Source organism: Xiphias gladius, chromosome 4, assembly GCF_016859285.1.
Source record: "Xiphias gladius isolate SHS-SW01 ecotype Sanya breed wild chromosome 4, ASM1685928v1, whole genome shotgun sequence".
Taxonomy (NCBI): domain Eukaryota; kingdom Metazoa; phylum Chordata; class Actinopteri; order Istiophoriformes; family Xiphiidae; genus Xiphias; species Xiphias gladius.
Window position 1 is genome coordinate 26374805 of NC_053403.1, and position 61643 is coordinate 26436447.

A 61643-nucleotide genomic window follows, 5' to 3' on the forward strand; every position below is an offset into this window, starting at 1 on the left:
GCTCAATAGCACCCCCTACATAATTTAACTGGAGTAACCCACACATTATGTTTCACCTACAAGTACAAAATTTGGTAGGCACATGAAATATCTGAGGATTTACAAAAAAGTCTCTTGGAGCCATATCCTAAACCCAACAGGAAGTCAGCCTTTTTGCATTTACTGTGCAATTTTGGCCCAATCTTTGCCATTTACCGGCATTGTGCTTTAACAAACTCCTCCTAGAGAACTGATCAGATCAACGTCATATTTGGTCAGTGTAATATAAAGATGTTTGCGATGCTAAAATGTGATGCTTTTCAGTTTTTATTAAATGGCATGTCTGTGGCGGCATGGCAAATTTCAATGTCTCACCATTAAATAGGAAGTTGTTCTAACTCAAATATACATTGTCCAAACTGCCCCAAACTTCACATGTCTGATTGAGTCCCTGCCTGAGGACATCTTCATGCCGATATTCAGTTATACTCAAAGCCTCATCTACTGGCACCAGGAAATGACAGTTTCCCGAGCGGGTTGAGCAGGTCCACCTCACATGTGGTCAGAAAAACCTCATGGCCTCATGTTCGTGCAATATTTCAATGTTAAGCCATAAAATAGGAAGTTGTTATTTCTCAAACATACATTGTTAAATCTGCCCCAAACATTACGTTTGACAAGAGTCTCGGCCTGAAGACATCTACATCCCAATATTCAGCCATAGTCATAACGCCACCTATCGGCAACATGAAATTACATGTGTTATACTTTTATGTACTCCTCCTAGCAAGTTGACCAGATCCATTTCACATTAGATCAGAAAAGCCTTAAGACCTTGATTATGCTATATTCTGCTATACAGGACCCGGGTCATGGTGGGACGGGACATAGCACAATGCAGGTTCCACATAAAGATGTATAATAATAATAAGACTAATAATAAAAATAATCAGACTAAATATAACAACAACAACAACAACAACAACAACAACAACAACAACAATAATAATAATAATAATGATAATAATAATAATAATAATAATTGTTGCAGTGCATGTTGACAGGCTCATGGGGGCAGTAGGTAATTTGCAGTCACAGATCCAGACTCTCCAGCTTCAGAGGAAGAAATACCTGAAGAAAGTAGCCGGAGGAGAGAGGAGAGAGACGAGAAAGCACAAAACTACGAAAGAGAGAAGAAGCTGAGTTAGTAACGAGCATTGATGGGATATGAATGCATACAGATGGAGAGGAAGAGGAGGAGAGAGGAGCTCAATGCATCATGGGAAGTCTCCTGGCAGTCTAGGCCTATAGCAGCATAACTAGAGGATGGCTCAAGCCTGAGCCAGCCCTAACTATAAGCTTTACCAAAAACAGAAGGTTTTAAGCCTACACGTCCCTGCCTTAATGCATGATACAAATATACAACTGGTGGACGCAGTAATTTATGTTTAACTCAGTGGTTTTGTGTCCGATGAACAAGCAAATTCAGAGCCATGTCATAAGACCTGCATTAACACTGTGTACCCCACTTGCCTAACTCAAAGTGGGAGGGCCTGTTCAACCCTGCTTGCAGCTTTAATTGTACTTAACATAACTTTAGAAGGGATTGGCGTTGGCCAAATGACACAAACCTTCAAAAATATTAAAAGCAAAGCCGTGGTAATAATTGAAAAGTTATAAAATTATTCTAAGGCACTTTCTTCTCATTTAATTTGCTGTTGACTTGGCTAACAAAATAGAGGAGCTACAGGTTATGTGTATTTATAAAAACTTGAAAAGTATGTGGCAGAGAATGAACAAAAGACACGACAACAAAACTACAGAAGAGCATCACATAAAGGACCTCAAGTGCAAAATGGCAAAAAGCGCAAAGGCACACAGCCAAATGTCAAAATGCAACTGGCAAAAGTGCAAATGGCAAAAGCAAGGTGCAAAGAAATCTGGCTGTTTGTATTCCTAAGAATTGGGCATGGGTATTAGGGGCGGTACTCATTTTCTCACTTTTTTTCAACTGGAGAAGTGAGTAATTCTCTGTTGAACTTTGAACTGTTTAAACTGGAGTTTACTTGCAAAAATTACACAGCCACCTTCTAAATGACTCATAAAAACGATATATAAACCTAACAAAGTTATTAATGACGGAAAGGACCAATACAAATATGGATTTCACATCAGTACATTATTCAAAACATCAACATACTGCAAGTGGTTAACTGACTACATAACATAACAAAATGGTTCCTAACACTAATAATTAAAGAATGGAAATTACATCGTATTTTTATAGATATCAACTTTTTTTTAAAATCTGTTGAAACTGTTATTATGTCCTGACAGGTTTCTATGAATCAAGTATTGTATGAAGGACTCAGGTGTTTCTGGCTCCTCCCAATGCTGTAATCCAATCTGCAAAAATCCACCGTGCCTGAATGAAAACAACCAATCAGAGTTAAGGTAAATGTCTGACTCAGTATCAAACATTCCTAATTCACACACAACACCCAGACCTGGAAAAACAGCTTGCACATCAAAAACAAGTCAACAGAGGAAGACTGAGGAGGTGAAGCAAGCTAAAAAGAAGCCAGAAATGAAATTTGAGTTAAAGTTTGCTTCTCCCAGAGCTGTGGATCAGTTCTGTTGGACTGCTTCATTTCAGTTTTACAGTGTATTTTTAAAATTTTCAGTATAAGCATGTAAAGTGAGAGTGAGTCCTGTATAATAAGGTGGCTTATATCCTATGTTACAGTTGGGCTAACAGTACAGCCTAGCTAGCCCCCAATGCTAAGGTTACCAGCTAGCATTGCTGTATTGGGAGATGGTACTGAAAGCTCATAGAGGATCTTTATCATGCGCCATGATCATCTTGTCGGTGGTGTTTCAGTGTATGTACCATTCTCACTGCTAAAAGTTCTCATTATTAGTCTTAGAGCTAAGTGAGCATTGTTACCGACCACAGTTGCTGCTATGGAACACTATGGCACTGCTGCTAAGGTAATGCTTGTTGTACTAAGATGCAGAGTTTAGCAAATTTTACTTCTGATGACTGCTAAGAGCATTTAGCTAACATGGTGGTGTATCCATCAGTGCTACGGCTGCTGTTGTTGGCCATCAACGTTGATGGTTTATTGCTAAGATCTCATTCAAAAGAGCAACATCCAGACTTTACAGCTGTGTTGAATGTGATTTATTGTAATTCTGTTAATGTAATGCTTTCCCAAAAAGTCTCTAAAGACCCTCCAGTTGTTTCAGAATGCTGCGCCGAGAGTACTGACAGGAACTAGGAAACCAGACCATATTTTTCTTGTTTTAGCATCACTGCATTAGCTCTACAAAGGCCTTTCATATCTTAAAGAGCCCATAGTACCCTATTCCCCCACTAGAACACTGTGCTCCCAGAACTTACTTGTGGTACCTCGAGTCTCCAAAAGTCGAATGGGAGGAAGACCCTTCAGCTATCAGGCTCCTCAACTGTGGAACCTTCTTCTAGTTTGGGTTCGGGAGACAGACACCCTCTCTACGTTTCAGAAGGCTTAAAACTTTCTTTTTTGATGAAGCTTATAGTTAGGGCTGGCTCAGGCTGGTCTTGAACCAACCCTTAGGGCAGGAGGAAGGAGACTCCTCCTCTACCTCTCCATCCATATGTATTCATATCTCATCAGTGTTCATTACTAACTTGGCCTCTTCTCTCTCCAGTAGTTTTGTGCTTTTTTGTCTCTCTCTTCTCTCCTTCTGTTACTCTCTGCATGTATTTCTGCCTCTGGAGCTGCAGAGTCTGTATATGTTACTGCAAACCACATACTGCCCCCATGATCCTGCTCAACACCCACTTCTACAATTATTATTATTATCATCATTATATTTGGTCTGATTATTATTATTATTAGTCTTATTATTATTATTATTATTATACATCTTTATGTGGAACCTGCAGTTATTATGCCCCCCCCTCTCTCTTTCTCTCTCTACCCAGCCGGTCGGGGCAGACGGCCTCCCACCATGAGCCGGGTTCTGTTCAAAGTTTCTACCTGTTAAAAGGAATTTTTCCTTGCTGCTGTCGCCAAGTGCTTGCTCATGGGGGAATTTTGCGTCTCTGTAAATATAACTATAAAGAGTATGGTCTAGGTCTGCTTTATATGAGAAGTGCCCTCAGATAACTTCTGTTATGATTTGATGCTATATAAATAAAATTGAATTGAATTGAGCTACTGTGATCAGTGAACACAATTTTCTTCAGAATAGCTGTAATTTTCATTTCATTCAAGAAGGTGTGTTTAGGACATAGGATGCCACAACTGTGACCCAGACGGCCAGATGATCCACATCAGCATAGTCTGCTGTCAGGTGCACCAGCCTCAACCACTCAGGAGCTATGAATATTGTTCATGTTTTTATGTTTATGGCAGTCAGAGTGAGGTACTGTTTTCTTTATAGTTGAAAAAAAGGAAAATAGAAGCTGCATCCTCCTAGGGATTTGATTTGATTTAATCTGACTTGATAATCAGAATTACAGATGAAATTGTACTGTCCACGAGGCTTTGGATATCAGTCTCAGATCCTCAAGAAACAACAGTTTGGGATGACAGCAGTGACACCAAGATGGCCGACATGCCTTGTCTCTGAAAATGTGGCTTGTCTAAGATTCTGTGTAATCCTGTCTGGAACTCTTACATTCAGCCATTCACTGAATCAATCTGATTTTGATCCACATATTCTTTTAACACTGTGGACAACATTACATCAACTATTGAGCTTGTGGCTATAGTCAAAGTTGATGGGCTTTTGGGCCTACTAAGCCTCAGACATACAGGCCTGACTGCACATCAACAGCTACAACATCTATCAACTTGTGAGGATGATTCAGTGGCTTTGGTGAGTTTTCTCTCCCAGTTACTGGAACAGCACAGAGAATCCTACAAAGAGAAGTTACTTCAGCAGCAGGAAAACTTCAAATGTTTTATTCGGCTGATCGTGGAGAAAACTAAATAAAGACTAGATGGCATTATTTGAGATGAACAGGACCTGAAGACCAGCTTGGAATTCCCCCAGGATAAGTTTGAAGAGATGGGAATGCGATACAAGGCATTTAAAGTAGCATGAAAAAAGGCGAAACAGATATGCTCCCTGGTGAAGTGGCCACTATGTCCTTCACATTTTTGATAATGATCGCACTTTGCGCCATACAAAATAACATTGGTGAAACAAGACCTATAGTGACTGCATGTAAACTGCAATTTTCTCATCCTCCAATAGCCAACTGACAATGTAACAGCGTTTGGCTGCTTACCAAAACGTTTGTTCAGTTAAACGTCTGTAGACAGCTCACTTTCCCAGTGGCCACTAGCCAACTGACTGAGTTACTGTAGTGAGTCGATTCTTCTCTCACTCTCATTCCTCTTGTAGAATTATTTTCTTTGACAGTTAACATTTTTTAGGCTTCAGTCTTTTCAAACTCATCATCTGAGACAGACTTAATTATTGGCTGTTTGAGAGATTTTCTCCCTGGTTCATTTCTGCAGTAAAGATGTTGGAGATGCTGGGAACTTGTCACTCATCAATAATTTATTTCCTCTGTGGCAGCAGAACATGTTAAACCAACTCTCAGGAAAGAACGCTCAGAATAGTTATTTCAGTTTATTCAGCTTAGATGCTGAGCGAAAATACTTAAACGGTGCGCCTAAGTCTTATAATGGTAGGGAAAACCCTGTAATGTGATTGCTTTAACAACAAAGATTAAAGTCTCGAGTTCGGATTGTTTACCACAGGTCTGTCAAATGTCATTCGGTTACTCATTTATTTTCTTCCTGCCTTTACCAAATACTTCTAACAAAGGTTATATAAAAAATTTAATGCTCACTCATTTATGAATGATGTTAAACATTTATGGTGATCTAAATTATGTCAGGATCAAATGATTGATTGTGAACATTGCTTTTTGAAAATTTTTCCAGGACAGTTTAGTAAAATTAGTGGATTACCTTGGTCCACATGGTCCAAAATGGTCTGTAAAGTACTGTTGTACTGCACCATGGCTTGATAATGAGTTGTGATGCTCCAAAGAGAGAAAGCAAAGGCAGCTTCTCATAAATCAGGGCCTCTTTCAGATTGTTGTAAATTGAGGAAAAAGGTGAGAAATTTTAATTATATAAAAGAATAGTTTAAACAAAAAGAAAAAAAATCACAGCACTTATAATGATAGAAAAAAAAAGGAAAACCTTGAATGCAATAATGTATCAGAAGTCACGCAAATCCCAAAAGAATGTGGAATATGAAGATCAGTTTATCACCAGGCATTAGGATGTAACTGCTTATTTCAACTTCTTTATCAACAAAGAAAACCACTTAAGATCCGCAATTAGATGATGTCAACTTAAGATGTAGCCTCACAATTAACAATATCTGGAGATATAAAATACATTGTTTTGCATTTGATCAATTTAACCACAACACAGTTGGGGAAATGTTGCTCTCTATCTCAAATGACACATCTTCTGGTATGCATAACCTGGATGGAAAATTTTAAAAATTGCATCTAGGCTGCTTCGCAAACCAATATGCCATATTTTTAATAGATGCTTACTCAGTGGGAACTTTCCGGAGCTTTGGCGAGAGTCGAAAGTGAAACATTCATCAAAAGATGGAAATGCTGGTTTTACTGGCTGGAAGTATAGACCCATTAGTATCCTCTCTGTGCTGATTTTTAAATAGATATAACAAATACCATACTCTAGCCACAGTTATTTTTCATAACTGCAATCTTTCCCTAAACTTAACCATACTGTAGCCATGTGTAGGTAATGTGGAGATACATTTTAAAATTGCTTGTCATTGAACATAATCTGGTTTTCAATATCACTGGTCTTTCTGGTAGTGTAGGGTCCTTAATTTTGATAGTCACTTAAAAACAGTACATAATGTCCTTAGATCACTATAGCAGTGAGCTATTATGACGTGTCAGTGATACATCACGTGACCATTATTATAATATCCTGTAATACTGTAGATGTAGATGAAAAGGAATAATGTGACTTTTTATTTCCATTGGAGTAACGATCCATTCACATAAATAATCCTCTTACTTTCGGTCCAGAATGGAGAGACACAGTGATGAACACATCTGTGTTAGTTTTCACACATCTGTCGGGGCAGGATTTATCACCAGAGGGCAGCAGAACGTCACTGGGTGCTGCCCTACCTAAATCCAACCTCAATAAACCACACACAAAAATGTGTCATCATTTAGAGAGGTGTCGAAGCAAACCTATAGTCTCATTAATTTAAAACCTCTTAATAAGTTGTAATAGCAAAACATTTGGAGAATTTATTGCACTGTTAAAGAGATTTCTTCTATTTCCGACACCAACCAACAGTAACAATAAAATGGCATTTGTGAATGGATTTCTACCAGAAAACACCCAAAACACTGCACTTCTCTGCAAGTTGGGGACTGTTCCTGTTCCCAGACGCTGCCTCCACCCTATCACCTCGCTCTTGTCCTTCCAATTAATTCTTACCCATGACCAGTCTCATCTCCTCCGACATGGCAGGACAGGGCCGGCCATGATGGATGTGACATTAACGGGAAATGAAGCCGGGGAGATGCGACGCCCCAGTCCAATAGTGGCATTTGTCACTGCCCTGGTCATGCAGATTGGGCCAGCCTTGCCCACTGACTAAGATTAATGATGACGGTGGCCCTGTCTTTGTCTCCCTGTGTGGCTTCCCCGAGCACAGCACAGTCTCCAAACATGACCCGTTTCATATTAACCCCACACAGATCAGAGACACAACACACACCCTGACAAGTAAATATGAGCTCCTATCACATCACTTCCTTTCATATTCACTGTGGGTGAATGGTAAAGGAAATAGGTTGGTTTTCATGAATTCATTGAAAAAATATCGGATTCAGTGTGGCAAATATGGCTGAACGTACCACCGAGAATAAAAACACAAAACAAATCCAAACACTGACGACTTGATTGAAGCTCTTTTATGAAGCAGCTTGTGAGTATTTCGACTGGTGTACAGTATACTGTGAGAACCACATCCTGGTTTGTAATAAAGCAATGGAATAACCTTAAGAATCATGCACTGCTGCACAGAAAATGGCTTTTCCCTGACAGATGAGTTAGCTGGGGCAGGCTCAGATGGATGGGGGATTGGGCCGGTTGTATAAGACTTCAGGGATGCAGCACATTCCCCTGGTCATCCATCATTCGCTGACACATCCACTTATATCCGCACCACACATACATACAGATGTAATCCACTGTTTGATCAGCAGTCTGGTAATTCCTACACAACACACGTTCAGGCCTGGTCTGTCTCCTGCCTCTGTCTGTTTTCTGTGTTAGAACGCAGAACCCTAGAGTTACGGTATTAGCTTGTTTAGATGAATAGTATTTGAAAAATAATGTTGACTTTATCTATGCAACAATAATAGTATAGTATAGGGCCACACAGCCAGTAGGGGGTCCCCAGATGAGTAGATTAAAACTATAGAATGCTTATTTTTGTGTGCACCCCTGTATTAAGTGTTTATTTACTTGACATTAATAATTTTTACTCTTTTACATTTGCATGTTCCATAAAAACAAAAACATATAAAAATAAAAAAATGCCACTGAATGGAAATAGCTGAAGTTTTATTGTGCAAGTTTGTTGATTTTGTCAGGGCTGTAGTCAACACCAGTATGACCAGGACCCAACAAACTAAACAGTGTCCATTCTACATTCTTCATATTGTTGCACAAGCTATGATTCCAATATCCTCACATTTGATAACAGATCTAAAAAGATGTCTAAAAAGAGGATGCTCTCTCGTTACATGGTAAGACACCTTGGAACATTGTGCATTAGCAGCACTGGTAAAAGAATAGCCATGCTTCAGGAGCAGCTAGAGTTGCTGGGAAGGATGGGTGTACAATTTTTTTCAAGCCAGCTGGTTTCAGTGGAGACCGAAGACTGTTACAGGCGAGGCTAATGGCTGAGACCTAAAGAAAACCTGTCTGAGAAAAACACTAACGAGATAGAAAAAGATGATGATGATGATAAAAAAAAGCTGTCTCAAGACTGGATTCGAGACTGAGACTGGGCTCTCTACAGTCCTGGTTTTAATTGCTTGTTGTTCAGTCAGTCCTTTCTCCTTGAGATGACGTTTCTGTACAGCTAATTTCCAACAGCAAATATGTTTTGAAGGAAACATAATTCTGGCCAGATTACATTTTCAGTTAGCATAATGAGGATATGTTGTTAATATAAGTATTTGGCAAGTCAGAAGTAGGTTGATACTGAACAAATCAGAAAACATGTTTGTTTTACACCAAAATATCTGATCCTGCAGAACAACATCCACTTGAAGTGACTCCAGCATTATTAAACAGTTTTATGGTTCTGTTTAGACTCTCGGAGCACTTTGTTAAAGTTAGGGAAAGATGCTGTTCTGGTTTGTTACAGAAAAAGTTCACAGTGACTTCAGGTTATTAATAATGTTGTCATCCTGATTGTTCATTCTGTAAATCAACTATGTTTTTCTATAGATGGGTGACAAATTAAAGGAAAGTGTCTCAGTAAGGTGTCGGGCCACCACAAGCCACCAGAACAGCTTCAGTGTTCCCTGGCATTGATTCTACAAGTCTCTGAATTCTACTGGAGGGATGAACACCGTTCTTCTAAAAGATATTCCCTCGTTTGGGGTTTGGATCATGGTGGTGGAGAGCGCTTTGTAACACGTGGGTCCAAAATCTCCCATAGGTGTTCAACTGGGTTGAGATCTGGTGATGTGAAAGCCACAGCATATGATCCACATTATTTTCATACTCATCAGACCATTCAGTTAGCCCCCATGTCCAATGGGTGGGGACACTGTCATCCTGTTTCCCCATTCATTTTTCATGTTTTTCCTTTAATTTGTCTCTATCTGTCTGTCTGTCCTGAAAAGGGATCCCTTCTTAGTTGCTCTTCCTGAGGTTTCTTCCATTTTTTTCCCGTGTTTTTTGGGGAGCTTCTCCTTGTCTGATTCGAGGGTGTAAGAACAGAGGGGGTCGTATGCGAAGCCCCTTGTGGCAAATTTGTGATTTGTGATAATGGGCTATATAAGTAAAAATCTACTCCACACAACTATTGACATTTAAACTAAACCACCATCTTTCCTGAACCTTAACGAAAATGCTTTTGTTGCTTAAACCACAGACAGGACTCTGGATATGAACCTGGTCTCTGGTGTGACAGTCATGTTAGCTTCCCCTTGACCTTGACAATATCAAAACACTACCCAAACATTAATGCACCAATACAACTAGTCCAATATAATGACACACAGGGGCCATTTAATGCATATGAGTACTTTTACTTGGATACTTTCAGTAGATTTTGCTCATGATACTTATGTACTTTTACTTAAGTAACATTTTGAATACAGGACTTTGACTTGTCATGGATTATTTTTATGTTACATCATGACAACTTTTACTTAAATGACAGAACTGGATACTTCTTTCATCACTGCTTATGGAAGTTACAGCATTTGTAATAATGTGAAATAATGCTTTCATTTACTTTGTCCCTGTTTCAATTAGTCCACTGTTTGACCATTAAATGCTCAGATTATAAAACATACATACAGTATGTACACTAGTATTTTCTAAAAATGTATTTAACAAAACTCTCATTAATGCAGTATTTTCTGTATTTTGCTGATAATTTCCTAGGAAGTTCCCTAGAAAGAAATATGTAATTTGGTGCCTATTATTATTATTATTATTATTATTATTATTATTATTATTATTATTATTATTATTATTATTATATTTCACTTAAAGAAGTGTTCCATTTTCAGATTAATACGATTATTTATATATAGTTAGTTTTTCTTCCATTTATGTTAAACTGTATTTAATTGTGAAATTCTTTTGACAGATTTCTTCTTAATCTTTTCATCTGTTCATTGTTAGCTGACCTACTCTGCACTCACTAAAAGAATCTACATTATGGTAACAATTCATCAGATTTGAAGAATTAAAAGTGTACCAATTGGATACTTTCTCTTCTATAATTAGTGCCAAATGGCATATTTCAGTCTAGTAAACGTCCGAGAAATTATTTGAGAATTTATGGGATGACCTGTAAAATACAGTGCTTCCCACTTTTCCTACTGTACAAGAAGTTATGGCACTCTTGTAACATGATTGTTAATTTGCAGATTTATTACACAACTAGAAATTTACAACAGAGAGAGTTTCGGTTACAGTTGGGTTATAATAAAAGCGTTGGTTCACCCTAATAATTAAAGTCCATTTAGTACTGATAATTGTGCACATCTTACTCTTAAAAGGTCAGTTCTCCCCAAAACAAAATGTTACAAAAACATATTTTGTTACAAAAGCACATTTTCTCCTCCCCATTTTCTCCATGAAAATATTTTTGGTTTTATTTATCAAGGTTTTAAGATATCTGTCTCTGAGATGTCTGCCTCCACCAAATCCAATCCAATTCAATTACAATGAATAAATTCAGCAGCGACCTGTGTTTCCAGAACCAGTGTCCCTGTTCCTCTGTTTGACCCAGAAAAGACACGTCAACAGTTTCCACAGAACAAAGTCATTCTAATGGCAAATGTTGACATCATGGAGCGATAAGTGGGAAAAGAAGCTGTTTTTTTTGTGTTTGTTTGTTTTGGGTTGAAGAAACCCTTTAAGACTTTAGTTTATTTTGTTTTATTTTGTTAACCATAAACAGCAATGTGATGGTAGGGTATTATCATTCATGCATATTTGTAAATCTCTCATGCATTTGTCCAGCATATCCCAGATGCTGAGGAGTCATCTGCCCTGCATGCCTCCCATGCTGTGAGCAGAACAGGTCTCCACGCTGTTATCACACAGACACACAAAGGAAAAGTTGCTGCATAGCTTGGATTTTTAAAGACACAGGGCTCACCCTGGGGGACTTTTTCTGTGACTCTTATTTACCACTTCTTCTCGATAACACATTTAAGAAAAAACTGCTTTGTAAAAAAAAAATAAAGAAGGAGCTGACGCTTTTCAACCAGTCACTTTATTGCTCCTCCTGCTACATCCAACCTACTCTCGACCCTCAACCAGGGCTGGGCAACTCCATGAGGGCATGGCAGGGAAGAGCTAAAAGAGGGCTGCCAGGGGTGTGGCTTTTTATTCTTCACCCCGTCCTGGCAGGTGGATCAATCTCTTGCTCCCCAACCAACATTCCCTTGTGTGGTTGATTTGGCACCGCCATGTGCAATGCAGGGCCCAGGAGGAGGGGGGAGGACACCGTCTCCACTGGAGTTTGGGAGAAGGTAAACAGTGATGCCTGCCAAGAGGGCCCAGGGGAACAGGTCTAATGTGGCAGGGGTAGTGGAGCAGGAAGCTTCGCTCCATCCCTGGGGGATATGAATGTTGATTAAACATGTGCTCAGCCTTGGATATTGAGTAATTGGACGTGGAGCAAATGTCAAGCGTTTGTTAATTTCAGCGTTATGCGGGGGTTTATATTCTGCGATCAGCGGAGGGAGCTGGGCTGAGGGCTGATGAGGCGTGACTGGGAAGTTGAGGGTTGAGGAGCCTGACAAACACACCCTTGCTATTAAAAGGCAAACTTCTGTGTCCTTGGTCCTTAAAAATGCAATAATAGTTTAACATAAGTCCATGAATAAGAATTACTTGGTGTCTCTGTCTACTACACCTCCATGCCCCAGTGGAACAGCTTAGGTAGCCTGGACATTAAATGAGCACTCAGACTTTTTGGGCATTAACATCTGTCCAAACTATTGGACAAGTTTTTAAATTTGGACTCGAGGATGGAAAAGTTCACAACAATGTTGAATGTCTGCACCAAACTGCAAAGTAATTCTTCCATCACCACTGCTTGGTCAGGGTTAGGGTTAAAATAAACAAAATTCGACTGTTGGGAAGAAATGTGAGTGTTAAAGTCACATGCCCTCCTCTCTCCATGGACTTTGTGGCTCAGTAACATCATAAGAGTTCCACTTTTGCTCCTGCCAGACGGTCACTTGAGGATTATCTTGTCAGGTAAATGTAATCTTAGGTATTTTTAGGCTTTTGAAATAATGAAAGGTGCTGTTGTTTATTCTTGGGAGGACAACTTCATACTGCTAGTTCTTATACTGTATGCTGATAGGTTCTATTGTACAAAATGTGTACAACAAAAAAACTGCAACACAAAACTATTCCTAAAACCATAATGTATGAGGTTTAGCTCGCTAGCAGTGTTGCTCCATGGATGGCAATGTTTGGTCCAGACTGAAATATCTCAGCAAATATTAAATGGATTGTCATGAAATTTTCTACACATGGTCCTCAGACAGTGAATGTGAATAACTTTAGTGATCCCTGACTTTTCTAGCGCCATCAGCAGGTCAGACTTCAGTTTTTCAATAATATAGATATTTATTTTGTATTTTCCAACACAAAATATCTACTGAATGGATTCGCACAAAAACTGGAACAGACATTCATGCTTCCCAAATGATAAATCCTAAAGTGAAATTTCTGCATGGGTGCAGATTCTACAGTACGGGTAGTAAAGATCCACAACGTAAAAAGAAAGCTTTGTAGTAGTTTTTTATTTCTTTTCTTTTAATTTTTGACGTAGTTAGGTAATCTCAGCTGACTCCCTTTTACAGTATTCATGCTAAGCTAGGCTTAACATGTTCCAGACTTATCACTGTACAAAGATGCAAATGATATTGATCCTCTAACCTGAATCTGGGTTATCATATTTCTGTCAATCACTTCCTGTGACATCATTTTGAAAGTTATGTAACACTCTTTTCCTCCAAAGAACCTGCAGCAACACTCATGTTAGGAGTACTCCCTCTGGCACTGTTAGTGCCCCATTCTGCCTCCTGAGGTACAATGGACAAGAAAAGCAAAGCTCTGCTCCTCTGCTTCCACTTACAGAACTGCACACACCTCACGTTTCCATGGTCTGTGTTATCTCTGTGCTGTGTGCTCTAAATGTGAACCTGTGGCTTGCTTTATTTCTCCCAGTCCTATCTAATGAGCATCATCTCTGTCTAGGGATGCTGGCTGAGGCTCTCTAGTCTCCTTTGTGTGGCTGGACAGGTGTCTAACCGAATGATGAATGACCCTGTTTCTCCCCACATAATTGGCTCCTCGCTGTTTTGCCTTAGACTGGCTACATGTCTGCTGGGCAGCCACCTCCATCTGTCAATCACCAACCTGCTGCTGCCTGGCTGGACCTCTGATAGCTATGCTAATGCACAGTCCTCGCGCACCATTGGCTGGAACTGCACCGGTCCAAGCTAATCCATTAAAGCTGTGACAGTAATAATCTCCCCCCAAACACAGGGTTCCCAGTGTGCTAAACGTTATTTGACCGTTCCTGTCACGTTGGCGCTGCTGGGCGAACCGGTGAGGTGATGGATGAGTCCGGCCCCGGCCCACTCATTCATCACCTGCTGACTTGTGTTTGTGTGCTGTTTCAATAATTTAAAGCTTTCTGTGATTTTTGATTGGTTTCAATTAAGAAGTGTCCTCCCACCTTCATGCTAATGTTGGAACTCCGAAGTCATTTTTTAGGTGAAAGCCATTTCTTTCTTCATTTATACAAAGATAAGACTCATAGATTGTAGGAATTTTATTTTTTTTGTAGGAGTAGATGTTTATGTGATGAAAGATCAATGGCCGGTATCAAATGTTCTGACGAGCAATAATGCCAAGTGTACTGGCTGACGTATTTATTTTTGGGAGTAATTGTGCCGGCTCACTGTGATAGATGTAATCAGCATCAAACGGCCTCACCTGACAGGACCAAATACACAGCCTGTGCACTCTGGAGCACCCCCATTAACTGCACCAGTTTATTTTCCTTTGTCTTCCAGAAGCTGTGGACGGTAGGTCATGCTGTTCCCTTCATAGATTCACAGGCTGCCCTCCCACTTGCAAAGGAATCTTTTTACTCGTTTGAGGTACAAGTTAAAAACCCTGTGAACCCCACAGGGTGTGCTCGTTGCATATTATTTTACTCAAAAAATCAAAATTTGTTAGTCACACTGACACTTAATTTATATACATTAGACTCTTAAGACTTCACCAAATAAATCATGGTTTCCTGTCAAGGACGTTGACCTTTAAAAATGGCTCAGAAATATATTCTTAACCTGTATATGCCTGGGTATTTTGCCAAGTTTGTCACTTTTGATCAGTTGTCAGTCTTAAGCGGGTTGGTCTTACCTTTCCGTCTGCATCTACTCGTTAACCTAAATGAAGTGAAACTGACTGGAAGCTCAGTGCACGGTTGTTAACACATGAAGAGGAGCGATGGCGGGACCTGAGCAGGCTGGCCCGACCTCGCAGTCAAGTGGACAACACCATTTATACATTATTGAATTGTTGTCCCAATTACAATGTGATGACAGATGGAATCACTGGTTGAATTATATTCAGATGAAACGCTTTTTTTCAATGAATGAAGCGCTACATTTATGAACTGCACTAGAGTCACCAGGGGGTAGCCGGGATGGATGATGGGCCTACAAATTTTAGGACTGTGACACCAGGGTTCGGGGTTCACATTGTAGGGATTTCGTATGCCTCCACGTGGATTCTGTTTTATACCATGGTGACCCATGATATAATCTTATCACAGTAAATTCTTTCTTCTCTGCTGTGCCCTGCACTGGCAGGAAAGAGACCGCTTTTCTACCGAACAAAGACGAAAGGACCACGTTTCCTTACATCACCTCTGGCCCCGGTTGCACTGTAAGAGGACCTAATCTTGTCCATCTGGTAATTAGCTGTAACCGGTTCATTTTTACTGCAAACCACGCAGTTTCAAAAAGACACACACGCACGCACACACACACACACACACGTCTGTATACAGTCTCACCAACCTAGAAAGGGATGTTTCTTGTGTTTGTTCTACTCAGAGAGTTTTGTCTGTATGGTTGATGCTTTTAGTGTGTAATAAAACGCTTTTATATTTCAACAAAGGATCGTGATTGTTGTTATTGCTGTAATATTAACCAAAGCCATGGTTTGGCAACAAAGTACTCCATCTACCTCTATTACATCGCTATTTCATTTGTGTTACAGATCTGGCTGTAATAAGATTCTAACTAAATTTATATAATCATTTTACTAGATTTTCCATTTATTTTGATACATTTATTTATTATTTAAAATTGCAAAATTTGATGTAAGGTTTGGGAAATATGGTGGTTTTTGTTAATTGTAAATAAACAGGTTGTGTCTTGACTCACTGTGAACTTTTTCTGTATTAAACCAGACCAGGATCTTTCCCGAACCGGAATCAAGTACTGTGAGAGTCTAAACAGAACAATAAACCAGTTTAATAATGCTGGAGTCACTACAAGTGGATATTGTATTTCAAAATATTTTATAAATATTTTGGTGATTTTATTGATATTTCAGTATCAACATCTCTCTGTGATTTACACGATACATAAATCTACAACATATTCTCATTACATTAATAGAAAATATAGTCCACTTGCAGTTACACTCCCCTCAAAATGCATTTGCTATTAAATTTGTTGTATATAAACGTAGTTTCTAGGAGACAGGTGTTGTAGTAGCTGGTACAGCCATAAGCCTCAGTGGTAATTCAGTTCACTAGAGCTAACAAGTCATTTTACCAGTACAACTATGCTGTGATAATATGTCATGTTTAAATGAACCCATCAATTACGTAACTGACTGAGCTATAAATATAGTATTACAATTAATAACTATCCCAAAATGCCTTTTAATTTCCAAAATCAGCCAGCCACTATAGCTTCTTTAAACGTTGCTCAAATAGAAGTAAATAGTGTATTTGTTGGACATTATTTTCAGCGGCGGATTAATCCACATTTGGTGCTCTAGTGAGCTATATATCCTAATTGTTTCAATCTATCCATCAATTAAGCTCTGTAAAAACTTAATACTGCTTAATCAATTAAGCAATGTAAAATTGTAAAAGGAAAGCATTTTGCTGACTGCTTCGTTGAGATGGAAAGAGATAACTGTGAATGTGAATGTCAGTATGGTCTTTTTTTAGCTTTAGCTCAGATTCTGCTGAAGTGCAATACTTCTGCAGTAAACAGTGCTTTGGGATTTAGAATACAGATCCAGATTATAAACAGCAATTAACTGGTCACCACAGTTTTCCCATTTTAAAGATCAATTATGAAGACGTACTTTCTCTTGGGTATTATTTTGGTAGCTGTGGGTAAGGCTGTAGCTAGGATTTTACTAATTTCCACTTTCCAACATGGAAATATTGTTAATGTCAACATCCAAGTCCTAATTCCCAAATCGGGAAATCACATTTTTCTGAAAGCTGGTATACATCCAACTTGGCACTAAATAAAAATGCCTGAAAACACAAACAAAAACACCTCAAGTCAGCCAAAGTCTGTAATGAATAATGCAATGAATGTAATGTACAGTATACAGTGCTACATTGTCAATGCACTATTTTTAACTCTAGCATGACCTACTCTGCAATCACACATCCATCTTGATTTGTTCAACAATGTGAATACTTGATGGTCAAAAACATCACATGTGACGTGTATGCAGCATAAACCCACTAAACTCCCGGAAATATTACCGAGGACCTGATGGTCAATGGTAACTACAGCCAATCATTTCTATCAGTTATGGTAACGTTGTACTCTATTGCTCAGATTTGGAAACACAGCAACATCACTACAAATAAGTCAGACAGGTTGAAACAAGCCAACGGTTTATATAGGTGATCCAAACCCCCCTGACATGGAGGTCGAACTGAGAGTAAGGGCACCTGAAATGTTGCGAATAATCCCTCATTGCACAGGAATACTGTTTTGTTTTGTTTTTTTGAGAAAATTTGAACTGACCATCACAAGACCTGCGGCCAATCACATTATGCTTGAAGAGAATTTACTCATCTTTCTTCATGTGTGTTAAAAATTATGAGGAATATTTTGTTTTTCTTTTTTTTTGATCATTTATGGCATTGTAAGCCTTTTGTATTGAACAACAGAGATGTATGACTGTCACCATCTATTCAAACATACATGTAAAAAAAATGTCTTAAATGGTTTAAGGCTCAAAATAAAAGCCCCTGACCATAAATGGCAAAAGATTGTTAATCAAAGTGTAAAAGTCTGAAAAGATCAATCACAAAGACACGTAAAAGGCCAAGTTAAAGGCAGGATGTGCCTTTTCAACGGATTCCTGTTTTGTAATGGCGAGACGTTACAACTACCCTGCATTTCTGTGGCCAGCCTGTGAGATTTATGTGATGCGAGTGGTCAGGGCACACTTTCTCTTTGAGATGTCCCTGTCAGGTCTCATTGCAGGCAAAGAGCAGAGGCATTTGCCACCAGTGAGAGATTCTCACTAGGAACTTCATCCAAGTTTGACTCCACGGGTCGCAGCTTGAGCAGCGCTGAGGAAAACTCGCTGTTTCTATGCATCAGAATTACGGCACACACATCACTTGCTGCATCCGAACAATCTAAAATCGAATCTAATAAAAGCTGAAGATTCGGTAACACTTCACTTCAGATACTATCACGCTAACCTGGTGTTGCTGTTGTCAGTGCTGCCTGTACCAGCAACAATGTGCTGTGCAATACTGTAATCAGAGGGTGGAGAAAAAATGACTGAGTTGATACGCAGCCTGACCAAGAGTCCTGTCCCCTGCCTCAACCCCTGCTCATTCCCCTTCAGAGAGGCCCTGCACATGTTGACCATCCATAAGACCAGACCCACTCTCTGCTGTCGTAATGGACCAGATGAGCTCAGCCAGGTCCCTCGCTCTCCAATCCCTCACATGCATTTGAACAGTGGGAAGTTCATGGTGAGGAGGCCTGAGCCGGATCAGAAAAAAATCACCTGTTTTGTTGTTAAGGTTGGAAGTGAACTGATTAACTTCATCACTTAACTGATTAAACAATAATGTAACCTACAGTGAAGAATGGTAAGCAGTAATGTAAAGCCCGTGAGATATGTGGGCTAAAAGATTGGTATGGCCTTTCATAGTTGAGGTAACTCAAGTGTAAAATTCAAAGCAGGAGTCTCATGACTCCATAGAAGGTTTTTGGCTGTGAAGTGAACAGTTTCAACATTTTCAAAGTGTAGCTATGAGTAAAGTGTGAGGAAAGTGTAACATATGAGGAGGCTGACCTGTAACAAAGAGGGCACAGGTTTGATCAACACAGCATGTATTAAGCTCCATCGTGTTATCAAAGCTCTACCTGTTCAGACTGGTGTTGCTCTGGATAAAAACATATATAAAATGCATAAAGTAAGGGTCAAATGTGGAGAAAATTCTGGATGGAGCGATTGGCGTAAAATGGTGCTCAGATACTTGTGAAAAGCCTCTGCAGTGTAAGAAAACCTCCACCTTGAACCCTTGGAAATATTCAGCAGTCTGTTCATCATGGAGCAGGCGACACTGTGCTTAAACAAGCTTCCTAGCTCAGTCCCTCAGCCTCCCTGTGATTAGCCTGACAGCCTGACTGTTTGTGACACATACAGCCAAACACAGCGGCTGGCTAATCAAAGTCTTATGTGTGCTCTCAGAGTTTGGCTTCAACTCTGACCTTTAATTTCTCATTAATTTATGCTGACATACAATATCTCATTTGTCAGTGCTTATTCAAGGCACAGCATTCCACATGTGGGAGTAATTAAGTAACATGTTAGATGGTAATTTCAAACCCAATTCAAGCTGTAGTGTGTTAAGTATATTCTTCAAAATCAACCCCAGTTGCTGAATGCAAAATGTCCATCTAGTGTTTTGAATTGGTTTGTGATGTGATGTGATATATCCAAACTGGTCCCATTGCCTAATGAGTCACCTTTGTAAAGGTTTTATAAGTAGTAGGAACTGTTGGCTTTACCAATGGATAATGAATCATTTACTGATGCTTTATTAACAATTATGGCCCATTATGAAAAACAAGTTGAGCCCGTTGTCTCTCTGCTGTTTGTCCTCAAGTGTGACACTTTAGTTTGAATTAGTTTCTTATTTCTGGTCCACAAAGCATCAGTAAATGGTTTGTAGATCAGTAGTGAAATCAATAATTAATAAAGCCACTTAATACAACTTATAAATCTTTTATAAAGCATGCCTTATTTGGTAGTTGTACCTAAAATGCCGTATAACTAGATGGAACTATTGAAATAATTTTCTCTAGAGCGCAGTCAACTACACACCTCAGCACAGTTTAGACTCCATATTTAGACAACCACCATTGGTAAATGCTTCCCAGATTGGTCAGTACTAACTTAAAGAAGAGAAAAAGAGCTCTTCTTTGGGCTATCACAAATTTTAACTGGTAGAATTTAATCTGCTCAAGTTGTGCACAAATACAAGGAACTACAACCTTTTGACCGGCAGCTGCTCTGGACAGAGATGCAGTTCAAGCTTAGCACTCTTCCTCAGGCAGCATCACAAGGCACACGTTGACATGGTATAATGACACCACATCAGAAAGAATACCGAACACACGATCCCATGAACAACTTCCACTTGGTGAGAATCTGGAGTGAGTGGAGGTGGAAAAAGTAATAAACTTCTCTCTCTCATGGTCATAAATTCTTTGCTCTGCAGACATGGACAGATGCTGAAATTTTTGTCGTACAAACCCCTGCAGTGGCAGATATCCTCGTACCACCTGTGAGGGCCACTGTGCCCAGGCTAAATGTGAATTCAGCCTCTGCTTGTGATTCACCATCACCTCCTTTTTAAGAGTAGTATAAACCTCAGGATGTTGGCTGAGGACGAGCACCAACCTTGAAACATATTTCAGTCCAGGGTCCAGGGTCGAACAGGGTAGACCTGTATCATCAGCACTATTTGACACCGCTTGTGGGTGGCTGTGACTGTGTGGGCTGGAGAGATTGCACAACTGCTGTGAGCCAATGACTGTTTCCTCAGTGGGTTGATTGAAGGCAGGTGTGTCTGGGCGTGCCCCCACTGCTGGCACTCATTCTGCTGTGTTTCTCTGTATATAGTCCAGCGGCTGCTCCAGGTTGCCGCATCTCCAGGCAAAGTTGAGCTTCCTTAAGGGTGAAGTGTGTTGCCAGCCCACTCCATAGACTGTTTTGCAAATACTCCCACCTTTGTTTTTGACAAGTCTTTAATGTAGGTTGCTGGATGCATTGTGGGAAGCATCTTGAGATAGTTTGGGAACATCCCAGCAAAAGTTAGACATCCAACACAGCCAGACTAATGGAGAAACGAGGTACAAGTAGGTGGAAAGAAGACTGACAGCAGTGAAAGTTGGACAAGAATGAAGAAAATAAAGAAAAAAACAGTGTCTGTGTCTATGTTTGAAAGACATGTAGGACATGGCCTGACATGTGCAACAACTTCCCAAACCTAAGTGATGATTTCTGATTTCTAAAATAAATGAAAAGTATTTTTATCACCTTGCAGTGCATTTGAAAGCAAAAATTTAGTATGTAAGGGACAATTTGTACAGGTATTAACTCATTAATTATTTATTTATTACCAGTTTGAAGATGACCATAATAGAATTTAAAATTATTAATTATACAGTATAGATTAATACAAAAGAAATGAATTACAATTATATCATATTAATTACAAATATATGATTAACTGATTTGCAGTATTCAGACAGCTTTCAGTCTTCTGCTTGATAATGTGAAATCAAAATGCCTTTCTATGGGTCAGATATCACGGTCTAACAGATGCTGTTTTCTTCTCTTGCTTTTTCATTCTTCAACTGTCCAGGTCCCACAACTGCCCTTTGTCTTTCCGCTTACTTGCACTTGGTTTTGCTGTTAATCTTGCTGTGTTGGACGTGTAACTTTTGCAAGTCAATGGTGGTGGCTAAAAGAGGACTGCAATTGAGCGATGTGTAAAGTTGTCTACTGGCTGTGAGGAATCAGCGACAAGCCCTTTTCCTTTCCTTTAATTTCTATCAGTTGTGACACTGGTTGTTCCCCCTCTTTTTAAACTGTTAAATAGTTAGAGTGTAGCCACGAGCCCCAGATATCCCATTTTGATTTTATTCTGTTTAATGTGAAGCAATAAAGTAAGCTTTTAAAAGCTTTTTCCGAGATGTAGTCTTTCGCGCCTTATTGACCGTGATTGGTCAGTTTGAGAACCTGCAGGCAAAGTACTACAGTGGGTGTCACAGTAGCTGCCCGCTTAAGCCTGTTTGTGTTCTTTGTACCAATAAATAACAATATTTGTGCACATATTGAGGATATTAAATTCTGAATGACTCTAATCAATACTCTTTTTAATGAGGAATAAATGATTTGAGAAGATTTTTTTTTGGGTCCAGGACCTATTGTTTGATGGAAAATAACTGGTAACAGATGCTATTTTTCTTTCTCCCTTTATTTCCCAGACTTTAGCTTTGATTCTCTGTAACTCTCCACATGTTTACTGTTGTTTTGTCAGTATGTAAATGTGTAAACAAAACAACTAGTGTTGAATTTCTCCACATGAGGATGAGAGGAAGGAGAGTTGGATTGGTGGGTGGGGGCAGCAGGGTTGGGGGTTGCAGAGATGTGCTAAGTATAGTGTGAGGGGCTGTCACACAGACTGGACAACAGTGGCAACAAAAATGTCAGGTGAAAAACCTGGGACGACATGTGTCACTTTGATTCCAGAGCAGAGGCCAGTGCTGCAATTTCAGTGTCCGGCGTGCCTGTCCGAATCCTCCTCTGTCTCCCCCTAATCTGAAGGAAAACACTTATATCGAGAGCCAGATGGACAGAGCTGCAGGGGAAGAAGGGCCCAGCTGACAGAAAATACGGTTTTTCTGTAAAACTAAGGGAGTGGGACACTGATGGTGCGGGTTAGGCAAGAATATCTTCCACTGAGAAGACACTGCTAATGGATAAAGCTACACTACCAGTGTCAACTCAGAATTAACATAGGGTACTGATGGTGCGAACTCCTATCGAGTCGATAATTGTAAAAGTTTATAAACATTTAAAGAGCCTCTCCAGGCATGTTCAACAATGTATAAAAATACTCTGCTATGAATAATAATTTGTGTTTGGTATGGTTTTTCCATAAAAAAAATCAATTACCTGGTTAGAAATTCTTTAAATGGCATCTATGCTTCCTCCCTTGTTGGAGAAAAACAGCATCTAGGAATATGCAATTTGTTTTCTTTTCAAATTTTAACTACTGGGTACAAGATGTCTCCTACATCACTGAAAGTCCATTCTCAGTGTATGTGTAGTGCAGGCTTCAGGTTTCCACATCACACTTGTCGAAGCTGCCCTTGGACCAGGACTGGCTTTTTATATAGCCACATCATCATGGAGGACAGATGGGTTGACATAACTTGGACTTCAACATGGGAGGCCGATGTTTGTTTCCTGTTTCAAACCTACAGTCAATGTTTCTTTTCACCATGACCACAATCGTTTTATAACCTTAACCACGCTTTTAGTATTTTAACCATGACGACTAACGTCCTCTAACCTCAAGTGAGTACCTATTTTAACCCAAACCGTGATATTTGCCAAAACATAACCAAGTAGTTTTTGTGCCTAAACCTAACCAAAACTTTACCATAGCATTGTGAAATCATAAAAAGCGTTAGTTATTTAGTTTTCAACACTGATTTTTGACAGTGTGTCTGTGAATTATATATCCTGCCCCCACAGGGGCGCTAATGTAGGAAACCGTCCACTGGGGCATAAGAGAGGGTGGGGAACACCAAGTATATTGTCCTTTAGGTTGGAAAACTTATTGGGTAGGGGTGGATCTACCTAAGTTTTGGAAAATCTAATTCAAAAATATATAAATGAAAAGTTGTGGCTGGTTGGAAAATTAAAAGAGTCAAACACTGATGTCCAAGTGCAAGTGGATGCAGCAAGAGATGAAGCTCGTATACACTCCTAGCTTCTAACGCTCCCCCATTAGGAGCTGTTTATGACTTCACTTGCATTCAACTGCAGTCGGCAGACCATACAGTGAAGGAATGAGGTAATACTTACTGTTCATCTATGATGAGCATCTCCCTCCCATCTTTACTGTTTCTTGCCTTGTGAGGCTGGGAGGGAGATGTTAGATAAACAAAAGGTCAAAAACAGATTTTATCCCCATAAAATAAGAAAGAAACAAACAGCCTTGCCATGGTAAGAAGTCAGGAGCCGCGAGAGGACACAGGCATGGTAACAGAGCGATTTAAAACCGCTGCCGCTGGCTGTCCCTGCAGCAGGCAGCAGCTCCCTCTAGTTTCTCCGTGCCAGGCAGCTTTCTGTGCAGCCTCTCCCGGTACCGGCCGCACTTAATGGCTGCTGATGGCTTTTTTCCCTGCTACATGTGTGTGTAGGGCTGCCAAATTCCACTAGTAGAAATACAGTACAGCCACAAATTGATAGTGAAGGGGTTGTTTTGTTAAAATGTGTTCTGTTTAGTAACAGTAACTCATATTTGTCTGTGTGAGGGACAAATTGAACCTGACTAAACCCAAATTGACTGCAGCTACCAACACCTCTGAAACTGTTCATTCTGCAGACAAATACGTCCACATTTCAGATCAGTCATGCAAGTGCAACATACAAAAGCACCCAGGTTAAAAGCACTAAAATCCCTCGCTCCAAGCCCCAAACAAAAAGCTACATTAGTCAGCCACGCAGTGACGGTTCAAAGTTCAGTACCCAAAAGTTTGCACTTTCACCTCATTCTCAAACTGAAGCTCAGAGAAAATGATTTTTGATGTTTAATCAGCAGTACTGGATAAACACTGGATATCTTGGATCGTTGGCAAGACTCAATGTGTGGCTTCACTGAGTATAAGTGACACAATTGGGGAATATTGTTTTTATATGTAGGTTTCTACTTAGGAGGCAATTTAAAACCTTAAAAGAAGCTTGCACTGACATAATTTATACATAACTTTACATAATTTAATGAGCTATGCTAAGCAATGGGCTTATGTTAAATTAAAAAAGACATGTATTTGGAAAGATTTGGAAATAAATCACTATTGATTTCTGATGCCACCTTTAGATATTTCTATTCAATGCTTTACTCATGTGCCACAATAATGTAATGATGTTGAGTTACAGCATATATATATATATATATATATATATATATATATATATATATATATATAGTGCTTAAAGTCTCCATGCCACCCTCTTGCCACCCCATGGAGATTTCTCTAGATCTGTCCCTTTTGTTTGGTTTGGTCTCTACCGACTCCTGAGGGAAATATCTGGCTCTTTAGCTGCTAAATGTTCCACTATGTTCCCCAGCTGGTTTCTAACTGTTTCTGTCTGCTGTTTGCTGCTGAGCAGGTAGTGGTAAGTGGCTTTTTACAGCTGTTTCTCTGAAAACAGCTGCCTGCTGTTAAAAAGGAGGTTGATGAGAGCAGAATCTGTGAGTGAATAAAGGCTGAGAATCTCTGTAGAGCTCAGAGGAGCTCTGCGGGTTCATCGCTATGAACGACACCTGCCACATTATAAATTTTGATTTGATCCATTATTTTTCAATATAAATAAGAAGAATTGGTCAAGGGGAAATTTGACTTGATGCTGGCACTACATAAAAGGTCACAGGGTCAGAGTAACCAGACTTCCTCTTTTACCACCACGTACCAAATTTTGACTTAAAATGGCCAAAGGAGTTTTGACCTGCCAATATTACTTTCTTCAGGCCTGCACCCAGCAGGGCAATAATCAGCTGTCACTGCAAAAAAAGAAAAAGAAAAAATATAACCTGCAAAAACCACTGATGAAAACTGACCAAACACACATAAAATACATTATGTAAATTTACTTTTTTATCCAGCCAAATGTTAGCTATTTTTACTTTTGTGTGGTAGTTTACCAATTCCAGAACCAGGAGCTTTTAGGGCTGCACAACTCATTTTGTGTGGTTAATAATTCCCCATTTCCCCTCCTCTCTCTTTAACACAGCCTAAACGTAATGTGTGTGTGTGTGTGCGCATGTGCGTGTGTGTTTTTAAATGGCGCTCAGCCACAATCCAAACAAGACTAAATAAGATGGACAATATATGTCAATTCATGGGCATCCACCACGGACAGAGTCTTCGGAGTTGTATGGCCTGAGCTGGGACTTCCGAGAAAAGCAGGAATAGTGAATGTAGGAATGATACGGTCACTGTGTGTCTGCTGGATGTGAAAAAAGACATGTTTGGTGACCAATTCAAAGGTGATAATATGCCAGTGTTGTGTTTACAGCTGCCTGCAACTAAATTATTAAAAAAATCCGCATGTGCCTTCTTATGCTTAACCAATTACTTTTATTATGGTCAACCGATAACTCCATCTTACCCTAATCTTAAAGGGGAAGTCCACTGATTTTTAGGCCTAAATGATGGTTTTGTGTTATAAGATATTGTTAATGTTGTGCTCAGCACACTTGCTCACCCAACATGAGAACAGTTTCCTTCAGATGTTGAGGTCAACATTTGATGACTGATATAATGCAATATTCCATCCCAATGCCACGAGACAGTTCAAAGACAATAGCAGAGTGAGTGTATAGAGAAACTGACACATCAAACTTGGCCATCAGCCTCCCAAGAAGCCATCTTAACACTGCCCCTTGGCCACTTTCTCAACTCTGACCCTTGACCTCCTACATGTATTGTTCCAAATAAAACTGACATGAAGGCCTCTCTCTGCACCTGATTTTCCTTATTCCAAAGTTAAACAGCAAGCATGCTCAGCCCGCGATCCGTCCTGGGCGTAAATATCCATCCACATCGATGAAGGCTCAAAGAGTGGAGCGGGTGAGTCAGAGGGACACAATGTATATACGTCAAATGGTGTTTGACAGAGCTGACCCGTAGGTTTGGTCATGCCATGTCTACAGACGTTACTCCCATTCCTTCTACCTGCCACCAAATGCATGGGGAAGTGAACAGGGTGCACCTGTAACTTGACACTTTCCACTTCAACATTTACTGCCATTAGTGTAGAATGGAAGTAGAAGGTGGGTCTGAGGGAATTCAAACTTCTGCTCAAACCAGAAGGAGTGAATTCATCAGTGTTTTTCACTGACCGAGAAAGTGTGTGTCATTAAATGGTAACATGGTGGCCATGGCTGAAGAAAAAGAGAGAAAGAAAGAAAGAAAGAAAGAAAGGCTTGTTGGATATGAGCTAAGAGCTGATTGGTTAAGAAGCTTTTCATTATTTTGTTTATTTTGAGATATTTTGACACAATGAAAGCTGATTCTGTTGACTGGTTTAATTTTTTAAGTATCATGGGCACAATAAAACTTTTGCTAACAAATGGGAAGTCAGGATTCTCACAGTCTACCAGTCTAAATATCTGACAGATGGATGAAAACTATTTTGTCTTGTATTTCTCTCCTCTCCTTGTGTACTTTGAATGTTGATTCATGTTTTGAATGTCTTTAGATTGAGAGGTACAGGTCCAGCAGTGAAGTCTGGTCAGCTGATTTATACACAGCAGACTGATATGATGGCTGCCATGAACACAGTCATGATGATCACAGATTGGCTATTTGGCATTTTAATGCTGTACAGCAATAGCTATTACTGGACACAGAATGCAAGCTGATCAATTGGTCTGATAACATTGTATTAAATCAGGATCAGCTCTAACAGGACATGAGTGTTTCTGTGACTTCCTGTACAAACTGTGGAGGCTGTTGTAAACTGTCCCTGTTGACCGCAGCTTTTTGTCACTGCCCCCTGCTGTTGCCAGCTGTGCCCATCTATTTTCCAGGTGAGGAAAAGTCCATCTCCAATGACAAAGAAAGAAAGAAAGAAAGAAAGAAAGAAAGAAAGAAAGAAAGAAAGAAAGAAAGAAAGAACCAGAGTAGAGGATGTTGGGTTGTGGTGGTGCACACACAGCATGTATTAGGTAATGTGTGGGGGTGATGTCAGCAGTAAATATCTGGGACAGTGGTTGTGGCTTGCTGACAGGATGAAGACAAGATGAAGACATGATTGAGAAGATGAGCATTCTGGGGATGGCTGAGCCACCAGCATCACCATCTCTGCCCCAACGAGGACACCTACTCTACATCCGTCTATGTCTCACGACCAGCACTGATGAACACACTGGACTGAGGAGGGCTGTAGACTCTCTCCAAACACCTTCATCGGTACTTTTCTTCTTCCTTTAGTGAGTGTGCGTCTCTCTGTGTGTTACTCATTGTGAAGAACCGGGATGCTGCCCCCTAAAAAGTGTATTATTACATTTTAAAAAGAGGATTTTGACAAGTTTCAGTATCTACTAAAAGGATCATCCCTGTTTATTATTGACCTAGTTTTGGTCATTGTTCCCAACATAGCTCTGACATTGTACTCATCAGTGTCAATAGCTGGGAGCTGGGAACATGGTGACGTCACTAAAAGCCAGGGGATATTTATCTACATAGGGTGGGTATTTTAAACGTGTTTCTACAGTGCATTTAGAAAGTATTCAGATCCCTTCACTTTTTTTCACATTTTTTTATGTTGCAGACTTAAGCTAAAATCGTTTAAATTCATTTTTTCCCTCATCAATCTACAATCAATACCCCATAATGACATAGCAACAAGAGAATTTTGGGGAGAGCAGTTCAGCAGTTTGTAACGTTATCAAGAAGTTTCACCGTTATGAAACTGTTAAGACGCTTCCAGGACATGGCACTTAGAAGAAATTCAATCAGAGAAGTCTGTGAAGGTTGATGCGGATTGTGGAAAAAACACCATGCAAGACATCTAAATAGCTACAGGCTGACCTGGAGCAATCTGGAGGGGGGGTTTCAGCCTCATACCATACGACACATACTAAACCTAGTATGGATCGTATGGGTAAAAGCCAAGGAGGACACCCCTGTTGAAAGAAAGGCACAAAAAGGCAATGACTAATGTTTGCAAAAACTCTCATAGAGAAGCCACAGTCTTTCTGGGACAATGTTCTATGGACAGATGAAACCAAAGTAGAGCTCTCTGGGAATGAAGTGCATCAGTTTGTTTATAGGTGACGAAATGAAGCCCATAAGGAAAATAACACCCTACCTAAATGTCAGAAAACTAGGTTTGAAGTGAAGGTCTTGGGTCTTTCAGCAGGACAACGACCCAAAGCAAACATCCAGCAGCACAAAAGAATGGTTGAAAAGGAAAAGGTGGACTCTTGTAAACTGGCCAGCAGCGAGTCCTGACCTAAATCTCATTGAAAACCTTTGGAGAGAGCTGAAATCTGCTGTTGCAGGAAGGACTCCTGTAAACTCAAAAGAGCCTGACACGTAACAGTGGAAGAAGTGGCAGAAACAACCAGTAGACGGGTGCAAGAAGCTTCTAGATGGCTACAAGAAACGTTTAGAGGCTGCCATTGATGCCAAAGGTTCAGAAACCAAATATCAGTGTAGGCCAATAACTGTGTTTGGGTACACTTTGTGTATTATTCAACTAGTTTTGTTTTTTTATTTTCTTTTGTCCAGTAACCTTGGACATTTCATTAAATATTCTGATCATACAAAATTGGTTCATTTAAATTTATTTCTGAAGATACTCTAAATTCTGTGCTGAAAATTCAGGGGTGCCAGTAATTTCAACCAGGACTGTATCTTAAATAGCTCATAGCACCCTATTATCCCACTTGAACACTCCCAGAACACAGGCTATTTGTGGTTCCTCGAGTCTTCAAAGGTAGAATAGGAGGTAGAGCCTCAGTGATCAGGCTCCTCTACTTTGGAACCATCTTCCAGTTTTGGGCCGGAAGGCAGACACCCTCAATACGTTTAAGAGTAGACTTAAAACCTTTCTTTTTGATAAAGCTTAAAGTTATCACTAGCTCAGGCTGGTCTTAAACCACCCCCCAAGTTACGCTGCTATAAGTCTAGACTGCCAGGTGACTTCCCATGATGCACTGAGCTCCTCTCTCCTCCTGTGGCCTTCTGCAGGTATTTCTGCCTCTGGAGCTGCAGAGTCTGGATCTGTGACTGCAAACCACCTACTGCCCCCATGATCCTGCTCAACACCCACTGCTTCAATTATTATGATTATCATTATTATTATTATTATTATATTTAGTCCGATTGTTAATATTCATCTCATCATTAGTATATATCTCTATGTGGAACCTGCATTGTGCTATGTCCCCCCCTACCCTCTCTCAACCCAGCCGGTCCAGGCAGACAGCCGCCCACCATGAGCCAGGTTCTGTTCAAGGTTGCTACCTGTTAAAAGGGAGTTGTTTTAAAAAAAAATATAAATATAAAGAGTACGGTCTAGACCTGCTCTATATGTGAAGTGCCCTGATATAAGTTACAATTTAGCGCAGTATAAATAAAATTGACTTGACCTGTACTAAATTTCAAGAGTTATAGTAAAGGGTCTGATTTCTTATGTCAGTGTGGTATTTCAGTTTTTCTTTTTTAAATAAATTTTGAAAAAATTATAAAATTCTGTCATTCTTTCACTGTGTCATTATGGGGTACTGAGTGTAGATTGATGAGGGAAAAAATGGTTTTAAACAATTTTAGCATAAGGCTGCAACATAACAAAATGCGAAAAAAGTGAAGGGGTCTGAATACTTTCTGAATTCACTGTATTTTACATATTTTTATTGTAAATTTCTATTTTATATTGATGATTGTATGACTTCTGTGGTACTTGTATTTTCTCTTACTTCGCATACTTTTGACTGTTATGCACCACAACACTTAGGCAAATTCCCTGCCTGTGAAAACCTACTCTGCAATAAACTTGATTCTGATGGCTGTAGCTCTCTTTGTAGTATACGCATAATATTTATATAATATAAACATAGAGGTCGGTTGGATGGAATTTAATAGTGAGATTATAGAGCATATGACTAGCCGCATTGTTCTTCTTTTCCTTTGCTTCAGTGGCATCAGATTCCTATAATATTTCAAATATTCCAGTCATATTTGTCTGTTGCCCCTATGAGTTTATAATAGTGTATGTAGTGTACAGAATCGACAGCGACTCTGCTCTTAATTATATGCTTTTTTTTCATTTCGTCTGGTTGACCTGTATCTATAATATATCTAGATTATTATAACTTGTCGGAGTTTACAGTGACCTTATTGTGAACCAGGTTGGTTTAACAATAGTCCTGTAAAACCCCAAAGTCTAAATGTCCTATGAAGTCTAACGCATTTGGATGGAGGGTATGGATATTGTTTCAATATTCGTGTACAGTTTTTCACTGCTCTTCCTGCTGCACACCTACTATTAGAAATTCTCGTGGACAGCATGTGTGCCCTGTTGTTGTTTGGCGGGATTGTGAGTAAAAAGCAGAGTTTGTGCATCATGTGATGCAGCTTTCTGCGGGAGCTTTGACCCATATTTCATCGGGATACGCGCTCGTTTCCGGCAGCCTTCAAAACGGATTTATCTTCAGAGCAGTCGGCAGGGCTGAAGGAATTAGGCCTGTTAGAGCGGCGCTCATTCGCGTTATATGAGCAGATCCACAAAATCATTCCTCTCTCTATTTGTCTTTTTTTCTGCCTTTTTGTCCTTTCAGCCACGGTATATTCCACAACTGGCCCGTGTGTGGCATAGAGGAAGATGAGGGTTGTTTCAAGAGAAATATTCGTTAGTCGCATTATTGCCCTCGCAGACTGAATAATATGAATCAGAAGGGGAATTCTGGGGAAACTGCTGTTTTGAAATCTAATTATGAAGCGGAAAGTCATTTGAAACACACTGTAGACACGCAGCGAGCAGCAAACACACACCAGCAGTGCGAAGGGAAATCCAATGCAGTAACCCTGCAATAGATTTTTGGTTTTGTGGAGAATTGAGTGGATTCACTGCTCAGTGCGTTGGTTTATTCGATTGAATCAGCCGAGGCCCTTACGTTTCGTCTTTTTGCCACTCGGAAATATCGGTAGGATAAGATCATTTTTATTTTCATTATTCGATTTTATGTGTTACCGTGGCTCTTTAGCCATAGCGGAATATGATGTGAAAGAGACAGACTTCGGAGAGGCCCGGTGTACTTCCAGGCCTGCAGCTCATCCGGCCCTGCACGTCATGGTCTTCAAGCCTTAAGTCTATTTACGGCAGCAATTCATTGTTTGCGCCAAGTGACAATTAAAAAGGTGAATGTGGCTGAAAAGGGGAGAGAGGTTGTTTTATTTGAGGACATTGTGCCAGCACCTGCCGGCAAAAACGAGGCTTTTATTGGATTCATTCTAGTTTACTGTAAAAGTCAGCTTTCGGATTCAACAAGATAAGCTCACCTAAATAATAATTAGTATTATTATCGTTACAATAACAATAAAACATAATAATAATAATAATAATAATAATAATTGTCTAGAAATTGTAGAAAGCCAAATCGTCTGGGTTTTAACTTATAGCGATATCATTTCAGTGGGTTGTTGTCGATTAAAATGAATACTTATCAATAATCATAAAGGCTCGTTTAGACCTCGTCCCGCTCTCCTGCAGTCTGCTAAGGCTGCTGCGTTGCTCGTCAATACGAACCGCAGAGGATCGTTACAGGCTGACAGTGATGAACGAGCTCCTCTGTGCTCCGGTGGCTTAATTTATTTATTATTTGTAGTTTCTGTGTTTATTTATTTTCCCCTGTGAATGTTGGGAGCAGAAAGCAAAAATCATCAGTGTTTCACTGAAAACAAAGGAGTTTATTCAATTTTTTAGGAAACAATGTGACTCAACCACCGTTGTTCCACTTTTAAGTTTCTCTACATCTTTCTCTCTCTCTCGCTCTCTCACACACACACACACACACACACACACACACACACACACACACACACACTCGCGCGCGCATGCATCCGAGCATCTCAGCAGTACAGGCTGTATAGAAAAAACAAGAGTGAGTAAAAGCTGCCGCCTCCGCAGACTCCGACTTGGCTGTGATTCTGTTGAATTTGGCAGCGGGGCCATCCATCATCCCTGTCACCATCAATCCGATAACAGCGGACAACCGCAATCCCGTCTCATATCGAACCAGAGCCGGCTACGTGACCTGCTCCACCAAACTAATGATGCTGCTTAAAGCATTTTGTCCAGCGCCTACACCGACCTCTCTCCCTCCGATATTTCAGATGAGCCCAAAGGAGAACAACATTCACATTAAAAAACTCTGTCGCTTCTTTGTTTTGTCTTCCTCAATTAAGTCTTTATTTTGGTTTTTTGGTGCAGACTTCTTCTCTGTGTTTTGGTGCTACGATACTATTTAAAACATTGTCAAAAAATGGACCTCAGTCCGCCATCTAATGCTTTTCCCCCAGCAAGCCTTTTCCGTTCCAGTTTTCAAGAACACACGGAGGATCCAAACAGAAGAAAGAGATGCAGTGCATGGAGAACAGAAACAAACATTCAGGTATTTTTTTTCTTAAAAAATCTCGGCTTTAGTCAGCTTGGTTTTTAAAACATGTCAGTGGCAGAAGCTCACTCTAACGTCTAATGATCACAAGCGCAAACATGGACAGAAACAGCCAAATAAAGAGCACAGATCTATACAGCACAACAATTAAAACTCTCACCGAGACCTCATATTTTTAAAAAGATATCCCACAGTGTGTTTCTTCTTCCTATAAAGGAGCGGGCGTGTGTGATGGGCATATTTAGGGGTAAAGCTTTACTTCAAAAAGAAGAAAAACAGGAGAGTTGACGTCCCCGTGGTTGTAGAAAAATAAATAAATAATTTAAGAGGAAATGAGGAGATGTGTCAAACTGCTTCTCTTCACTGTGAAGTCCTCGCTCGTCGTATTTTCGTGCAGCCCTAAAGCTCCTGGCCTCACACCGAGTCTCTCTCTTCACTGTAAATGGGACGGCCTCTCGTGCAGAGGTTAGGCGTTTCCATGGTGATCCTGTACACGCGCGCACCGTGCGGGCTCGAGCAAGGTGAGGTGGGACTGGTCAGGTGGGTGTGACGTGGCAGCTGCAGCGGCAGCTTCGTTAGAGAGCTCCGCTGCCAGATGGAAGAAGATCCCTGAGCCGACCATGGAGGCCTGGAGACACAGAGGACAGAGGACAGTGGGTCAGGACGTGTAAGGCCAGGCCGTATCCGAGACTCAACTGGCCCCCACCACTCACCGAAATGACCAGATAATATTTTGTGCCAAGCCAAGCGGACCTCGGGTTAGATTTTCCTTCTCCACTCTTTGATACAGAAATGAACATTATGGTATGCAGGCTACAGCTGTGTGCTCTAACACCTTTCAAACAGCAGGCCTACTACCAAAACCAGAAACCACTTCACCCAATTTACCTAATCTGATCTCCAGAGCTTCTCCTGTCTACAACAAAATTCAGAGCTCAGTGATAAATCAGACAGTATGGAGCTGAAACCGTGGCCATCAGTCCCCTGTGCCTGTCTACCAGCTGTACCCAGGTCAAACAAACAGCCATTCTTTTTTTCTTGTTTCACTTCAATCATTTTTGAGGCCTAAGGTGATAAATGAGCCAGTATCCACCCGAAAAAAAAAAAAGAATTAGACAAAACTCTGAAAGTAGGAACATGCGGCAGAAATCTTCCCCATCAAGACCCTTCAGATTTATATTGTAACCCCCACTTTGGGAACCGCAGGTCTGTAGACTGTGTAAAAAGGCAAAACATTTGTTCTTCATGATGTCTTTGTCGGCGATATGTAAACATGAAAAGACTTCTTAACTCAAGGTCCACTTACAAGCTCATGCTGAAGCTTTGATTGATGGATGGAGTTTGCTTAGTTGTAAGGGAGATACTTTAGTTCAACTGTCATCAGCTGGCTTACTCTATGGAACTTAGAGGATGTTATTATCTAATAGTTCCATGAATGAAGACCATGAGGTGCAGTTGAAAGCTGCAGAAAAACCTAGAAGGCGGACATTGACTGAAGGTTCCTTTTTGTCAAACCGCTGTTTTGAAAGGTAAAGAATGAACTTTTGCGCTCATTTTGATTTTGATCTTACAATTGTTCATTTCTTCTTCTTCGTTTCTCTTTGATTTGCAACTTTATCTCAGAATTATTTTTTTTCTTTATGATTAATGTCAGGAAAAATGCAATTTTGGTCTCATTGCACTTCCATCATGTTGCATTTTGAAATGCTCTCTTCCAGATCTTCGTTGCCAAACATATAAAGTTGAGATAATAAAACATATGGTGGAGCCAGCTGTATTGTGCAGCAGAGAGGAGAATAAAATAGTGCAGATTCAGTCATGTATTCCATAATGACTAAATGTTATGGCTCGGACTTTATCGTGCATGGAAAAGCCTCATATGACTCCAAACATGGCCTGCCTTCCTTCCTGCAGTCCTGGGGAGATTTACTGCCGCAGTCAGCATACGCTCTCACCACAGATCAAATTAGGGGAGGCAAAAACACCCGGCTCTACTGAGCTATTACTGTAACTAGTCAATGATCATTCAATGAGAAATAATAAGATTAAACACTCTCCAAAAATATATGGGCAGCATTTATTCAGGCTGAGAGCCCGATGTCTCTATGCAGATCTAGATGTATTTATTTATTATTTTTTAGATGAAGCGTCACTATCTGCTTTTTGAACTTCATTAGCAAAGCCAGGGGAATTATCAGACAGGGAGGAGGGGGTTGTGTTGCTGAAAATTGGCCCCAGCGAAAAAAATGAAGCAAATGCGGCTCCTATTTACATATAAAGAGCTCTATTAATCAAGGTAAGTGTCATTACAGCGAGGCTCATTGAGCAGTGGAGAGTGGGTGTTAAATAAAATTCTCTGTGCTCGGGTGCCTCCGGCAGGCGATATGTCTTGATTTGAGAACTGTCAGCAGTGGTAGGGAGCTGATAGAAGCTTGGGGGGGGGTTGTACTACTACCACAATTCTTAATCAGGTTGCAGGCGGAGAAGAGATGGAGGAAAAGAAAGATGGAGGAAGAGGAGTTTAGAGTGATGGAGAGGAAAAGAGGAAGTGGTGTGGAGAGAGAAATGTTTCCCACACACTTAATTTATTTAGTAGACCCACACAGACAGATTTATCCCTCCAGAATGACTAGCTATAAAATCATTTTATAGACCAGGCAGTGTAATCTTAACTTTATTCCAATTGCTAAAAACATCACATGTACAGTTTGTGTGTTTAAGTGCCCTGACCACTAATCCTAGCTCTATAGTCTCATCTCAGGCACAATCTTATCTATGTGAGATTTACAGGAAAATGACTTGAAATTATTTATTACAAATTGGGTTTTATTTTCTTACTTTTGTCAATTTCTATCAGTTACGCTACCAATGTAGCAGGCTTTAAGGACTCCCACGGTCATCAGTCCAAGGACCCCCAATGCACCCCCTTCTCCCCACAGACACCAAAAAGGCAGTCCCTAACAGAGGAAAGCAGCTGAAAACTGATCAGTTTCATTAGCTGTAAATCAAATTTAACACAAATCTCGCTGCTGTTTCAAAACCTCCTCTGCACTGCCAGGACTAAATTCTGGTGGGAAGTAAATAATCATTTGTCTATTTTTCTAATTTACTGGCTTTGTCAGATTTACTACATCCAAAATATTGGAATCACGCAATTAAAAACCCAACAACATTTTTTTAAACTGCAGATCACCCCCCAGGTTGTTAAAACCTCCAAAATCCCCGGGAAAAAGGAAGAAAAAAGGAAACAGAGGACATGTCCTCAGAGTCCTGAGTGTTGGTAGCTTTGGCACTGTGTCGTAAACAGCCACTCACTGATGAGATGTGGTACCTGGGGTACGATGGGACAGACCAAGTTATTCAAATTGTTCGACACAGCTCCCCTTGATTCTGTCTTCAGAGAGAAGCTTTCACATGCTGTTAGACAATCGGACGAGCAAATCGTTCTAAGATGACTTTTAATATTACTGATAGAAACGATGGCCAAAACTATTGAAATAAGAGCCAAGTTGTAATAAACCAGCATCATTCTTTAAGAATGAAATGCTAAAAAGCAGTGCACCTATGTTGCCTAAAAATCAAACAAGAAAGACAAGAACAAACACTGACATTGTGATGGGACTTCCGTGAATATGTTTCTTGCATGAACATGAAAATCATTAGATTGGTAAGAAAGGGAAAGAACAGAGCAGAGATATGAGTGACAGCAGTGGAGGAGAAGTGACTGGGGGAATGGCCTTTGTTCGAAGACGAAGAGAGACAAAGATTACATTACTTACTTCACCCTGTTGTTCAGGCTCGCCTCAGTGGAGTGGTTTTACATGTAGTGCCACTGCCCGTCCATGCCCATGTTCATACCCATGCCACCCATGGGCCCTGGAATGAGACATGAAAACACTGTTAAACAGCAACAACATGACAGACCACTCAGAGAGCACTGTTCTCTGACGCTGCTGCAGTAGCTTCAGCTCGATGCTAACACAACAGACAACCAGCCGTGCCAAGTTAAAGCTGTGGAAGTACATTTTCATCTTGTTCTTTAGATATCACGTGAAGACATCACAAATCAGATGAATCAGATCCCTCTCATGTGAGTCAAAAATCACTTGTCCCTCTGGACCTCACACTGTTCCTGTGAATGGGGCTGTGAGGTCAGAGAAAAGTATCACCAAACCATGGAATTTGTTTTACACACACCGTTTGCCTCTACATTTGTAAATGTTCACAGATTTCAGATAAAATCAAAATGTTTAAATTATTATTGTATGATTATAATTAACTATTAACTTTGTTTGTGTGTGCATCATATTGGAACCTGCCATAAGGAGCACTAAGATGATGTATGATGGTCCATGTCAAAGCGGAAAAATCGTATTAGCCTAGGTAGAACATGCCATATGATCTCAGCATTTTGTCACTTTTCCTTATGTCACAGTGATTCTTGCAACTTTAACTTTAACTTTAACATTAATAGTTGTCATGTCCTAACAGTTGAGGGGTTAGTCTACAGGAGCTTACCTGGACAGCTGTGAGTGAGGATGCTGAGTTTAAATTTGGGCTGGCTAGATCACACACTTTACATTTATAATATTAGTTTCTTCTCTTTGGGATTTCTCCTCTTTGTACTGGGCTACAGTTTAAAATTCATCAGGCAATTTGTCTTTGTTCACTGGAGATGAACTCAGCCAGTGATTTTACTTTTTCCTCCAGAGCAATATTCTGAATATTGTATTCCTTGTTTAATGCTTAACAAACACCCACTGATACTGGTTGATACTGCAAAACCCCCCACATAATAATATTAGTTTATTAAAGACACCTCTGGCCCATAGGACAAACAAAGCACAAATACAAACAATATATAATTACAGACAAGATAAAAGAAACACTAAAACAATATTTCTAATGGTGACTTTTTTTTTAAGGCCAACTCACTTAGTTCTCACAACTATGGCAACTACTGGCCCTGAGTGTTGCCACTTGACATAAATCATGAAATGTTAAATTGTCATCATTATCAGTGTAATTCTTAGTGATGGTCGGTTACACAAGCAGCTCAGTTTGATTTCAAAAGGTCGTATGATGACCAACCACAGAAGGGCATCCTTAGCTGATGCTGTGCAGTGGCCATCTCAGAGATGGTCCTAGCAGAAAAACAGATGTACCGAACGGGGAGTATATGAAACCTTACTGTATATGTACTGTACATGAGTATAATAAACCTCACTTTAGCAACAGAGCAGAGTGCTTTTTATTTGAATGGTTAGAAACTCAGCTGACGACAAGCAGAAAATTATCCTAGAGATTTTGCCCTTGATGATTTGATAAATGTATGGGAAATTGCTCACCTCCAGGTCGGAGACCCATGTGCTGCTGCCCATCAAGAATGAAGCCTCCCATTGGCTGGCCATCTGGACTGTAAGCTGTACCCTGACTCACTGTGAGAAGAGAGACAAGACTGTCAGAGTATGCAACCCAGAGTTGTACAATCACTGTCCTTCAAACCCAAACACTCTGCATACAGAGCCAGCGCCTCATTCTGCACCTCCTTCTTAAAATTTGTACTCCAAATATCTGGCTCCTCTGATACCTATTCATCACGTCTTTCATACGGCCTCCAGCTGGTCTCCTCCACCTGATCAGTCTTTTGAATGGAAGGAATTATTTAGTTAACTCAGCACTGAATGAAGTGCAGCTTTACCTGCTCTGTTGGACTGGTCAATCATAGGCTGGACTATTCTCCTCCTTGCATTGATAAACCTGGGAAAAAGGGACATTATCATGATATTTAAAAAAAAAACAACATAATTCTGAAAAGCTTACACATGTAGTATGCACGTAAAATTTATCAATTTGTAATGTACAGCTTTCTTGAACTTGGTTCACGCATACGCGATTAAAATATTATAAACTCAAGGGTTACTTTCTAGCTTTTCTCTGGGCTTTTAACAGTATGTCACTGCCTTTTTCAGGGACCTAGGGATGGAACTCCAGGGACATGAGCAAGTTACATTGACTAAAGAAGGCCATGAGAAATGGTTAAAAGTTCTGAAAAAAAGCTAGTAAGTTCATTATGAGTTTAGATTTCTACAGTCTTAAATCTATGTTGTGTAGATCATGTTAACAGGAATCAGTTTATTAGTAAAGTGAGTGAAAACAGAAATCCCGATTCTTCTGGAAAAGATCATAGACATTGTAAGATCTTTTTTTTCTTAGTTCTTAAAAGTTTCTTTTGAGATTTGTGTCTTTGTTCTGTCCTGCACTGTATATGACTGGAGAAATAAAGGATGCCCCATTCTTCATCTAAAATATCCAGCATTTATAAAAAACAGTCAATTTCATTCGGCACCTTTGAAGCAGAGGAGCCCTGCTGTGTGTCTCCAGGGATCTGACTAATAATCTAGTTTATTCCTATTGACATAATCTGGAGCATTAGGAGTAAGTCACATAGTTTAAAAAAATGTATTGATTTGGGTTTAGCTCTGTAGCCTCGGGCTGTGATGGGGCTAACTGCTTTGCCAATGTTTTGCCATTGATACATCCAGCAAACAGACAATACGGTGAATTTGCATGCTTTGATATCTGTGTTGGATACAGCCTTGACTAAAGCTATGGTCGTCTTTAACTCAGGGATTAGAGGTGGGCGGCTATGTAATTAGGTCTCCTGGAAACCTGATGCACTTAAAAGCAAACTCTTTGGTGGATTTGAGAGGAGGATTAGAGCCTTGACGCAATGTCATCTTAATTAATCCGAATTTGAACCCTGCACAGGCTGCCAGTAAAATGATGACATGCAGAACTGTATCATCTGAAACTAAATCCAGAATGTGTGATTGTTTGATTGGCGCTGTCTCTAGCTAAGCTGTCTACAAAGGCAGCTCAGCCCGAACATGCTTTAATCCATCTTGTCATACATGTAAAATGAGGCTGTGAAGAAGAGCTGGGGTCTGTCCTCTTTAACCCCTTTACCCTCAGCCACTTTTTTCAGTCTTCGTTCCCTTTATTCACAGGCCTATAGTCGATACATGTTTTAGACAGGCATGCTATATATTCTTATTTTCAGGGTAAAGTAGGTGTATTTCAAATGGCATTGTTTAGCATGTCAGTGGTACTATATTTGTTCAAGGACACGTAAATGTAGGACCAGTCATCTGGTGCAAATTATAGGGAAAATATATACAGTTTTAATTAATTCATTAATTGCAGTAAATTGGTAGTGTAACCTGGAGAAATGAGGGATAAAGTTTCCAGAAATTGAATGATGAATGAATATTTAGAGGATTTTAATACTTCTGAACTCAACAGAATTAAACTGTAACCAAAATAAGTTGAATAAGAGAATTTCTGTTTACCCTGTAACTATAGCACTAACACTAACACAATTCTTTCCATGAATCTTTGTAGGAAATTATTTAGGATCTCCAGATTTGTAAAATGAAGTGTCTCTAAAAGTTCCATGTAATTTGAGGATTTTTTTTAGGTACTTATAAGTCAGTGCTGTCAAAAAAGTATTGAAAGTAAACTGTAATCATGGATGTATCGACAACAAACACATGGATTTATTTTGAAACTGAAGATATAAGGAGCACATCAAGTACGTCAAAAAAAAATCCAGTAATATGTGTGTGACCTCTGTGTGTTCTGGATTGACTACATTATGACTCATAGGAAAGACTGAGATGAAGAATATGAACGCTAAAGTCGAATCAAATTTGTTTTATTAAAATGTGTTTCACAAACCACAGACCCGGACTGTGCATGTGTGACTGGATATGAGAGCGGTCACACGTTATGTGACAATTCAGATGCTCAGATCTGCTTTTAGAGTGACTTACCAGTTGTTCACTTGAAGGATGGTGAGGCCTGTGTCCTGTGCTAGCTGCTTTTTCTGTTCCTCTGAGGGGTAAGGGTGCTATGAGTGACACAAAGACAAAACATTCAATAAATAAAAAGAAATAAATGTCACGGCTTGCGTTCATTTAGAGGCCTCCACGTATAGAGATGGTCTGTCCCAGAGTGCAGGCTGTTGTACATCAGGAAAAAATCCCATTCAGGGAGCAGAATCATATTCTGTGCCAGTCTCTCCAAGGTGCAGTAATTCCTGGAATTGAGTGCACAAGCTGACTCCAGGAAAAAGGAGGCTGACCACGGTTTGGGCCCCAAACACTTAAGGCTAAAAGCGCGTGGCATTGTGTGACAGTATTTGACATTATTTGACATTGCTTGACAAACGATCGGGTGGGATATAAAGAGGCACAACGGTGGCTTTTGTTTGGGGCCCCGATAAGGTCAGGCCCCCCATCACCCCTCAAACCCCTCCCAGCCTTGCTCCATCCCTGTTCTCTGGCCCCAGTCCCTCCGCTGACTCTGTGTGTGAGCGCGTGTGTGTGAGACAGTGGGAGGAGGGCAGCAGATGGCAGACAGAGGTGACCTGTGTACTGAGAACAGGGTTGCGGGCCAGTCTTTATTCTGCTGCTGTCAGGCCAGCAGCCACCTCCTGTGGTCATCAGTGAAGGATGAGCTTCCAAGCACTTCATTTTTAGACACACACACACGCACGCGCGTGCGTATCATTACACTTGCATATGCAGACACTCATAAAAGCGCATTCATAAACACACGAGTTCAAACACAGGCATGCAAATGTGAATACACAGATGCAAACACATTCATTGTACATACAGCAGTGACTCCCAACTTCATTTTACCAATCTTTCAGAAGTCACAACAGTTGGGGGCCACTATTGTACAGTACCAACACACACACACACACACACACACACACACACACACACACACACACACACACACACACACACACACACACGTGCTAAGGCTGTTTTTTGCAGTCACTGCCTCCCAGCTTGGTGGCTCACAGTTGAGTAACAGATTACTCTAAACTCTGCCATCAAATCAAAGCTTCACAACACAGAAAGTTTTGTGCCTCTGGAGTCTCCTTTTCACATACGTGACCAAATGCTCAGCCAGTGGCCTGATGTACGCCCGCGGATGATTCAGTGATCAAAAATCTAAGAAACACTAACTACAAAAGAAAACAAAACAACAAAAAAAAGCACTCTCACATCTCTGAAAATCCGGTCTATACTAATCAAGTTGTAATTTGTTTTGATATTCTATGATAGCTCAGCATAACTCCTTTGAAAGTTTGCACTGTTAAAAATGTATTGATAATGTAAAAAGATAAAAAACTCATTTTCATTTTTCGTTATTCTTATTTCTAAACATGATCTGAGTTTTTCCACTATAGTTCCCTTCATGCTTTGCTTTATATAAACAATAAGTATAATGTTAATATGGAGTTAACTACAACTGAATCTGCCCCAACAGAAATCAGCCAAGTGTGTAAAACATTTATTTGTTGAATTTTATTTTATTTTTTTTGAGGGTCCCACCTTCCCCCTAAACAAGTTACCCCCGGTCTGACATGAATATTTTGCTACTACCAATTCCTGTTTGCTCTGTAACCATTGATGTAGATACAACAATCACTTGATTTCTTTGATACTGATAGGCCAAGATCTGAAATTTGTGTCTTTTGTATATATTTTTAAGCAGATTTATGGACATTCAAGTGGAACAGACATCAGAGAACCTGCTGTCAAAGAGAAAGCTCTGCTAATTCCAGAAGAATGTGTACGATCTTGAAAAGAAGGGGCAAGACTTTTGATGCAAATTGTGAAAGTTGGTTGCAAAATCTGCTGTTGGAACAAAAACCTTATGTTAGGGACAAGGAGCAGAATGATTTGTTTTCTAATTAGATTCTGGCAAGTTTTTACATAATTAAGGTGTCAGAGATGCATCACATATAAACAAGTAATATATCTCAACTGAGAAAACAATCAAATTTCAATTGACTCGGAAATTACACTTGTGACCTCCAGTGGATTCCAGTTTTGCTCCCAAAACTCAAACTTTGGTATCAATCTTTCAGTGTGGATAAATGCAGGGTTGCATGGAAACCAACAGTTATAACCAGGCTAATGGGCCGTTAATGAATAATATAATGAGTCGAAACCTTTCACAGCTGCTTTCTCTATAGCTTCCACAGAAGGGGATATTTTAAGGGTCTCCAGAATAGACGACAAAAGCAGGAGGCTATGGCTAGTGGTGCACAGAACTCCCCCAACAGCCTTCTTACTGCGGGCCTCACACAGAAATGTCTGACAAAACATAATCCCGCTCCTTTCACACTCTCAACGACTGATGAATGCTTGATCGCTTGGGTGTTGCAATAGGCCTTTCAGGGGCCAAAGTCCCCTTGCACACTTTTCATAGGCACATCCTGCCACGGCAAAAACTTGTGCTTAACAAATTAGGCCTGAAAGGGGACGGGGAACAGAGAGGGGATAATTCAATTATCCTCCTTTTTTATCTGGAAAATCTAAAGGTGGGCTATGGAAAAGAAGGGATTACTCCAAGTACAGGACCTGTGAGGGGCCTTTTACAAACTAAACAACTGAGGGGTCATACACATCTAAGAGCGGCAGAGGTAGAAAAACTAAGGAGGAAGCGGCGACGGTATCTTTTGGACCTTGGATAAAAGATGAAGCTCTCCTCGTGGGGACTTGCTCACCCCCTCTTACAGAGCTCATGAACAGTGCTGCTGCTTCTAAACAGAAGGCTTCTGATGTTGATTTCTGTACAAACCCTGAACTGGTATTTCAAAAGGGACCTTTAGACGTGAGTTCGTCTTTGCTCCATTCTCTTACAATGGAACAAAGATGAACTTAGTTTCAAGATGCATTTGGGAAATCTAGCCTGGGCTCATTCCTGGGTGAAGAGGCATCATCTCAAACAACTGATGCCTGATGGAGAGGTTTAGCTTAGACAACATTCATTTCTAGCATTATGTGATATCACTGTAGGTTTGCTGTTACAGAGAAGACGACAAATGTTGTGTTTGGAATTTATAAACAGCTACATCTGGATGCGGCTTGTATGGAAAAGTAACTTAACAGGATCCGGGGTAGATTCCCTTACCGTAAGATGCTGGAAGAGCCATGCTCTCATTATGTTTGTGGCTACTTTGGGGAAGATGCCTCGTTTCTTCTGCCTCTTCTTGTCCTGGTCATCCTCGTCTCCTGTGCCGGGTGATGCCAGGCTGTTGTCGAGGCCGTCTCCTGCGATCAGAGACAAGAGGAGTCACGTTACAAGAAAGCTTTAATTTGGCCCTGTCGCCCTCACCCTCCTCCGCAAAATCGTGCAACGAAAGGGCAGACAGAGCAAGACTGCATTCCTCTGTGGCATGGCAGCACAAGATTCTACATCTCACCTCTCCTTGTCTCCCTGGCCACTGGATAATGAAGAGGAGTTTGTAGTGTGGGAGCTCAATAAAACCAAGAGCTATTAATTCAATCTGAGCCACACGTTTGACATGAGGTAATGACTGTGGGAGCTGTGTGCCTCACATGAAATAATGAACGTTCAAACTGCAGTCAGACTCAGTGCTATATACTCTTATTTAGATGTGACCTCTGTTTGAAATAAGACTAATGATTTCCTTATAAGTAAAGGGAGAAAAAAAAACAAAAAAACGAAAGTCTGACATGTGAATGAAGTATGAACCCAATAACATCAAACCCTGCTCAGTCAGAAGCCAAGCGTTCGCTTGCGGTACTGAGGCAGAATGGTGGGGGGGGGGGTCGGTAGGACATGAAGCAATCACCCTTGTGTTCTCATGTGTTCACTGACTGACCCCCCCCACAGACAACGTCTGTGTCGGATTGTCTGCAGCGCAGCGTCATGCCGGGCTCTGGATCCTGCCATTAGCAGCATCGCTGTTTGATTTCGGCAGGAAGCTGGCGTGCATTGAGGCAGGAGGCTTCCTTTAAGCTGAGATTTCCGCCCCTGCTAGCTAACTCACTCCATCTCGCAACACAAGGGGCACTCCGCACTCTCTCCCTCTCTGCCATTAATTGTGCATCAGCCGAGATGATTTACTTTTAACAGTGGTGGTTATTTTTCTTGCCCTCGGGGCAGAGAAGCCTTGAAAGCCTGCCTGGAGGGCATGTGAATAATGCATCTGAGAGACTCCTCCCCTGGGGCGGGACAGGAACCCTACTTTTCTTAAGATTTGCCCTAGCATGTCTTTTTGTTTTTAGAGATGCATCAATCAAATGCGCCTATATGAGCCATATTCATGCATAAATATTTCAGCTAATGAATATTGACATTAAAAAGGATGTGTTCTAGGGTTGGATGCTCTGGGGGTTATGGGAGTTTTGACTGATGGTGTCCAGCTCTGAGTCGCAGACAGGGTACAGAGTTCACACTGCCTCTGTCCTCCACTCTTTACTTTGTTTTGTCCTCCACCTCTCCTACAGCTTGTTGGTTAAGTTACTTCTTTCTGGGCGCAGGTACCTCAGGTGGTGGGGGTGGGGTATTTTAAATGTTAAAATCATCCTGTTCCATGCTGTCCGACAGTATCCTACTGTATCTATTCTGCATCGTCTTGTTTCAGCATGTCAGTGGAAGCGCTATGATCACTGAGTGAAATATTCAAATTCAAGACTCCAGCTGTTGTCTTTGGTAACTTTGGGATGTCCATAAGTAACCAGTACAAAGTTTTATTAACTGCTTTATTTACAAGTGCTACAAGAAGAGGAGTTGCTGGCCCAGCGGTTGAGGATGAGGATCAGCCTCCTACATACCTAACTAGCTATGTAGCTACATCAGTGAATAATAACAACAGAATAATGGACACAAAAATGACAACAGGCGTTGGCAGGCAACTTCCAGAGATAGCTATGCTTAAATCAACATATTTGTTTGACCATCATGAAAAACAGAACAGCTTCTAGCAACTGATACAGCACATGGGTCTCCAGTTGATTTGTTTGGGGGTAAGGGCATAACGAAACAAAATAACCCACCCTCAACCCCCACCAAAACAACCCTTAAGATGAATTCAATGTCGATCTGGGTGAATGAAGAAAAACAAAATGGCCGTTCATATGGTATTCTTGTAAAATTAACACCAACAATTTAAAGGAAAATAGATTTTTTTCCAACTATTTTTCAAGACCTGCTTGATGAAACTGATGACACTGGTACAGCTCTATCAAAGAGGGGCCACAATAATAAGTAGTTTACTAACAATGACTTGAGCCTTATATTCCTTTGGTACTGTAGTATGTTTCATCCTGAGATCGTAAAGCTAAAATACATATGTGTAAAGAAAGACAGAAAGAAAGACAGAAAGAAAGAAAGAAAGAACAAACTGGACTTGCTCGGCCTAATTATATCTAAGGAAGCCCCCCCCCCCAACACCCCACCCCTGGTCCACCTCCTCTCCACTCCTCATCCCTCTTTCTTCTGCTCCAGAGAGGGAAAGCCGCGGGGCAGATCCTCCGCTACACTAATCGCTTCTGACTGTTCCCCAGCAACTCGGCCAATCTAACCAGTGTGTGACGGTGCAGTCTCAAAGTCGTACACCCATGCAAGTCTCTCATGCCCCCTTCCCCTCCGCCTGCTCTTCTCTCGCTACCCCCTTCCCCTCCCTGCTCCACCCTGCCTGCCAGTGTCTGCATGCGGGACACAGGAGGGATCGGAGTGGGGGTGGGGTGGGGTGGGGGTGCGGTTAGTAGATGGTGGGGTGGGCATTACCGCAGGGATGGCTGGAGTATTGCCCCAGGGCTAAGAAGAAAAACACACACAAAAACCAGCACCCGGAGATATGAAGAGAACTCTTCCTGTCCTTTCTACTGCCTTCTACCTCTCAGCTCAGCCTGTGCTGCTATAGTTTTATTCCTCTTTATACTATTTAGATCGTTCCAACTCAGCCTTAACTGCTTTTTTTTTCTTTTCATGTTCATGTTCCTTGCTGCATTAAAACCATTCAGAAGGCACTGAGATATTGTCAACACGGCAGAAAGCTCCATCTGAATTTGCAACATACGCCTAAGTTTGCTGATGAATGAGTTGAGACAGCTTTTATACTCGGCAGGAGGTTAGTAGTATAACATTGGAAACCAGAGCAAATACTGAACCTGCACTGACTATCTGGTATCTCTTACTTAAAAGAACCGTGGCTTACAAAGAGTTATATTAAAGCTTTGCCACAGGATTGATCATTTTTACTGTATGTATTTTGTATGTATATGTACAGGATGCCATACTTTTCTGTCCCCCCTATTACTGTTGAATTATTTTCTATTTCTTTATTTAGTTATTTCTTAAATACTTAAGAAATTAAGATTAATGTACAGTATTTAACCCTTTTCATTTCATTTGGCAGCAAATTTCATTTTATTTTTTTCTGATACTGCAAATCTATTAATGTATAAGTACTGCATGCATGTACATGTGGATATTACATGTTGCTGTACATTATATTTGTTATTATTATCATTATAACTTGCTCTTCATTGGAGGTGTGTCACATTAGATGGTTTGGAAAAGCAAAATGCATACAGTTTCTCAACATTAATTGTATTCAATTCCAGATAACTGCTTTGCATTAACCTGTGAATAAGTTCTGCAAAAAACAAGAAAATAAATATTCATTAAAAAAAATGACATCTTACCAAGTCATTTGATCTATTGTTGAGCCCTAAAAAGCCCTTAACTAGAAAAGTTCACTGGTCAGTGAGATCATTTAAACTGAGTCTGATTGAAGATACTGACATTGATTGGAATAAACTTGTTTTGGATTAAAAAAAAATTAAAAACAAGGTTGACATACATCTTACTGTCCTGGTAGTCTTGTCTTACTGACTTATAGGACTCATTTACAGTCAAGAATTATTTGGCAAGACAATTTTTTTTTTTGCAATGTAAACTTGCACCTGTTTCAGTTTTTTCTTGTTTTTTATTACGGAAATGCTATAGCTTCCTACCTAGTGCAAGAATGTTGTCATGATTTTGCTAATTTTCGTGTAAAACATTACATATTTCAGATATTCTTGACATTTGAAACTGTATATTTTTTAAATGTAGTTTTATTTTCTCCACAGCCTCTTCTGTCTGTAGCTCAGGGGCTGTTAGGCTGGGCGAAGCAGTCAGTGGATGACGGGTCCATAAGACAAAGTGTGGAGCGTCTAGCAGAACTGATTGCTGCACCCCCAGCTGCATCAGTGATGCAAAGCCAGCACGGCCCGTCTAATGAGCTCAGTGGGGCCCTGATCCATCATCAGTGTCACCTCCCGGCTCCTCCCCTTATTAGACAGACATGATACAAGCCTCTAAATGGAGTAGTCTGGAAGGTTTCCAAGACATGGGGAATCCTCTGTGTGAGAAGGTGAACATGATAATTAGAAGCTGTTGATGGGAGATGCAACTGTTTAAAGCTGTTTAAAGCAAAGCAGTTTGCATGCTGGCAGCACCAAATGGCAGTGTGAGGTAGTGTTTGAAAATTCTTACTGCAGAGACCCAGAAATCCACAAATAAGTTGCAGACACAAGTGTGTGTGGAATGAAGAGGATTTGTAGGGATGCTGGAGCACTTGATGGATCCAGTGAAGGAGACCATTTGCATTTCACTATTAAATGATTCAGAGAGGTGCATAGATGACTAAAGTTCATAAAAGTAGGCAAATAGAGTTGGCATCTGGGTGAGAAGGGAGAATTGACAGGGGATGAAATTGTCTTCTGTGATGCAGCCCCACTTTGTGCTAAAAGCCGACAAACCTGCTATTTTTATAATCAAATCGTCCCTATTTGGTTTTACAGGGCCAGTCCATACACATCACATTTGGAAAAAAGGAAAAAAAAAAATTTTTCTTACTTAAATCTGGAGGTGAAAAAACAATTTTTTAAGGTGCTCATCCCACTGAAAAAGTGTGTTTATGAAATCGACAGTGACATTTATTCGAAGCAAAACTGTCCCTTAAGGGCTCAGCATGGTCTTTGTGCAAGTTTTCACACCTTCTCCTCTGAAATCACTGATGAGTACACGCATGCTCTTGTCAGTGCGAGCTGTGATTGTACTCTGCACTTTTACTGTAGTTTGCACTGTGGCCAAATCTCCAAACGGTTGATGTAAAACTTGATGTACATGCAAACTGCTTTGTACAGACCTTATCATTCGGTCCCATTTAAAAATCTCGTAGAAATGTAGACTACACATTACAGCAACAGTATGGCATATAACAAGACGGGTTAACCAGCATATATCTTGTCATTTGACGTATTTGCTATAGCTGACCCTCATTTTGTTACCCAGCAAGCGGCTAAAGTAATATCAGGACTGTGTTTCCCATGCTATGTGTGACCATCATCTAATCACAACTATTGGACAACCAGATTTTGCAAACTTCAAGAAACATACGCTGGGTCACTGGGCTAGCTGCAGTTATATTTTTGAATAGGTTTGTAAGTGCATTCGCGAGAGTGCATAGATTGTTGCAAGAACTATGCTGCAGCCCTAACTGTGGATAACTCACAGAACAGGCGGTCAACAGTTGACTGGCTCTATTTCTTTGCTAGAAAGCAGCTCCAATTAAAGCTATTCACAGTAAGATTGAATGTAATTTTTCAAATGCCATTCTATGCTGTGAGCAGCACAGATGAAATTCAGTTCACCTCCATTGTGCTGGGGGTGGAAACAAAACCAAAAACCAAAGCAAATCACATACATACATGCCTCTAGAGGTATATGAGAAATATGATTTTTGTAATCTGGGTGAACTGACCCTTTGGGAGTAAAATATGCACAGTTAACAGTACATAAAATACAAAATTTGGTCATTCCTTTTCACGTAAATAATGTCTTCTTTTCTGTGAAAAGCGGACACAACAATTTGCTCTTTCCTTTCTGTCTGCAGAGCCAGCATGGATCTCTTTCTCTCTCTGTCTTTTCCCTAGCCTTTTTAAAACATTTCTGAGATCCACAGCATGGCAGATGCTACAGGGACATTAGCCCGACCTCTCAATGAAGCTGTGATGTCCTTGGCATGTCAGCACCTCCACCTCGCCTCATTCCTTCCTCCTGACTCCAGGCTTTGGATGTGACAAAAAGATGCAACACATCCTGTTCCTCACATTCCACTTCTCAATACCAGTGTGCAGGATCTTTTCGAGTCACTCCCACTGCCTTTTGTTTTATTTGGGTCTTTGTGATGGACATTTCAAGCCTCCCCCTCGTCCTCCCCCAGACCCCTTCCAAACATTCCTGGGAGAGCTCAGCCCCTGTAGCTGTGGTCACCAGCAGTCACCCTGGGGGTTGAGCTATCAAAGACAGCCCTCTCCACATATCACACAGCTTACAAGGCAAGAACCAGAACCTGGGAGCTTAAAGAGCAGCAGGCAGGCATGAGCCAAACCGCCAGCCATACAGTGGATGGATCATGTGCCTGTGGTTAGTCAGGGCTTGAAGCCACAGCGCCACCACTTTAGTGTTCCCAAATGACAGTGGATTTTAAAAGGTTTCCTTTGACCATGGAGGCATGACTAATGACAGCCCACTACTGTGAAGACAGCACAGTCACTGAATGTCCTCTGTTGGATTGTCATAAAATTTTAAGCCTTCATAATCATTCTGCAAAAGGAAAATGTTTGGAGAACTTCACAATCCTCATTTGTAGGTTTGAAAAATTGGAAATTTAATTTGATCCCTAAATTTTTATTTTTGCACAATGTTGCAGTCTTTGAACAGTTTGCTTTCTGTAGCTCAGCTCGTGGGTTACTTCCACAAGATTTCAAATGGAATTTTTACATTGGTTTAGTAATAAATAAATATAAATTAACAAATTTATTAAATAAATAAGATTTCCAACAAACAAAAATTAAAATATTCTCTCATTTTGTTCCAAGAGGTAACACAACACAAAAAATAATGAATGCTACAAAGTTTTGTAGCTGTGAAATTCTGAAAGTCCAACAGGTTATGAAGGTCAATTAAGCATTAACAGTTCTGTAAGTTTTGCGAACGAATGTGCCCCTAAAGATTTAATGCTGACATTTTCCCAACTGCTTATTCCTACGATGTACAGCATGCTGATGTTTAGCCAGCTCAAAGCACTTGCTCTAGCTTAGGGAAAGATTGTGGTCTTGGTCAAAAACTGAGAAATGTTGAGCTGGTCTTTGGCATTAAAGTGGGATATGGTAAACGCTCAGCCACCACCTTTACCCTTTGCTTTGCTACATACTGGGCACACTACTTCCAGCACTACCACTGAACGGTGCAGTCTGGTGCAATATGAATGTAATTCCTCAGGAAAACTGTCACTGACGTGAACCATGAGATGGAACTTTTTTTTAAATATTTGACCTACAGCCCACTCTTTCCCTAACTTTAACCAATGTTTTAGTCCTTAACCTAACAACATGTGGGACACAGGATGTAAAACCTGGTCTTCTAATTTGCCCAGTCTTCCTGACCGCCACCGCACGTGCAGTATAAGAACATCACATATCCTGGACTGGAAAAAAACAGATACTGCCAATGGGCATAATCCAGGAAGCAATTGTGTTTCCTCCATCATGTTTTGGCAGGGAAAATTGAAAATATCAACAATGAAGAGGGAGGACATGTTTTCGAATTTGGAGGTGATACTGGGCAAAGGCACAAATTTCGGGGAGTCGGTGTATCTGTACAAAAAAAACAAAAACAAAGGCAGTGCTGACTGCTGGAATGCAAAGAGACACAGACCTGGCAGACAGGTGTCTGTTCAATCCATTCATTTCTCTATAACCACTAATGCAGAATGGTTGCATGTGAACATCATCGAAAGGAGACTGGAGATTTTAAGATGAAATCACAAAGAGATGATGACGTTCCTGCATTCACACTCACATCAGTGTACTTCATATATAAGGTGACCATCCTGTACATCCTGTAGTGAACTCAATGTAAATGTGATGACATCTGTTTGACAACATTATTGCAACTCCATGTAGGCCATCTACCTGCTCCAAACTAGATTAGCATGATATGCCTCTGACTTTTCTCTCTGTCCTCTCAGGTTGTGTGTTTGACTCTTCCCTAGCATGAGAATAGACTGGAAACAAGGCGGCGAAGCCCGGGGAGAAGCAGCAGGTAGCATGCAGCAGATCCTGCTGCAGCAACCATAGCTCTGATCATTCTGCCCTCTTCTTTTCCTTTGTTCCTCATACATAAAGTGCTCTGTCCTTACATCCCTGCAGGGGGCATTCTGAACCCCCATCCTTTATGCATTCTCTCCCAGGTCAAAAGTGCATGGACCTTGGGTTTTTCCCCCACTGTTTAAAAAAAGGCCTAAAGGAAAGAAGCTATTCACACTCTGGTCTTTCTCAGTTCGCCTCAACACAAACTTCTGGACACACTGAATGGGTGAATTAAAAATGTACCAAGCATACATGTCTCACTATCGGTGTGTCTGTGAAGTGGAGAATCCAAAATGATTTTCAAAAGCAGATCCACGACACTTTGTGTGTTTCTGATTGTCTCTTAATCTTTTGTCTTGCAAAGCATCCTACTATTGTTCTCGTCAATGCTCTGCTCATTGATGCCTGATGGGCAGAGGGTGGAAAGTTGCTTTAAAGTCCATTCTATTTTTACTGCGGCCAAAGGGGAGAAAAACAAAAACAAGCCATAAAACCCTTATAGCCTCCAATTAGCACATCAGAAATCCCATTAAGTGCAGGAACACCAGGGCGACACAAGAAGGAGTGGGGCTGGATATCATCAGAGGGAGACAGCAGCAGACAACTAGAGTAAACTAAGAAGATCTCTTCATCTGTGCTAACTGAGCTGTATCTGAAAACCCACACTGACTGTAAAACTGAGGGAACCACAGTTACATTGGAAAATTTACATTATTTCCCCTTTTGGGCGTCTTTTTTCTTTTTTTTTTTTTTTTTGAAGTCAAAGTTTAGATCCTTCACATCTGTTAAAACCCCACTGTGTAATTTTAAAAATGCAAAGGCATCAATGCACAAACCGGTACCACTGTTTTGAATTTGTCCTTTAAAAGCATCAATTTGATTCTGTAAGAGCTATAAGAAGGCAACTGGACTTGCTTGAAGAAAAACTTCAAGCAAGTCCAGCTGCATTCGCACAGGAATTACAGAATACCATGACATGGATGACTGAGAATCTTCACAGACACATCAATTTGATTTATTGTATACAGTATATTGTAAATTTGTCTCACTGTCAAAAAAAGTGAAACAAACAAGGGTTTCGTTTGTCACGTAATCAAGACAGAACTTTAGAAATACTAGGGTTATAAATCAAATCATGACCAATCATCTTTTCTGTAGACACAATTTACAATCACCAAAGTCTAAAATCCGTTTCAGAAGCTTCTCTACAGGGCTACGACTAAATCCTGGTGGGAAAGCAGTAAATCCTTCATCTGTTTATTAGTTTTGATGGCATAAAAAGTAGTCAAATTTACATTTAGTGAATCTAAAATAATTGGAATCATTGGAGTCATTTAGTATGTACTTTTTTAAAATACAAAAAAACCCCCAGGGTGCTAAAACTCCCACCTGTATGACTCAGTATCCTCAGTGGTAGCTACAGTCTGTCTGTCAATACTTTCTGACTTCCCTACTGTGTCTACTCAGCCCAAAAGCCCACTGCTTCATACTGAGGATGTAGATCTTTAAAATGGCGCACAGCAGTCCTCACTAAACTTGAGAATTACCTGTTGTGATCAGTGCAATTAAGAAAAAGGATTTAAGTGATTAGATGAAGTAAGTGCACGAACTTTCTTGAAAGGATCCCCCAAGTCACCAGGCAGCAGGGCCCATGCCTTACAAAGAGGTCACAGGAAAGTCAAAGCTTTGATATGGAGGACGCAGGAGGCCTGCGGGCGCTCTTACCGAGTTCACTGGTGTTGTCTCCACTCTGGGAGACGTGTCCCCCGCTGGATGGTCCCGGGGTGCCCACGGAGGGCGTGGAGTGGGCGTCATCCATGTCTCTCCAGGACGCTGGGTTCTGAGAGGTCAGGGAGAGGTCCACACACCAGGGGACAGGAGATAAGGAAAGACAGGAGAAGAAGATAGGAGAGGGGAGAAATAGATGAAGAAGGTCCAACAGGTCCAGTATGAGGTCCATTATGCAGTTTCCAAAGACACAAAGACAGCTGCTTCGCATGATTAGCATAGTAAGGCAGGAACCGAGTTGTCAAAAATGTGAGACAAGAACAACATTACCATTCTTTCCTACAGGGAGGTTTAAACACAGTTGCAGAAAGAGTAGGAGCAAGAGTTCAGAGGACAGTGTAGTAGCCTTGCAGCATGTGAACCCTTCTGTGTCCTGGCTGTGTCTGTGACCAGTGTTGGGGAGAAACCCCGTATTTATTGGGCCGACTGGCCTGGCCACTCAGATAGCTATAAGCCCAAAACAAACAGCAGCTCTCCCTCTTCAGCCTTTCGGCGTCAGCTGTTTGCCGGATGGTGATCAGATGAAGAGCTCGGCAGATGACAACAAGAAGCGCAGGGACAAAGGCGCAGTGTGAATGAGGCCTCTCAGTGATGGCCCCTCTTTTCTTATCCAGCCACACAATAATTGCAACTCCTCAGTACACACAGCTACTTAAAGAGGTGCCATGTGTTTGCACGTTTATCAAGATAATGAAGGTCTTATTTCCTCACAGCCCATCTGTTCAAACCCAGTTAACAAGAATGAAGGCTCGTGTACACGTGTGTTAGATTCATACACGGATGAGATTTCTACCAAACATTCATGCTTCTGTTTACCCTGTACAGTAGCTCTTTGCTGCATATTGTTATCCAGATTACTCACTGTAAAGACAGATTACATTCCTACACCAAATGACCAACAGCAGCAAACGTAAGGTAGAGACAGCTATCAAAATGTACACAAGCTCTATGTTTTTCTCAAACATGGCAGATATTGTGAATGAAGGGATGTTTGTTAAGCACAAATAGGTCAAACTGGGTATTATTACATTAAATTATTAATCTGCCAGTTGCGCTATTGTAACAAAGATGCCAATTTCCTACAGACTCATGACCCACCACGAGGTTTGAGTTGAAGTTAACATACAGTATATGTCAGGAAAGGACTGAGTGAGAGCCACAGACCTTAATACTTGAATTTATGGCATTTAAGCAGAGGATTTGTTCCAGGGAAAACCAGAGCAGATGGATTAAGGAGGATTAAACAGGTATTGTAACTTTTCAGGTACACGTTGGTCTAACCTTCACCCTGTCACATATGTCTTTAAATTAGCCAAAGTCACAGTCACAGTCAAAATATGGAAGTAGAGTCGATAAAACTGACTTTGGGTTTTGGGTTTAGGGTTAAAGAGATCTGTCTACGTGTCTATGTGTTTAAAGCACCGACAAAAGTTTATTATCATCTGTGTTTCAGTTCAGGACAGGACTCTTTGCTCCACTGAATCTCAACCTTCTAATGTCCAGTAAAGACATAAAATGCTGAGAGTGAAAGTTTTAAAAATATTTCTACTGAAGCAGTGTGAGAGTGTCAGTAAAACCTGCATAAATGTCACAAAACAATAGAGTCAATAGAGATTTCCTTTGATTCTGCAATTTTCTAGAAGTGAGCGTCAGTGTCTCGTGCAGATCTCTGCACAGGTAAATGGCACGTTCACTAAAAATCTTGAAAAACGTTGATTAAAATTGGAACCTGATGAAACCAAATCAAACAGGCAGATTTGTGCTCGCTTCGAGAGAATAAACGGTCAGGGGTCAACAGACAAAGTGTTTAAACGGGGATTTTCTTCATCAGTATGAGCCCTCACAGTCTGAGTGGAGGTCCAGTGCTGCAGAAACACGACCAGTCCAACAAACCAAATGTACAATCCACAAACATACCTGTAACCTCACACACTGCTTTTAGGCCTTTTAAATGATCAACAGATTGCGGTACACTTAACATGCAGGTACCTTGCACAGTTGTGCACGTTTTCGCACCTAGAGCCGAGCAGCACATCCATTATGCAGCAGCTGTTAGGATGAAGGCATTACAGCAGGAGAGTGTCCTGTCACATCAATTGGTGACCTCACACACACACACACTCACACTGTGTTTCTAAACTTTGACTCCCTTACTTCCACACACACACTGTGCATTGTCACTTGATGCAGAATGAAGCAAATTAGGAATTGCACTCTCAGGAACAAAGAGAATGCATGTTTATGAAGTTACTGATGTTTTTCACTGGTGTTGCAGCTACACAATAATTTGTAAAAATTTTGTGCCAAAATATTGAAGATTTTATTCTTTGTAAGGTAAAAATGACACTGACACAACATCTCAGTCTGTTTCTCAGCCTTTTCTCGCCCATGATCCTATAATTAGGTTTTATTAGGGGGGTTTCACATGTACATTTAAATAAGACACATTTTGTATTATATTTTCAAGAGACTAGAGGGAACCTTTCATTTGATTATACAGCCTGTGTAATTTATGTTTATATCAAAAACCTAATTTCAATCTATTTATCAGTTTTACAAATATTTTCATCTGCAGCAACCGGGAGCTCCTAAATGTTGAGTGTAGTTCATCCATGGGACACCACTGAAACACACAAATGAATTACAGACTGTAAAACTACAGCTAAAGAAATCAGTAAAGCAAGGAATCAGCCTGCTTTCTGTCCAAATGAATGCATCGTAGCAATAAAGCCCAACACTGCTCCTGCTACATTGTAACTCTGACTTATTCCAACATCTGAATTTGCTTCTTTGTAAATGAAAACAGGTGCCAAAAATAGGAAGAGGCTGTGTAAGGCGCACAGCAGGGGGGGCAGCCTGACAAAGACCTCCTCCGCTCTAGCTATAATAATCCTATTGGCCGAGAAACACCGGTCTGAGAGGGACTGAAGCCAAACAGCAAACACGACGTTTGCAGCTGCATTGTGTGCCATGAAGATCATCATCATAATACTTTCCAAATAAATAAAGTTACATAATATGATTTAAACAACAAATCTCAACTCTCCATATTAGGCTAATTCTCATCAGAGCAGCTTCTCTCTGTGTTTTACAGAAATCTTCTTCTGAGGCTCTGCACAGCATCTTAGGCGCGGCAGATTCGCCATCAACCAGCACACAGCCGCAGCCCTCTGCTTCGTGAATGCAGCCAAAAACTCACCAAACCCAACAACCTGTTCTATGAGGCTTAATCCATTAAACGCTACAGGAATGTAGCTCTAACGTCCTGTCAGATTCCCTCCGTGCACTGTCAGTAAAGAAAATAAAGCACAGGCAAAAGGATAGGTCCCTGCTGAGAAATGCATTGGTCTTCAGTGGTGTTTCTCAACCTTTTTGCCCTACGATCTCCGAAACTGAAGCCATGCCTTCTTGGATTTTTCCCTTCTCGGATAGATTTATCTGAATCATTTTTTGGCCTGTAGTGGCAAAACTCTCCCGTATGTCATTTTAAAAATGCAAACATCAGAGCAAAAATAAAACATCATTTTGTGTAGCAAAACGTGGTATTTCCTCCTTATCTTTTTATCATTTCACGAACCCCCAGATTTATCGTTGGCCACTTGAATGGACCCCAAACCCCAGTTTGGGAACCCCTGGTCTACAGCAGCTTTTAGCCACTTTTGTGTTTAAACAACAGCTGCTACGTTTTCAATAATGTGAAGAGTAGGAGTAAACGGTGAGAAGCAGGCCTCTGCAGCAGCTTACACAGATCTGAAATTTAAAAAAAAAGCTAAAAAAAAAAACCCAAAACGATCCCGTCAGCGAATTTAGGGAATTTAGCGAAAGCAGGTGACTCACGTGATCTGCCAGGTTGGTGGAGGATCCCGAGAGGTCGTCGAAGTCGGACTTGCAGACGTCTCGCTCCTCTATGACCAGGTCGATGGGCATTTTGCCTTTCAGGCAGCTGATGTACCGGTGGCAGAAGTTATCACAGAGCTCATGAACCTGCGAAATCCAGTCTGTCATTTAATTTGAACTGAGACCAGAACAATAAATTGTTGTTAAAAGAATCAACGACTGTGTATTAACGGCGGAGAGTAGACAGAACAGAGAGGATATTTACCTTCTCTAATTCCAGCAGATGAAATCGAAGGACTTGAATTGCTTGAATCATCTAAAACAGGTTATTTTAAAATCAGCCGCAGAAAAAGGACATGACAACAGAACAAGACGTGATTTTAGAGATGCTCCCGGTGCCATAGGATTAATGACTGTGTGCATTTGCTAATTACCAACACCGTACAAATATTATTTTTCCTTTATAAAAAAAAACATATGTGTTTAAGGTATGAGGTTGCCCCGGGCTAGTCTTTGGCGTCCCGCTACGCGCAGAGAGCAACACACCGCAGTAAAGAGCAGAGAATTAAAGTGAGAGAAGGACGTGCTCACCAAGTTATCCAGCTCTGGGTTGGAAGAAAATAAGGGTTTCTCTGCGCGGATCTAAAGAGGGGTGGGAAACGAAAGGCGTCAGCTGGTGTTTTCAAACCGATTTTGTTTTTTACCCTTAGAATGAAGAGAGTACATCAGCAGTCCATCATACTGACTAGATTACAATGCTTCACTAGAGCCGAGAAAATCAAGCGTTGGAGTTTGGGTCGTGAACGAAGATTATTTTCTTGACTCCTACTTAACTGTGACTCCCTTACTTCCAGTATACTCGGAGCACCTCTGTGTGCTTCTACCTGTTTAGCAAACACGGCTATATCTTCATTGAAGGAGTCAGAGGAGCAGACGTCTCCTCCCGCCACCCCGGGCTCTCTGGGAGTGCAGGTCGCCAGCTCGCACTTCTCGAACACCAGAGCCAGCAGAGGGAATAAAGGGTGGCTGCAACACAGCGGAGAGAGGCCCGTTGGATTCCACGCTCACTGTTAGGCCTGAGCCTGAACTATTGCCTACGGTACTTCAAAGCAGCGGCAGATAACATTTCACATCGAGCTCGGTGACTTCAGCAAAAGAATTCGGCTCTGGAAGCTGCCACAAATATTTATTTCCTCCTCCTTCATTGGATGCAACAAACGCGCCGTTGCAGTCAGATTATTTCATCAGCTTCCAATGCAAACAGCTTGTTCAAACTTTTGAAATTATTCTCCATGCCACAGAGCTATAAGGAGCATTGATCAAATTGGAATTACTTGTCCTCAGAAAGAAAAAAACGAATAGTGTTTTATACGAGATTTATGTGAAATGCCATTCTGTCTGTTTCAAAGATGAAATGAACTGAGCTTTAAATAATAAGCATAATGAGGTTTCATTTAGAATTGTTTCTATCGCCTCATAACAACAAAAACATTCAAAATGATAATAACAATAACAATGGCTGTTAATATTTTTAACGTTATAATTATTGTTGCTATTATTATTATTATTATTATTATTATTATTATTATTATATCCACACCCGTAGATTTGGTCCTTGTCTCTCTTCAGTGCGTCGTTGACGGCGCTGCCCATGCTGCTGGGCATGATGTTGTGCGGCGCGTGGGCTCCGTAGTGCTGGGTCGGGTGCGGAGGCGGCCCGTGGTTCAGGTGGTGGACCTGCGGCAGGGGTCGGGGGGCGTGCGGGTCTCCATACATGGAGGTGGGCACTCCGACTCCGTCCATCGCGCCTCCGTAATGAGCCAGCTCATCGTACTGAGGTGAAAGTTGCAGATGACATTAGGAAATGAAAAGAACAGGTGGCGGGAGACAAGTGGAGGACACAAACTTTTCCGTCTAAATGAATAACATCTCTCTATATATATGTGTGTGTATATACACATATATATATATTCGTTCAGCTACAATAAGATTAAGCGTCTGGTTTTAATGTTGTGGCTGATCAGTGTATTGGCATTAGACCTGGATCCCCATGCGACTCCCGTAAAGCCTGTGAAATGCGGGCTACATTTAGGTGTTGCCTTAATTTCCTTTTTGTTTGTCCACATCATATTTTTCATACATGCATTTACCTTAAGTTAATTGTTAGTTACTCGAATCTGTGATGAGGATGTAAACCAGTCTAACAATGCAAATTCTAAAAAAACAAAAACAATCTAAATTAAATGAAATTGGACGCAGGCCTACCCTTTGCGCCATCTCCGTGCGCAGTTTCCAGCGGTTTAAAGAGAAATTTGGTGTCGGGGAGAAGTTAAATTGAAGACTTAAATCCAAGAGGAAATTATAATCCGGTCTTGTTCTGTGGCGTGAAACAAGTCAATAATGATTGAACTCAATGGAAAGTGATGCAAAAGAAGCAGGAAACGGCATCGATCCCCGCGGTACCGAGAGTGCCAAAACACGCGCTGACAACTGGCGAAGTGGTTTCCCGTGGCTCTTCAACTAGAGGATCAGCGACAATCTGTCACATCTGAGTGTGTGATGTTAGTGCGCTCCGTGGTCAGTCCTCTGCCTTCACTGTGTCCTCCTGTCCATGTCTCTGCGCGCCTTCACGCTCACTGTCCGCAGGTCTGCTGTGGAGCCGCTTATAGGAGCGCTCAGTGATCTGCTGGACACGCTGATGACGGAAGGTGGAGGAGCAGGGTGGGTGCAGCCAGCCCCTGCCTGCTGACAAGTTACTGTGTTTTTAAACTTTGTTTTCCGGCCATTACTTTCAAAATAAACCCATGCGCCTGAACCTCTATTGCTCCTGTAGGGAAAGTGGGTCGTTTCGGCATCAAAAGCGTACACATATAAACCGGGAATTATGTATATATACCTACACATGTACATATATATATACATATATACATATATATATATAGAGAGAGAGAGAGAGAGAGATGATATTATAGTACAGGATGCTCATATGATTGAAGATGTATTATAATCTATTATAGCAGTTAAGGGCTTGTGCCAGGGTCTTTGAGCCCTAAGCACACCCGCAACCTCCGTTAACACTGAAAAAACGTCAGTGTTTTAGCAGTGTGTAATGTGCAAATATGTGGAAAAATAAATTCACGAATCTTTTAGGGTACTTGAACTTTTCTGCATATGAAAACAGAGACTGTAAATGACCGCTACTTGATTCATTCATGGTCAGTCACTGGGCTTGTCAGAGCTTTCCAGCATAATACGTTGTCGAATTTTGCTGTTACTCGTCTCAACACTGCAAAGTTCATACGGTAACATTTCTTCAGAACTGCTGGCAAACTTCCTCTGTCATGTCCTCATCTATGTGCTATGTTTAGCTTAGAGAAAGGCTGTGTGTCAATCAAGCTCGCAGCGCTGCATGTGAAAGCAGACAAGCCCGTAGAGTTTCCAAGAGTTTGGACCCTTGGTAGCTATGTGATATTTATTCGGTATAAGCTGTAAAGAAACTCAAAGGCAGTCATTGTGTTTTTTTTTCTGTTACTGCAAAGTTACTTATTCAACTGGAGCGGAACTGAAGTATGAATTATTCTATATGTGTATGTGTTTTGTTTTTTGGAATAGCTTAATACATCATTGAATGTGTAGTGTAATTTTTCACTGTAAAATTGGTGGATACAACTGTTA

At 40.7% G+C, this 61643-nt stretch overlaps 1 protein-coding gene across 1 annotated transcript; it reads right to left on the reverse strand.

Moving 5' to 3' along the window:
* Positions 1–33689: 33689 nt before the first annotated feature.
* meis2b (Meis homeobox 2b) lies at positions 33690–60584 on the reverse strand. The gene is made up of 13 exons (XM_040125483.1): positions 60234–60584; positions 59569–59801; positions 58853–58994; positions 58560–58610; positions 58234–58284; positions 57969–58115; positions 54069–54183; positions 44302–44441; positions 41136–41212; positions 39002–39060; positions 38649–38738; positions 37080–37176; positions 33690–33928 (listed from the first exon to the last, which is right to left on the reverse strand). The coding sequence occupies exons 1-12, from the start codon at positions 60243–60245 to the stop codon at positions 37118–37120; spliced, it is 1176 nt and encodes a 391-aa protein (XP_039981417.1). The 5' UTR covers positions 60246–60584; the 3' UTR covers positions 33690–33928; positions 37080–37117.
* Between the last annotated feature and the right edge of the window lie 1059 nt (positions 60585–61643).

What these genes read in the sequence shown, in the direction of transcription:
- meis2b (XM_040125483.1), bottom strand. An exon ending in ATCTGCTGGAATTAGAGAAG is followed by an intron (nt 58,116 to 58,233) that starts GTAAATATCCTC and finishes TGGATTTCGCAG; the next exon opens with GTTCATGAGCTCTGTGATAA. An exon ending in CATGGGTCTCCGACCTGGAG is followed by an intron (nt 37,177 to 38,648) that starts GTGAGCAATTTC and finishes GTCTCATTCCAG; the next exon opens with GGCCCATGGGTGGCATGGGT.